This window comes from Cyanistes caeruleus, chromosome 15, assembly GCF_971803275.1.
Source record: "Cyanistes caeruleus chromosome 15, bCyaCae1.hap1.1, whole genome shotgun sequence".
NCBI classification, from domain to species: Eukaryota; Metazoa; Chordata; class Aves; order Passeriformes; family Paridae; genus Cyanistes; species Cyanistes caeruleus.
Genome location: NC_141715.1, coordinates 9203875 through 9275643, shown reverse-complemented (window position 1 = coordinate 9275643; position 71769 = coordinate 9203875). Strand labels below are relative to the sequence as shown.

At 42.0% G+C, this 71769-nt stretch overlaps 1 protein-coding gene and 1 long non-coding RNA gene across 5 annotated transcripts; both read right to left on the bottom strand.

Annotated features, from left to right (window-relative positions):
- Positions 1 to 31260: 31260 nt before the first annotated feature.
- Positions 31261 to 37030, bottom strand: LOC147650363 (uncharacterized). The gene is made up of 3 exons (XR_015276600.1): positions 36906 to 37030; positions 31943 to 32084; positions 31261 to 31548 (listed from the first exon to the last, which is right to left on the bottom strand). It is a non-coding gene; the product is annotated as an uncharacterized LOC147650363 (long non-coding RNA).
- Positions 37031 to 41657: 4627 nt separating this feature from the next.
- LOC111935412 (uncharacterized) lies at positions 41658 to 62911 on the bottom strand. 4 transcript variants are annotated; one of them, XM_086851252.1, is made up of 4 exons: positions 62401 to 62911; positions 50735 to 50792; positions 46817 to 46886; positions 41658 to 45553 (listed from the first exon to the last, which is right to left on the bottom strand). In XM_086851252.1, coding segments are annotated over exons 1-4 (372 nt in total). In that variant the 5' UTR covers positions 62644 to 62911; the 3' UTR covers positions 41658 to 45552. The 4 variants fall into 4 exon arrangements, 1 of the variants encoding a protein (XP_086707378.1); XR_015276597.1 differs by lacking the exons at positions 41658 to 45553; positions 46817 to 46886; positions 62401 to 62911 and adding exons at positions 51831 to 51876; positions 58862 to 58951 and having other exon boundaries at positions 50712 to 50792; XR_015276599.1 differs by lacking the exons at positions 41658 to 45553; positions 46817 to 46886; positions 50735 to 50792; positions 62401 to 62911 and adding exons at positions 52801 to 52873; positions 58862 to 58951.
- Positions 62912 to 71769: the final 8858 nt, after the last annotated feature.

The following is a 71769-nucleotide window of genomic DNA, read 5'->3' as shown; positions in this document are numbered from 1 at the left end:
CCTGCCCTAGAGTTTACCAAATCACATGACACTTTGGTGGTGTTCTGTGGGTTGCTCATCTAAATATTCCCTTGTTGCAACTCGTCTTGGGCGACAGATAATCTGATACAATCATAATATACTGTTAAAGCGTAAAGGCAGTCAAAATAGCATTAATCTGTATCAAGTGTGACTGGTGAGAACAGGAATGCTGCCAAGCAGTTGCCCATCGTGAGGTTAAGGAGCTCTACAGTGGCTAATCCTGTTGTCATCCAAATTAACTTTCAAATAGGGTAAAACCCCCAAGCAGTTGCATAATAAGAGGCTTAAGGTCTTGAGCTGGGGAGCAATGTGTGTATTTTGTGCATGCCTGCGTAGCAGTAGCACCTTGAATGTCATTTTGCTGCTAAGAGGATTGTTTCCCTGGGTAAACTGGGTGATGCTCTTCAGCTTGCTCCAGCCAAACCTGAGTGTGTGTGTGTGTGTGTGTGTGTGTGTGTGTGTGTGTGTGTGCTGAGAACCTACAATGACAATTAAGGATCCCAGAATCACTGGTCAGTGCTAGATACCTCAGGGAATGATCCTGGAAATACAGTGGTTAATGCTTCTCCTTCTGGGAGCTGGTGCTTCCCAAATAAAGCCTTGACAGAGGTCCACCTGCACTCAACTCCTTACAGAGCTGCCTGACAGCATTTGTCATGCTTGGCAAGATATTTCAAATATGTTTTCAAACAAAATAAACATTCAGCACATGCAATTATTCACCTGGCTCTTTTAAAACTCCAGTGGTCCTTTTCCAGCAGGAGGGATGAGCAGCTGGGTACCTCCTTGCTCAGGTATCTTACAACTGGCTGCTCATGTCCATGTGACTCTCACCCACAGTGTTGTGGTTACAGTTTTTTGGAGATATTTTTCCATAAGCACTTAATTTATGCAACCATTTAATAAATGCAAATAAAACAAGTAAAATAACACCAAGGCTCACTAAGGTGGAAGGTAATTGCCTCTACTAAACTCAGATTGTAACACAACAGTTGAAGAAGCTTGAAGCCGGGCAGATCAGTCTTATTAAATGTTTGCTGCTTGGTCTGGACTTTTTTCAAGACATAAACCAGAGAAATTTGTTTGGGTTCATCACCAAAAATTGGTATTTTTTGGGGTAAAACAGCATCAGGTTCATTAATGTGTTTTTGTGTCAGGATCTGTTAGGTTGCCACTGTCATTGGGAACCTTCTCCATGAGTTCTATGAGTGTTGTGCTTAGCCATACATGAGCAGAGCTCTTAGCTCAGTGCTTGAGTTCACAGGACACAAAGGAGAGACACTGGCATTCAAACAAATGCTGAGCATCATCATCCTCTCCTGGAGGAAAGAACGTTTTTCACAGCACCCAGGTTTCAGGTGAGATTCTGCTGTCTTTCAAAAGGATTGATGTGCAGTATTTGGCCAAATTAAGGGTACAGAACAATGTGTTGTCCTATGGTCATCTCATTTGTTCTGGTGATTCTCATTGGAGGTGGCTCCTGGTGCCATCAGGGTGTCCCCACAGGGATCCCACAGAGGGGCTGAAGGAAACCCTGAGTCCAGTCTGTGCTGGGGAAGGCAGGGAGTGATGGAGACACTGCAGCAAGGAGCCTGCTGAAAATGTTCACTCACTTTTTCCTTCTTTCTTTCTAGAAGCAGATGGGAGCGCTGAGCCCTGTGTGCTCCTGCAGTCCAGCAGCCCATCGCAGACCAGAGCCACAGCCGTGGCTCGACTGGCAGCTTTGAGGGTTTGCCAGCCATTTAAAACGTTTGCCAATATTTAAAGCATGCATTATTGTGGTTTAAACTTGGGAAGGATTTTTAAGGAAATCTTCAGCTGAGGATAAATGCCAAGAAAAGCAGCCTACAGCTGGCCACTCACATGTTTCTGCAGTTGCTCTTGCGTGGCTGTTTGCTTTGCAGCTTCATGGTGCACATCCCAGGTGTGGGACCTGGGGGGCACCTTCATGACATGCAGCAATTTTGAGGACTTTGCTCCTCCCTTAGCTGGACAGGGCCATGTTTCTGCTGCTATGATCAATTTTAAATGTCAGAAATGGTAATGTTTCACTGATAACCCCATGGGTCCAGCTCTTCTGTCCCCTCTTCTGGCTGCTGAGCATGTGAGGTCCCTGGCTGGAGCACCGGGGAGCTGTGGTGTGACCACAGCCAGGAGAATGAGCTGGAGCAGCTCAGCTCCAGTGCATGTCCTTGGCTGCTTTTGTCCCCTGTGCCATGAGAAGTGGCTCTTGGTAGGGGGTGGAGGAGGGACAGTGACTGAAAAGCACTTCTCACTTCCCTTGGGTCTCCCATTCCTCGAGTCTCTGCTGCAAGGCAAAGGATTGTGGATGTCAACACCAAATAGTTCAGGGCCTCTTGAAGTCAACTTTAGAAATTTGACTCTCTTGGTTGGATTGATCTGTACCTAACTCAAAATATTCTTATTTTTTTCCCCACCAGTTGGGTCATTCAATAACTTCTCATGCAGATATTCTGGTATCTTAGAATATAACTAGTCCCACACTTCTGTCTTTCCACATCTTCAAAGTCTTTTATGACCATTTTAGCAGAGTTTGTGGGAACTCAGCATTTGTGAGACCTCTTTGTCTGTGTCACTTGGGCTGACTTGGACCTCAGGTTTAATATCTGCAAAATGAATGAGAAATGGGTTGGTTGGTGGGAGGGCTGATGGTTTCACACCATGAGGGCTGGCAAGGTTGAATATTGGGGGAAGAAAGATAAAACCAAACCCAACCGGCAAAGAACCAACAGATAAACAAAGGAGATAAATCTTCTCAATTTCCTGGGAAGGTTTTTGTTTCCAAGAGACTCCCAATTTAAAGCTGCTGTAGGTTTTCTTTAGAGGTCTGGTTGTTCAATTCCCAGCTCTGCTACTGCAGGTTCTTGCAGCCTTGGTCAAGACATTTATTATTCTTAAAGTAATAGCTGTAGAACATAGAAATATGAGGGGTTTTTTTTGCTAAATATGCTAAGATTTACATATCTAGTAAGTGTGGAAATTTTTTCTTTTTCAGTTTGTGCAATGAGTATTTCAGGAAAAAGGGATCCTCGAGCAGCAGCACTATATGAGATCCCTCATTTACTGCAGTTCTGAAGGTTTGGGACACTTCACTTCCATTTGTGTCAATCTTTAAATTTGCAAATGGGAGCAAGTCCTGACTGCTCTGAAGATTCTCCCCTTGCTGTGGTGAATCACCAAGGAGGGCTTTGCTGCCCCTTTAGGAATGTGATGTGGACTAAGTCCCTGGGCTTGGGAAGGGGAGCTCTGCACATCCAGAGCCTATGGTCATTTCGTGATAAAGTGATAATGCTAATAATCCCCAGGTCCTTTTTTTTGCCTTTGAACTGAACACTTTGCCTGTCTCAGCTGTGGCTGCCTTTTTGAACTGTCAGTTTGGGAGGATTAGGTGCGTGCTTAGGCTGGGTGAACTCATGAATGAAAATATTTTCCTTGGCAGTTTTTAAAATGCTTTCCCCCCTTTAAAAGCTGAACCCTTTGGCAACAATCTGCTTTTTGCCCAGATTACCACTGTCATTTTGGGAGGTCTTTTCCCGCAGAACAAACAATGGAATTTTAATAACACAGTGAAATAGATTCAGGACTGCCTTATTTATATTTTCTTTATTTATGCTTGAATACTTCGTATGCAGCTCCAGCAAAGACAAATTTAAACTTTGTATTACTTCAAAATGATGAATTAAGCTCTGGGAGATTTACTTCCCCAGAAAAGGATATTTTGATTTGCTGCTTTGAAATTGTCTCGTAAAACCAATAAATATCACAGAGATTGAAAATAAAAAAAATCCCTCAGTAAAAATTGCAGATGCAAAGTAGAGCAGACACAGAGCTGCTTTTTCTGCAGGGTCTGCCTTGTGCCTGCACCACAGCTCCCTGCTTTAGTTGAAGCTTGACTCAAATGCAACAATCACCATTGCAATGAAGCTGAGTTAATTTTGGGTGTGTATTTTGTGTGAAGCCCTGCACTGAAGGGCTCAAGCCAACACCATCTTTGTCTGCCTGAGCAAACTGGTACTGGTTAAGCTCCCAATGCCATAGGCTGAAGGACTGTACTTGCAGAGCATCCTTCAGAATTATCTAACTTGGTCTACAGGCAAAGAAATCACACATTTGACATGCAAAGTGAATTTGGCATCATCTGAAGTGAAAGATAAAATAGTACCTGCTAAGGCTATGAGCTGAGTAACTAATACCAAACTGAAATAAAGTAGAATGTGCCTCACACAAACTCTTAGAAACTCTGACAGGTTTGAAAATCACCATTTTCTGACTGGGATTGCATCGATTGCAGTGGTAAATATTATTCTACATTATGAATAATCCCTTAAAGTTGCTATATTTTGTGCTTTCTCCTCAAGATAACTCTGTTATTTTATTTTCCCTGCACATCTTCATTCTGGTATACCATCCTTCTGACTTCCCAAGCCTGAGCAAGGAGATGAGGAAAGAAAATATTCCCACACAACAAATCTGTTCCAGGCCTTTCAGTGTCAAATAGCTCCGTATCAGATAAGCCATTGATACTCTGCTGTATACAATTAAGAGAGATGACACATGGTAGAGATGGAATTGAGCCAATGCTTTCAGTCTGGGATCGTGAGAGACAGAAGGATACTGGAAGGAAGGGCTGTGCCTGGGAGCTGTGGAAAAAGAGAAGGAATTAAGATATTTTCAGTGATGTATTGGGTATTATTTATGCCTTATTGTTCTGTTTTTAGCTCTGCTGATTCTATCCTGCTTCACTGAAATCACTTAGGTAATTTTAGTGCATACAAAACACACACACACAGTTCATTGCTGCAGCCTGGCAGGAACCTGAAAAAGCCAGAGAGCAGAGCTGGAGCAGCGCAGGTCACTGAGGCTCCCTTTGCTGAACACAACTGGGATTTTTCAACTCAGACCGTGTCAGCACATGGTGGCAAGCTGGAGTGGTGTGGATTTGAGATGTGAGACCTGCTGTTTGCTTCCCTGTGCTGGTCAAAGGACTTCTAGGAAGCCCCATTAGTGCTCCTCCAGTCCCACATGTACTTGGCTGACAATTTCAGGAGGAAACATCAGCTAAACCCCGTGAGAATTTCATTTGGCTGCTGCCAGAGCAACAGCAAAGGGGTTCAGCCATCTCACAGAGATACTTTAATTTCAGAGCTACTGTAAAACAGCTTCTGCCAAGGATATTGCAGCTGTTTTTCCATTTCCCTCTTCTTGTAAAATCAAGGGTGAAGAAGCTGCAGGAACATGGTTTGCATCCAGGAATGTGATAAAGATGCAAAGAAAAGCAATGATTCACAGGGGAATGAACCTCTTTGGCCACTTTGCTGTAGCTCTGCGTGCCTGGATCAAAGCTGCTGCTGCATCTGCATTGCATGGTTGTAGAAGATGCTCTTCCCATGGATCTAGGGGAGGTGGTTATTGCTTATCAGAGACAGTCTGTTAAAGCAGAGCAGCAGTTTGTAGCTAAGGAAAAATGCTGCTGGTCATTGGGGAATTTTGGTCAATATTTGACCACCTTCTTCAGGAGAAGGAACTTGTCTTTACAACTTGGAGCCCAGAGCAGTAGGAGCTGGTGGTGGAGGTTGCAGGAAGGAGAAGAGCTTCTCTGCTGTCCTGAGAGGCTGCTCCATTTCTGTCTTTACATCAAACAGCAGTTTGGGGCAGAGTGTGGAGGCAGCACTCTGCTCTCAGCTTTGGGAAAAGAGAAGAAGGCATCTGAAAGGTGTGGGAAGAGTCAGCTCTGCTGTTCTCATAGATTCATGCATTGCTCTTTCTCTGCAGCCAATGGGAAGAAGTATAATTGGCAAAGAATGCACTAAACAAATGCTGCAATTAGGGTGGTGAGTGGCTACAAAAGGAAAACATGCAAGAAACCAGAAACTGGAATCTTTGGACATCAAACTCCAAAACTTCATGGCATAGCTGGGCATGAAGGGCATGGCATAGCTGGCCAGCTGTCTGTTTCCAAACCAGCCAAGGTGTTTGACCTCCTCCTGGAGCAGTGGCAACCACAGCTTGTGTTCTGCTGTGCCATGGGGCTCTCAGGGATGGGCCAGACAATGGCATGGGGCAGTACAGAGAGCTCCAACTTCAGTGGCCAAATGCTGGTGTTGAGCACTTTAGGCTCTTCCAGACAAAGGTGGTGACCATCTGCAGCAGCACTGGGAAGGCTGGTGAAAGGCTTGGGATGGGGATGGGCACAGGATCTGAGAGCAACAGAGAGAAACAGGGATGTGCAGAGACAAGTGCACATCTGAACTCAGCTGCCCCCAATCTAACCAGAAAAGCCAGACAAACAAGCCTGCAAAAGTATCCCATGTCTTAAACTCTGCCAAAGATGTTCTTACCATTGTCGTGACCCACTTTTATTTAGGCTGATCTTTCAGTGTGCACTAATGCATTTAAAACAAGAACAAATGATATTTTAAAAGGATTCTGTACCAGCAGAGCATCCAAGAACCAAGTCAGAACTTGTGTTCACTGGTGTTCATGCTGGAACACAGAAACAGATAGAAAGGGTAGAGAATCCTGCCATACCTGCTCATATTAATTTCCTATATTGTCACATTTAGTAAAAAAAAAACAAAGGGAAAATGCACAAGGCATTGAGTAAAGTGCCTGAATAATAAGCTGTAAAGTCCTGAGCTAGAAGAACAGCACAGAAACAAAGAGTTTAGAAGTTCCACTGCTGTTGTAGGTGCTGGGGCTCTAAACCCTAAATCAAGTTACCCCATTGGAGTTCCCATGAGAGTCAATGATTCTGCATCTGAAGGTAGAGTTAATCAAGTGCCTGATGGCTGCAGATCTCTTGGTTTCAATGGAGCAGTAAATGGAAGCCTGCCTATCATTTATTTCATGGAGAAGTTGAATATTTCTTGCCTAAATAATAAATGTCCAAAATGACAGTTTGGTAAAATCGACATGCCTCCATGCTAACAAGGCAGAGGAGTTGGCACAACTAAACTCCCCTCTTGGCTACCTGCCATGTGTTTCCATCACCAAAATCAGCTGCAGAACTGAGGACTGGCTAGGAAAAGGAGTGGAAACAAGGCTGGAGGTGTAGGCAGGGCTCAGCTGGCACATCTGTGATTCACCTTATCTATGGTTATACCCAAAATAGCTGGGCAACTTCAAGGGAAGCTGAGAACACCTAAATAAAACAGAAGGTGAAGTTTTGAGTTTATTTAACCATCCATCTTTTAATGTTGTCAGACGGTCCAGCAATTTTAATTAGCCAAAACAATAGCTTTAATTTGGGTAATGGTTTTAATTTTTGATTTCTGGTCAGTGAGGTCAATGAAAACACTTTATTTTTTAGCTAATACAAAATGTGAACTTGGTGCTTTGTTTTCCTTACAGTGTGCTGTACCTACCTTCCATGGATTCTCAGAAATCAGAGTTTAATCAATACTAAATCATCCTCACAGTTTAAGTATTTGCTTATGTGCTTTGAATTGTTGCTTGCATCAAGAACAGCAGTGATGCCCCTAATCTGCTTTCACTGGGCTCCCCCAGACTCTAATTATGTCATTTTGAGAAGGACATTTCCTGGCAGCAGTTCCTCAATTCAGTGCAGCAGCCACTCTTGGAACACGGTCAGAACAAGGCTGTAATAGATAGCACATGTGCATGATGGCTGCAGAGACAATTGACCTTCGCTCGGGAGCGAGCACCAGGCTGCTTTGTTTAGTATTTCCAAATGGTGGTACCATACAACCAGCAGAAGTAACAATGCATGCCAGGTGCCACTATTTACCTGTCTAGTGTTATGCTCAGGTGTATTGTTACCTTATGTCAGAAGCTATGACCAGCTCCAGCAAAGAAATGCTCTGTGGCTATCCAAAAATGCTGGATATGGGATCCCCCAAGTGCATGAACTTGTGCAGCAGCAAATAGTTTCTTTGGAGGTCTGAGTTTAACAATGAACTGTGGGTATTCCTGCTATTAATATAATTAATATGCTCAAATACATTGACTTTCTGTGCCTCACCTTGATTCTTGTGGAGTTGGAGCAAAGGATAAGGGTTTTGGCTTACACAAGAGCTTGGGACTACGCAGTGTGGAAGGTACACATTTGCACTGGACAAATAGATCAATTTTGGATATGCTTGCTTTAGTTAACTTAATTCTCAAGAAAGTTGTTCCTTGCCTGGAAAATTTGACTTATGAGGACTAAAACCATGGCCACCCATGTAGAGGGTGGGAATAAAATCATTGCTAACCTGAGTCCACTCTATGTATCACCCATCAATTTACTGACTGAGTGGCATTGCAGTGCTGTGCAGAGTCCAAGAGACCATTTTATATGGTTAATTTTTAATACATCTTTTTTCTTTTTTTTCCCTCCACATTTATCTGCAATTTTTCTGATATATTTGTGCAACAGAATCCTTCTACTGGAAAATGTGGAGCTCAAAAGTGCCATAACAGAACAAAATACACACCAAATGTTAAGCTTATTCCTCCTCATTTCTGCAGTTCACCTGAAAAGCTATAATCTATTAAAAAAACTCTGTAATTTTTCAGTCACAATAAATAATGTTAATGGAGACTTTCATGCCTGCCTACAGAGTACAAACACTGAACATCTTTTCAAGACAGAAGGCTTCCAGGTGCTGCCACAGTCAGTATTTCAAAAAGTGCAAGGTCAAGCAGTTTCCTGTACTGACAATGCCTACAGTGCCATCAGTTCCTAAAATTCAGGTATTTCTTATATTTGTCTCTGTATTAGGTCTTTTTTTATGACTACAGGTTTCATGATAAAAAAACCTGATCAGAATTACAGGTGATGGATGGTTCCAGTCTAGTCCTTCCTGCAGCTGCAGCTATGGCAGTGCTGGCTGTTTTGGCTAAGGGAAGATGACATAAAACTTCCTGACAATCAAGACGCCTGTGAGCAGATAAACCTGGGAAAAAAGAAGAAAAAAAAATGTAGGGGAAAAAAAAAAAGGCAGACAAATAATGATAATATAAAAATAAAGGATAATTTTTGGAGATGTGTCATCCCTTTGACCTTTGTTTGTCTTTGATGCATCAAACGTGGCCACAAATTTTTGATAAAATTGTGTGAGGCCATAGCCTCCATCAACAGCTTCCCCAGAGTCCATGCCAAGGTGTTCCTACTCTTCCTGTTATTGTTTATCAAATAAATAACCTCGTTAGTAAGGGCTGTAAAACACTTATAAAGTGCTTCTAATAAGCAAAACATCAGTGGAAAAGATTTACATTAAATGTAACAGGGACGATGAGAACTAAGTTGACATTGTTTGTGCACTGACAAAAAAATTCTCATCTGTTTTACATTCACATATGGAACATATTCCCAGGGGAGAGCAAACGACATATTTTTAGGACACTATTTCATCTTAGGAAATCAATGAACAGGCTATTAAAACTCCATTTTTTCCATGAATGATAAGTGTAATTACATCTCTCTTTGCAATAAAACCTTGTGCTTATTAAATGTAAATATTTAACAATGATTAAAATACATTTGAAGGAAATTTTATAGCTTTATTTTATATGTTCCCATCTGGGTTGCCTTTCCTAAACCGCTATACATTTTGGAGAGTTAATAAGTTATTATTTTGAGAAGGACTAACACTCTGTGTGTCCCCTGCTTCAATTTGAATTTCATACACTTTCAGAATTTATTGAAGTCTGGTGAATTTGAGATTCAGTCAATGCACTATTGTATTTGCAGAACTGCATTGAGGAGAAAAGTGGCTTCATGAGTTAGGAAATGCCACGCTGGCACGTCTTTTGTGCACCCAATTTTGATGGCCAACTAAAGTTTCCTGACTCCACTGCTGCAGCTCTCATTTGTTTCCAAAGGAAGCGAGTTGGTTCCTGAAATGAGTTTCTTTAGTTTTATGTATGACCTTTCTGAGGCAGTTTTAAAAGCAAGCATTAATAAACAGCCCAATCTTATAAATTGCAGGTCTGGATAAGGAGCATTGCGGGTGCAAGTTGCTGACCCTGGGCACAATTAAGGGCTGTGCAGGCAGGACTGACCCTTCACAGAACAACCTGATAGGATTACTCCAGAAAGGAATTCATGGGTAACTAAGGGTTTGTCAGATCCAAAAATTAAACCCTGTCTGTAACCAAAATCTCCCCTCTGGAAGGTCCTTTAGAATGCCCAGGGAAGTGCTGCTACAGATTTTAAGAGAGTTTAAATCAGTTTTCTATAAAATGCTGCAGCTGATTTAAAAATTGCATTGCAGGGATATAATCTATTACGCTGCTATGGAACAGCTTAAATACTTCCAGAAAGGACACCACTGCCTGTTAAATTTTTATAAGTTCTTGATATAATTTGTGCTCAGGTGTGCTGATTTTGCCTCTATTTGCTTTTAAAAAGTTGCACTCCCCAGCCATCCCTAATTCCCTGTTAGTGTTGCTTTTTGAAAGAAAATGGTGCAGAGTTCGGTTTCATACCCAAGGTAATTCCAAAAGGCTAAAGGTAATTTTTAATTTGATTAATATTTTCAGTCATACAAGCAATATCACCAAAATCAGCTTCTTACTTGAGAGAGTGCTATCAGGATCAGACCACTGAGAGCTCATTAAGGCTCCTGATACTGCAAAGAGTCAGGATCTCAAACCACTGCAGAGTTTCTGGGACTCACCAGGTGCCCCTTATGGTAAAAACCAGGCTGAAAAATCCACTACGGCTATAATTAAAAAAAAATAAAAAATAAACAGAGAGAAAAATTCAGTATTTTTGACCAACACGTTAAAAAAATAAATAATTGCTTGAAATTTCTCATTTAAGTGCAAAACAGCTTTTGAAAAATCTGGCCAGGATGCACACTTAAAGCATCTTTAGGTTTTATGCCGTCCTCCTTTCAGACTGTTAAACAGCCTCAGCAATTCTGTGATGCTGGGATAGACAAAGACTCAATGTGTGTGTGTGGCTTTTCAAACAGTTTTCTCCGAGGAGGAAAATTTCTCTTTAAATAAATCTCCCTCCTCTCTTGAAACTTGTACTTAAAGAAACCCCAAACCCAAGGAAGCAGCTATTTATTTCTGAAAGAACACACAGGACATCATTGTACAACAGTATAAGTTACACCTGACGAAAAGAAAATTAATTTAAAGCAGTGATTTTCCACAGGATAAACCTTTGGGAAATAAAGATTTCTCTTAGAGAAAAATAAATAGTAGTAAAACAAAAGGGCTTGGGAGTGTAGACATCTTTAATTGCTTGTTTAATTAAACCTCTCAACTAAATATTAATTTATGATTTTTAAATTATTTTTTTGTGAAAAAAAAACTGGTTACAGTTAGAAAGTATGTTTGTTGGGTTTAATTACAGATCTGTATTTTCCTACAGAGCCAACAGCACCTCTTGCATACAGTAACAACAGAATATCACAGGTAACCTTTCCCAGGGACATCTGTAGTCTGTAATGCAAGACAAATATTTGTGTATTTTTGGCTGGTGTTGTTGTCATTGAAGTCAATGGGACACAAACTTCAACGGGAGCAAGACCAAGCCCTTGCTGATATAAATGTGATGGAATAATTCAAAGCTATCAGTTTTCCAGCATTTCTGAGCTATTTTACACCATAATTAAACATAATGCACAGTGTGTATATATATATATGTGTGTGTATGTAAATGTGTGCACATGAGCTTTAACTTAACACTTGCTAAATATATCACAAATGATCTCATGTACTTGTGGAAAATTCTGTGTGCTCTGATAATCAGCCCTATCTCTGTATTTTACCTCCACAGGTAATTTCATTGAAGTAATCGTGTCTGCTTTTCAGGGGGAGTTAAAATAATATACCATTATTTTGATCCTGGGCACATGGTTTTATTATTTGCAGTCTCCATCCTTTTTAACTGCTCAACACACACACTTAAAATGCAACATCAACTAACAAATCTACTTTCCCTTTATTTATTTATTTAGTAAAAGAAAGTTTTGTTTTATATTTTTTGATTCGTTATTCCTCTCTGCTCTCTTATAAAGCAGACTCCTGGAGGTATTTTAACTTATAAGTACAAAATAAAAACGTGCATATATTCTGCATGAGTATATTGAATATAAAAGAACATGAGGCTGTTTTCACAAGGATTAAGAAAGGGAAATCATTGCCTTGACTTCTGTCCCTTGTTCCCACAAATTCTTGCATTGAGAATTTCAATACTGTGTTTTGAATTTAACCTTTATGCTTCGCTCTGACTGAAACTGCTTTCATCTGTTTAGTGACAAAAAATTTAATCTCATCCTGCCAGCGTTACCACGTACTTTCAGTGTGGCTGGGAATTGCACTTTCTTTAATTCTTTAGTGGCAGCTTTAGCACCGAATATTACAGAGGACAGCAACTGCCCATAGGAGAAAAGAACTCGATCTGAGCCATCTAAAATTATACCTAGTTTTTCCTGAATGCTGCATTTTCTGGATGTTAAGTAAACACAGAGCTGATCCAAAGCACATCACTGGAACAGTTGTGTGCTGTTTTGATGTGCACCTGAATGTGCAGCTGGGGAGAAGCACACCATGTTTCAAGGTATAAGGGCTGAAACTCTTCCTCCAGATTTTCTTATTTCATCCCCCCCAGGTAAGGGTAAGTGTGTCTGATTTAGGTGAAAAATTTGCTGAAGATAAAGCTAACCTGTATTCTCTGTGCTGCTTTCTGTGTAGGGGTCAAATTTGTGATTGTGAATACAAGATTCAGAGCAGAATTAGCATTTTGTCGAATAAATCACTTGTAACCAAAACACTCCCATGTCCACTCTTTTTGTGGTGGGTGACAGCAAAGGTGAGGACACTAAAGCAGATTTATCAACAAATGAAGAAATTCCACAGAGCTATTAACCTCCTCCTTCTAATGAATTATTTCATCACTTCACTGTCTGTTTCTCTTTGCATTTCTCAGCGACAGAGTGGTTTAATCCACACTTTCCTTGATTTTCCATGTTCCTGCAGTGTCTTTTTATAAATCAGTTCCCTCTGCAGAAACCACAGCCTACAATATCTTCGGCAAGACCTGGGGAAGGAATCTAGCTCGGGCTGTGATCCCTGGGTCTGTAATGTCAGTCCATACCCCTTTTTGCTGAGGTTTTTTAGCCTCCCACTCAGCAGCTGCCAGTGTGGTGCAGCACTTCGGGGAATGAAACAGGGGAATGCAGTGAGCACTGACATACTGAGTTGAGTCTCTTGACTCAAATGGTTATTTAAAAAGCAGGGAATGCCTTTAAATGCATGGAAATTTCTCACTTCTTGATGGAAAACATTAAAAACCAATGCTTTAATCTTGCTGTATAGCCCCAAGTTCAGGGCTTAAAGCTGAAAGCTTGCATTTCTAGCTCCTGCTCTTTTTGCAGAGATTCCTGACAGGACACAATATAGCTCACAGCGGTATTAATCCCCTCTAGAGCCGCTCTAATAGTGACACCTCCTCGCACCACCCAGGCTCGGTGGGCTCAAGGCTTGGGGCAGGCAGAGATAAGGCAGTCCTTGCTCTTCAGAGCAAGCAGAGCCCCTAATTGCTCACATTTATTGCCATTAGGAAATTTGGGAGAGGGCCTAGCCCAGATCTTTTCTCTGTTTCACTGCACAACCAGGCCACCGATTTCAGCGGCAGCAGGATCAGCCCTGAGTTTTGCTGTCAAATCCAAAGGAGCTCCACGCCTGGGAAGGGAGATTCAGGAATCCAGATTTATAGTGCTGCAATTAACTGCAAAATTTGGCCCTAAAAATCCCACTGATGTAAACAGCAGGGCTGCAGGTCAGCACCGAGAACACAGCCTGGGATTAACGGCAGCTCACTACTGGAGCAATTATCTCCTGGCAAAGCCAAAAATCTCCCTTGTTCAGCAACTGTGGGGCTCTTGGTATTCTCCCTTACACCTGTAAAATGCCAGGTAAGGCCACCAAAACAGAGGACTTATTTTTCTAGAGTTTCACTGAGAGATCAACTATGTGAGCAACGTGTTGTTAGTATTATTTGTAAAATAAATCTTAGCAGCCTCTGAAGAGGAGCCACAGAGTGGAGGGGCTGGACCGGATGTTTGTCAAGAGAGTTAACAAGCCTGGCAATAAAACCCTGGGTAATGATGGCTCTGAAGAGTTACATTTGCTTTGGAATTTACTTTTATAAAAGCATGAAATTTTATGTAGGAGAAAGATCTATAACCACCTAAATAAAAGTAAGGGGGTTTAGCACTCAGAGGATGATGGACTCGATTCTGTACTTATATTTTATAAGGGGTGTAGGATCAGAATTCAGTAAGACAATGGCAGTTCTTTCTGAAGCTTTGTCTTTGGTAAGCATTAAACATGATTTTCTCAAATTAATTTGTTATATTACCTTTCCGGGTTTTTTTTTATTCCAGTCTTATTTTGCAGGACTTATTTTTAGCATTTACTGTTGGAAAATCAAGCTGGTTTGGTTTCTTTGTGCAAATACAATTTCAGAAATTTTCTTTGCCTTTCCCCCCTCAGTGTTTGCATCTAATTCCGTGGCAGTGTCAGTCAGTAAGGGGACTGAGTACAGCATGAGATAAGTTTACAAATTAGCTTGTTGTAAACTTGAATGGTTTTGTGGAGTTTACTCAACTTTATAACAAACATCCAGCTTACCCCTCAGACTCTGCACAGGGAAAAGAGGCATTTCTTCAAATACATCTCCCCTGTTCTCACTCTGCTTTGTGCCATAGTTTAAGAAGAACTCTGATTTTACCACTGTATCCAGGCACAACTCCTCTTAGCAGAGATACAGGATTTACCCGAGTAAACCCGGAAATATTCAGGATAACATGCTTTTTTTAATTTTTTTTTTTTCCAGATCCATAACGAAAAGTGCAGTTAATAATGCAAGGTAAACCTCCAAATTAAATTAGGGCAAGATTCGGAGGGAATAGGGGAATTCCTGATCTCCTCAGGCAAAGCCCGGCTTTCCTGAAAATTCCACTTAAAGGAACTAACGGGATCAATGTTAATTTTTGGAAATTCTCCCTCTCCCTGGTCCCTGCTCCGGTGGAGGAGCCGCACCTTCCCCGCCGGCTGCCGCTCCATCCCGGCCGCTCTGCCGCCTGCCGGCCGCGGACCTGCAGGCTTGGGGCTGCTCTTCCACCCAGGCAGCCTCGAAAAACCCCTTCTAAAATGATTTTCTTCTTTCTCTGTGTTTTTGGGGTTTTTTTCTTGTTTCTTTTTTGTCCTCCCCATGTTTTTTTTCCCCAATTGTCGGAAGTCGATGGGATGCTTCCTGCTAGCCCGTCCTTCCTTGTGAAGGAGGAACTGCACACATGCCTCCCGTGCTATTTAAATCAACAGAGAATATACCAGCACGTTTATGTCAAACATACCATTGCAATATTCTTGTTACTATAGGAGCAAAATACATGTAAATATTTAGGTGGATTCATTCCAAGTGGAAGGGGCAGCTCTGGAAACACAGGGTGCCTTGAGCCGGGACATGCTTTAGCACACATAGAAGCCCTGGGTAGGTGAGCTTCCCCCCAGATTTCACACAATCCATGCAAATGCCAAGCTCTGCAGTGCTCAGTGCACACCGAAGTGGCGGTGGGACTGAAGTCTGTCTGCTTAGGGGAATAATCCCACCAAAGCCCTGTAATAAATGTTTCCAAGATCAGCCTGGAATTATTTGGGAGAAAGTTTCCCTGGTTTCTTTTGTTTCTTTTCAGTCTCCAAATGACAGATGACATGTAAAAGTCAGTCCCTAAAAGTCCCATGCATTACAGACAGACAACAGCCATAAAATTTTCCTTTCCCTATAGAGCTTTGCTTTTTCTGCAAGGCCTGATTTTGTGTTTATGATGGTTGGGGAGAAGTTGTAGGAAGGCTGAAGGAGTCTTTCTTTTTGCATGTTATTGTGCAAAAACCCTAGGTTTTGGAATTGCAGCTTGGCTGATAAACTGTTATAAGATAGAAAAGGACAATTTAAGTCAGGAAAACCACAAGACAAAAATCCTAAATCTGTATCAGTTATAAAAAACCCCTAGATTTATGAAAGAGGGCTGGATTTGTCTCCCAATTCCAATGGATATCAACATTAGAAAGTACTCTAGGTGGTATCAAACATAACTTAAATATATTTTTCTTCCCTGTCTTTATTTTTAAATGGAAGATAAATTGGTTTCAGTAATTTAGAGTGCAGGGTTTCTGGTCTGATATGAGTGTGGCCAGTTGTCTCTGTGCTGTAGTTTACTCATTGTTCTGGAGAAAAGTAACAAATATTGGCTACCCACCAATAATTGTTTGAGAAAGCTAGATATGTTCTGCAGATTTTGGCTATGCTGTTAGTCCTTTTATAAGCAAAATGGGTTGTTTTTCAAACACTGCACTCATCTGAACCAAGCCTACAGAGGGTATTTGTACTAATCCAGGAAATTCTGCCCTCCACGACATCTGCACAAAGGCCACAGCCAAGTTTGCAGCCAGACAGTGCGAATTTTCCCACTTTGGAATTGTGTAGGCCAGGGAAGGTTTGGTCAGTGGAGGTATACACCAGTGTGAGTTGAGATCCTGATGTTCCCCCGTGCTGAATTTTCCCATTAGGGAACAGAAAGGAAACCCTATAAACCCTCCAGCGGCACATACCATCTCTGAGCCCTCAGCTCCAAAACCCTCTGCAAATCCCTCCAGCCTTCCTGACTGAGTCATGCCATGCACTTTCCCACCTATGGTCCCCCCTTGTTCATGGGAAGGGGATTCCCACATGGGATGAGTGTCCTCCGGCACCCACAGCAATCATTGCCACCGTGGCTGATGCACTGGCACGACCCAAAACTGCCCAGAGCCAGCTTCAGAGAGAAGCCCAACAATGGTGCACTGTATTTAACACCGTGTGCTGTGGGAAATGGAGAGAAGACAAACGGACTTTATTTTACAACATAAAGAATGTTACACCCTTTGGTAATACGTAACTAATAACTTAAACCCACTAAAAACTGTGATCTCTACCACTCACAAATGGAGCCAAAGCTGTAAAAATTCATGAAGGAATCAGTAGCAGGCTGGCTGGGGTTACAAAATCTACAAAAACTGCTAGAAGTCACAGTTTTCTCCATGAAAGGCATGGCCATAACAAATATCCCACACAGCTCGCTTTCTAATCCATTCCCAGGAAGCTGCATTGTGTGAGGCTGAGCGGATCTTAACATCCAGCAAGGCCAGAGGCAGCAAGGGGCAGAGAGGAGGGTGTCGGGACCACATGGATGTGTGGTCCCACTGGGTGTGGGCTGCCAGGGCAGGAGGGAACCCCAAAGTGCCCCCAACACTCTAGACCTGGGTTTGCCCCACACTGGGTGTCACAGGGCTCATAGTTGACTGATCACACTGGGAAACAAAAGCTGTACCTGGAAGAAAAGAGCTCCTTTTCATTTCCGTTCCCCATGTCAGGCAAAAATTAATGACTAAATGCACCTTTCTCTGATGTTGTCCATCATGCAAATACTGGTGGGCAGGAGTCAATATGAACTTTAAACACACCTGACACAGGTGGCTCTTGCCTTTCAATGTTAAATGGCCACTGGCCAACAATTCATGGTGCAGCATAAAGGAATCCTTGTGGCAAGCAGCTTTCCCTCTGTATATATTTGTTATTCCAGAATGAAGTTATTCATCAGGGTTGAGATGAAACTGCCCAGGTGAACAGCTTTCTGAAACCTTGTGCTCCTGCAGGAGTGAGACCAAAATCAAATGCATGATGAATGTGGTGTGTGAGCCTGAATATCTGGGAGAAAGCACAGGAATTTGAGAAAGTGGAGTGCAGGATGCAGCTGGCAGAAGATGTCCAAGTGTCCAAGACTCTGCTGCTCCAGCATCCTTGTTGTTATGTCTCTCCTGGGCACTGGTCATGCCGAATCATTGCACAGGGGATTTTTACACAGCCAGTGGATCTTTCCCTTGTCCTCTGGGTCACATCCTTCTGCCAACAGACCAACAGTGACACAGCAAGGATGGAAAAAACCATCAGTGAATGGTATGATGTTTTCTCATTTTAGCAGTCAGCCTGTGGATTTTTCTGAGAACGGTGATGTGAAATAAAACTCAGGCTGCTCTCAGAAGTGTTCAGTGGCACTGCTCTTTTCCTACAAAGCATTTGCAGTGTATATCCAGGAAAACAGACATAACCCCACATCAGTTGTACTTCATCATTCTGCAATTTCAGTGCAAGCCCGTGCATAAATTCTTTTGTCTTCTGGATGAAGCATATCCTATTCTAATATCATTTAATCAAAATAAAAAATAGATTGTACTGTATCCAAAAAAGATACACAGACTAAATATTTTGGTGTGTAGTCACCAAAATAACTGTAAAGAGGATTTTGTAAGCAGTTTGGGAAGTTTTCTTTTGGCTTATGCATACAGAAATCTTTCCGTACTATCAGAGTTGGGATTAATTTATCACCAAGCCCAGGAACTGTTCCCAATTGGAATTAGCCACACTAATGTCTGGAGCTGACAAGCACAGCTGCAGCAAGCTAGCTCATGTTTATTATTGTAGTTTTTCTTGTCTTTTAACAGTTTGTACACTAATGGAAGAGCAGGAGCTGAAACTGCTCATCTCTGCTCTACTATTGCAATGACAGCAAAGACAGTAAAGCACCTTAAGGGCTGGTTTTAAGCTCCTGATGGGATCAGTAGTAGGCACAGAAAATAACTGCATGCTCTTAAGTATTTTCTGACTGTTTTTTTAGCAAACCTCTGAAAGTTTAGTACAGAAGATTGCATTTAATCTCATCTTTCTGTGTTTCTTGATTCCTGTTTTAAAGACTGTTCTGGAAAACAGTGCTCTGTAGCAAAGGATGGGTGACAAGTCTTTGCTGAAGAGGCAACGCAATAAAAAGAAAGAGGAACAAGAAAAAAATGAATTGGGCTGCTATACATAGGTTTCAAATGTGGTGATAGCAGAAACAGAGTATCAAACAAGGCAGCTGGCAGAAATGGGATATTTTGGTACCAAACATTTTCTTTTCCTTGATGCTCATGCAGGATACAAATCATTCTGCCTCTGAAAAGAAAATGTACTGACAGCATGAAAATTGAATCTATTCAATAAGAAATTCTTATTGATCAAACTGACAGGTTATCAACTGGTATGTATTAAAATTTCCATGTAATGTGCATGGTATAATCTAGAGCTCAGGGATTATTCTGGGGCTTTACCATGGCTGTGGGCAGGTCTCTGCATTGGGAGTGTGGCCACATAAATTCTTTAGGGCTTTTCTGTGGTTTTGGGCCTGTGGCCCTATTTTTTAATCCCATGGAAGCATAGGAGGAGGGCAAGAAAGCAGGTCTGACATCTGTCTCACCTGCCATGGGAGCTGGGTGAGAGCCAGGAGAGGCATCTGGCCTGGGATGTGGAAGCAATTCCAGGTCTTGTATTGTAGTCATCATAATAGGACAGCAAAGTATTTCTATCCCCAGGTTCATTTTGAGCATCATGAGTACACTAATTCAGCTGGAATATGTCCAGATTATCTGTTCATTTATACAAGAAAACAGCCAGAGGCAGAGTAGCTGAGGAACAGGCAGTGCTGGTGACTGCCAGATGTCACAGATCTTGTGAGATCCTCACTTGGCTGAGAGCCCTGTCCTTCCTGGTGAAGCAGGCGCCTCTGCCATTCACAGCTGCAGGACCTGCCTGCTCCCCACTCTCCCTCATGGCCCTGTCCTCTGCAGGTTTTGGGGAGCAGAAGTGGTGGGGAGGGCTGGAGAAGAAAAAGGGAATGAGTTGAAGAAGGACAGAAGAGGGGGGTGAGTAATGGGGACTTCTGGTACTTGCATGCTGTAGATGTTCATTGTGACCCCAGAGGTATTTATCCTCTTTTTCCTGTCTGGGCTTCGGATGGAGAAAGGACCTGTTCTGGCAGTCTGGCTTTGAATTGCTGCTGCTCCCCCAGGTGGGAAAAGCCAGAATTAACTCAGGAGCGGCAGGGAGAGGTAAGGAAGGCACTTGCCCAGCAGCCAAGAGGCAAGAAAACACTTCACCGTCAGGTCCTTCTGAAAAATCCATCACAGAGGCTGTGAATGTGTGTGTGTGTGTGTGTGTGTGTGCGTGTGTGTGTGTGTGTGTGTGTGAATGTGTCAGTGTGTCTCTGTGTGTCAGTGTGTGTGTGTGTGTCTGTGTGTGTGTCTGTGTGTGTGTGTCAATGTGTCAGTGAGTCTCTGTGTGTCTGTGTGTGTCTGTGTCTGTGTGTGTGTGTCAGTGTGTCAGTGTGTCAGTGTGTCAGTGTGTGTGTGTGTGTGTGTGTGTGTGTGTGTGTGTGTGAGTGTGTCAGTGTGTCTGTGTCAGTGTGTCTCTGTGTGTCAGTGTGTCTGTGTGTGTGTGTGTGTGTGTGTGTGTGTGTGAGTGTGTCAGTGTGTGTGTGTGTGTGTGTGTGTGTGTGTGTGTGTGTGTGTCAGTGTGTCTCTGTGTGTGTAAGCTGCTGATGGAGACGATGCTGCATTTGCTCACCATTTTCCACCATGTATAGCTGTATGGTCCCTTGTATGCCCTAGGTTACCATTCCCGGGATTTAGGATACTCCAGGATTTAGGATATTGTTCATGATCTTATGGAGCCCTTCACCTGCAGGTCAGCATCATTCATCTCAGCAAAGCTTGAAGGTTGTTTTTTCGTATTTACAGTGGCAGAAGAAGGAATGGGGGAACGTGTTGGTTCAGACATGTAACCCACTGGGGGGAGAGCAGGTTTTACAATTTCAGTTGATGTTTTTGCAGGGAAGCTGTGAGGGAAGACATGAAGTACTCTGGCTGAGCAAGGAGAAGGAAAATGACTAAATGAGACTGCTCATTAGAGACACTAGGAAGGGAATGAATTGCCTTTTCAGTTTTGCACGTTTTCTATCACTATTGCATCTCTGACAGGCCACACGGGTGTATCAGTATGTTCACATGGACACAGGCACACATGTTCCAGTCCTGGGTGACTGCAGGATTCAGCAGCTGCTCTGTGCTCAGACAGGTTATCTTGGTTTAGGGTAGATTTGGGAGAAAACTTCTGAATGAGGTTATTTTAGAAAGTAAATTCATTGATAGTAAATATTAAACAATAAAACTTTTTGCTGTTTGAAGAGATGGCAAATCCAGAAAATTCCTTTTCATGGGGTGTAGCTCGGCCTGCTCAGTCTCTTATCAGAGCCTCCTGCTCTGGAAAGTGCCGAGGCCCAGGCCCCGGTGGGCCACAGGGGTGAGCTCCTGGGGTCTGTCTGGGGTTTCACTCCAGAGCAGGTTTGAACAGATCCAAAGAAAAAGAAAAACCAGTCTGGGGGACTTCTGTGCCTCAGCTCACTAAAATCTGACTGCAAGCACAGGAGAGCTGTGTCCCGCTGTCTGTCCGTGCTGCGGACAGCACAGGCCGGAGCAGCCTGCGGGGCTGTGAGCGCCGCTCCTGAGCACAAACTGCGGCTTCTTCTGTCCCCCCTTCGCTCTAGAACCAGTCTGAAAGGTGCAGAACTGATATGTCACACAAACAGAACACACAGCTGGGGATACAAGCACCATAAAGTCACCCCAGGACATAGGTGAATGTGCTGTGTCCATGGGGCCCTGGGCTCTGCTGCTTTGGCTTCTCTTGCTTGTCAGTGCCAAAAGCAAAGATCAAGCAGAAGAGCAAATGAGCTGTGGGGTTTGGGATCCTGCACTCCTGACAACAAGCATCCCTAAGCCTTGGAGTGGACTTGAGCAGCATCCCCTGTGTTTTACTGGTAGCAAGGGAACACCTTGGGCTGCCTTTTCCTCTGTCTGTGGAGGGGCAGCTGTTGGGATGGCATCCTGTGCTGAGACAGGAGCTGGCTTATGTGGGGCATGGGGACTTCAGTGCCTATGTGTTACACCCCTTGGGAGATGATATCATGCCAAGCAAATATTAGAGCAAAGCCCTGCTGCTATTTTGCTGCACAGACTGCGTAGGAAGGGTCTGTCCCTTCCCTTTGCTTCCACTGCTGTGCTGCTTTCCTGGAGCTGTTTTCATTTTATCTATATACCAAGTCTAAGGCTTCAAGGATTTTTCTGCACTGACCTTTAAATCCCTTCACTGGTCAATAAGATGCATCACCATTCAGTATAATATCCTTCTGTCTGGTTTGCTGGCCCCAGACTTATTATTTTATGTTTCTGTACATTAAACTGCATTTTCCATTCACTGGCTGTGGCAACCGGTGGATTGAAATCCCTTGTTCCTCGTTATTTGTTCCCTCTCCAATTTGGTTCCCTCCACAAACTTTGATAGTTCTGGAGGCATTTTCATTCAAGTCATTTGCAGGTATTATAAATGAGGGAAGTCCCTTGGTGTTCTCATTTGTTGAGCCTTTACAATACAGGATTACCTTTTCAAAGGAGGATGCAGAGGTTTAGCAGCAGGACTAGTGGATATTAATAGATACCTCTTGCTACAGATCCTCTGAAAGACACTGCTGCTGTCACTGAGGCTTTCTTACCTTTGCAGAGATGAAGGCTGCAAGTCAGGCTTTGCTAAAATTACTCTGGAGTGTAAGGTCTGTGAAAAATGGAGAAAGGAAAAGGGAAAGGGAGTGAAGCATCAGGAACAGCAGCTGAACAGGGAGTGGAAGTTATTGTGGGAAAAAAGGAATCTGATACCTGAAGTATTGCTCTGAGAAGCAAAGTGAACTTCACTGTGGCCAAAAAAGGAAGCATTTTCCCTCTATTGATGAGTTTATGTGACCCTGGTATGTACATCCCCCTTGCTTTTAGCTCCACTGGTCTCTAGCCTGTGGTCTCTCAGCAGGTATTTTCTCATGCTGCATTTGAAAAAAACAAATAAGGAATCATAAACCCCAAAGCTGCAAAACCCAGCTGGAGCTCTGAGCCCGGTGTCCTGACCCCAGCCCGGTGCTACCAGGGAGCCAGCACAGCTCAGCCTGCCAGCCTGGCCACCAGCCTACAGTGACAGCACAAACCAGCTAGAAACCCTGATTCCTTGTGGATATTTACAGCTACCTCCAAACCACAGAAGGAAACACAAATGTCTCTCCATCAGCTGTGCAGGTTTTATTAAGTATGTGTTTTGGTTTGAAGCCAAAGTGCACTCGGCTGTTTTATCAGTGTTTATTCCTGTCTTTCACAGCCTTTATCAGTTATCCCCATCAGACCTGTGAGCACTTCGAAAGCTGAGTCACACAAATAAGGCTTTTATCTGCAGTCAAATCTATAATCAGGCAACCAAACCCCCTCACCTTTCTTCTATTTAGAGTCCCAACTCAGACTCTTACAGAAAAAGGGACTTAGCAAAGGAATTTCAGTAATTATCCTCTCCCCTCCATCCCCCAGATGTTGATGCCTGATACAGGTACCTGTGGGTACTTGAAAAGAGCGCTCAGAGGTGCTGTCTCTTTAATGGAAGATTTTAGGAAAGTGAACTTTAACTTTTAAACTTCCCCATGAAAAACATCCATGTTAAGTTGGATACCATTTGCCTCAGGATGATCTCAGCTCTTAAAATATGATGGTTTTAGTCGGATTAAGAGCCTATATTGTTGCTGAAGAGAAAGAAGGGTGCCTCTTTAATTGCAGCCCAAATCTACCTAACAATTGCCACATGTTGAGCAAGATTTAAGAGTTATTAAATATGAAAGCCACTATTGCTCCTCCACTATGAGCAGCCTTTGTTTTTTAAACCTGGAAAGCACTAAGTAAAAGGGGGAGGAAAATGTAAAAAACAAACCAAAAAAAAACCGTGCTGAAAACCTGAAACCTGAAGGAGTATGTTTGCTTTTTGTGGAGGTTGGTGATAGTGCAATGCATTTGTCTCTGCTGCAGCAGTTCCTGCATTGAGTGAAACAAACTGCTAATGGGTCTGGTGATCGTATTGTTAGATAAACTCAGCACAACTTCCCAATAGCCATTGTTTTGTTGCCATCTGTTATTGGAGATTATTTACAAGCAATGGGTTGATAACTTGATCAGAGCTGTGCTAAGCAAAGTCTGCTTTGACTCTGGTGTTGGGTGTAGCAGTTGGGGCTGGTGATCTGCTGTGATCTGCTGTGATTGTCCCAGCTCCAGGCAGAAGGGCTCTTGTGCAGCTCTGCAGCCTCACAGGCCAACAGAGACACCCAAGACCCCCCTCCATGAAACTTTCCTTAAACCTCTCCTGCTCTTTGGACTCTCAGTGGAAAGAGTATCCTGGAGAAGGAAGTTATTGTTGCAGATGTTTGGCTTTCCTTTGTAACTGGGCAGCTGAGCAGGTCTGAGACACCTGATGCCCAGCACTGTGCTGGCTGCCATCTGCTCTGTGGAGGAAGCTGAGGACTGTCTGAACCCACTTATCCTCAGGACCAAGAGTCCCTGATGCCCTGGAGCCTGGCAGCAGCCAGGAACAAAGAACAAATGGTGCTCCTTGTCACACTCACTCTGTTCCCTGTGTGTCCTGGCTGCACTTTTGTCTCCCCCAGGCAAACCTTCTGGCTGGCTCAGCAGCAAAGACCTGGCAGGCAGGTTAGGTTAGCGCACTGTTGATGTCTTTGGGCAATTTGGCTTTCCAAAGCTGAGCCCAGCCCTACATGTTGGAACCAAGCACAGGGTAGGCAGAAGCCAGCAGGGAGGGCAGACCCTGTACCCCTTCAGCTGCTGGAAAGGAGCTCTAAGAGGCAGGATGCTCAGGTTCCTCACTGTGCCCAAGAGCTTCTGCAGGAATGTGTCTGTTTTAGGGAGCTCTCTACTCACTTTGCATCTGTCTGTGCTGCAAGTTCCTCTTTGCTGTTTAGGACACTGGTCCTCAGGATAGCTGGGATGGCAGAGCCCTGACACTAGTCTGGAAGGATCATCAAAGTGGAACACTCTTCTTCCTCAGTTGTGAGCAGAACAGCCCAGGTCCTTCAATCGACTTTTACCCATTGCTCAACAAGGTGAATTTTCCGCTGAATCTCCCTTAATCTTTTTTTTTTTCCTGTTAAGTGTAAACCCCCCAACATGGGACAGATGCTGGGCTGTGGTGCCTCTCTGAGAATAACCTGCATTACTTGAGCTATCCAATTCAGTCCAAAGCAACAATCCAGCATGTCTACTCAGCTAACTGAGACCACAGGATACTGCTGTGTTGGAGGATGGAACAGCCCTAAAACAGGTCAAAGCAATAAAGGGGTGTTTTTACAAATCATCTGTTATAACTTGCAGAAGGTTAATGTTGGGTCAGAAGGAGAGTTACAGCTACTGTCTCTTAAAAAAAGAGCAAAAATAAAAACCTAAACCATGATTTTCAGAGGTCAGTGATTAAATTTCTCCTTGGATGTTAGCCCTCTACTCCCTCTCCACTGTGCTTGATAGTATTTCAGAGAGATCTTCAGCTCCCAGCAGCAGGATTTTGTAGTTATGGTAATACAGCTTTCATACAATCCATTGTTCATTTTTCTCCATTTAGCAGTCCTGGCAGCTGAGTAGGATGGTAGAGTTTATGGCAGGGACCACTGCATATCTTTGCAGTCTGGCAGGAGAACTCTGCTAAGTCTCTCAGGTTACAGAGAAAGCAATTTTCATTTTCCCTCCTGCTCAGTAAAGTAAACCTCAGCTCCTAATTTTCAACCAAGGAATCACAAGGGTTGGATTTTTTGTGTCTGTTCTCAGACACACCCCTATAGATCTGGACATGTTTATAGAGCTGGGAGCCCAGTTCCCTCTTTGGCAAGGTGGGAAGAAGGGGAAAGCAGCTGCCTATATACCATATTTTTAAGCTCCCTTTTCTACAGGGCTCACAGAAGTCATTTGTTCCTCCTAAGCACCTTGGACTGGCTTGGCACTGTCCCTGCGATACCTGCTGGGAAACACTCCTGCAGTGCATTATCCAGCCTGCTTCCTAACTGTCCTTGAAAACCTTTTCCACAGCCTAAAATCCCCCCAACAAATTACAATTTGTGCTGACAAGGAAACAATACACCCCTCCACCCTCTAAGTGGAGGGTTGTTTAGATGACACTGTAGTATGACACATTGTGTGTGTGACATTGTAGTCAAGATCCCAGGTTTTGCCTTTGTCCATTCTGCTGTGTGTCCTTGGATTGTATTTTGCCATACATGAGCATGGTGTTCTTGAAATTTCTTTGACCAACAGGACCAACTTTCAGAACAAAGCCAAGTCTTTGTTCCTTTTCCATCCCCATGGTAGAGCTAGAAAGCTGGGAAAGACGCTTTGGGACTAATCGTCACCGGAAAGGGAATAATCGAGGCGTTCTGGGAATTAACCAAAGCTTTCTTGAACTTTCACTCTTTGGCTCCACCCATCTCCCCAACAATAAAACAGATCTTTAATTTTTGTGCTAACAATTGAATTGACATGAAATTGGCATTGTTTCCTCTTCTTTCTCTTCTTCTTCATTTTGTTTTTTAACTTTTAAACTTTCCTTTATTATAAAATTCCAACTTCCAACTGACCCTTGAATAATTGGTTTTGTTGCAAGGGCTATTTGAGGTCTAAATGAGCCCAATGACATCTGTTTAATTTTAGATGCTTGGAAAATATTCTAAAATTAATGAAATCCAAATGTACAACAAACTAATAGAACAATTTTATTTATTAAAAAGATGGTTAAAAATAATTCTAAACATTTCAAGAAAACAAAAGAGGTGAATGGGATTTGTCATTGTTTAAATTGTACTTATTATATTACATTTCACTGAAATGCCCTCTTGACCTTCCACAGTTTGCTCGATTTCCTCATCAGTCTCCTTCCAGCTAATTTGCTTTGACATAAACAAAAAGAAAAGGACTCAAGAATCAAATGCAGTCATCCACTATTTGGGGTCTCAGTGCTGATTATAGCCAGATACAAATAAGAATGGATGGAACTTGCTAAAAGCAAGACCATGTTATTAATTCTTCATGAATATTTGGATGGTCATGGGAAATGTATGAAGCGACACAAATCTCAAATGTGTCACAAAATGCAGCTTGAGTGCTCATTCCTTTCCAAGATGTAGTTTGAAATGTCATTGAAATGTGTGATTTGCAGTTTTCCTCTTTTAGCAGGTTTTAGTTCTCCTCTTTGGGCTGCAGAAACGTTAGGTGGATTAAGTGAGCAATCTCAAATCACAGGTGAGGAAAGGTGATTTATCCTTTTCATGCACTTGATTTGCTACATGTACTCTTTTGAGAGGAATGCTTAGTCAGAGGAATTACACAGACATCACAGATCACAGGAGATAATTTCTGCAAATGTTTTAATATCCTTAATGGAGCTGGTGCCAGGATTCTGTTTAACTATCATCTCTTGTGTGGTGTAAAGCTCTCCAAAACAAATACAAATTACAGTTTGTGGGAATATGTATTCACACATATAATACATGTATTTTTGTAGGAAATATAATGGGGTTTTACAGTACTTTTTGTGCACCATGGTATTGTGAAGTATGTGACAAGTAGCAAATTGGGCAGCTGGAGTGACTGCAGGTAAGCATGACATTGTCAATGATACAGGTGATAATTCCCACACATCTCCACCTTTAAAAAGGAAATAAAACTCAACACTGTGGGGAGAGTCCCCCTCAGCCTTACAGCACATCTCAGGAATATTTAAAATAGACTGTTTAGGAAAGGCTTTTCTACATAGAAACAGAATGTACCCAGGGTAGAGTGTGTGTTTCTGTTTAATTTACAACCTCACCAGAAATGACAGTGAGCATGACCCAGGTGTGGCACTTGGGAATACAGTGCTGAGTATCTGAATGCAGAGAATTTTTAAAGTTGTTTTCTCTTTCTGGGACACCAAGTGGACTCCTAGGTCACTTCTGAAGCTGTATATCAAGTCTCCTTTTGGCATACAGAAGTCTGAAAAGCTAAAACTAGGGTCAGGATTCTGGAAACCTCTTAAAAATCATGGGGCACAGAAAGGCTTGGAGAGGAGATCAGTCTAGGTAGCTACTTTTATTTCCACACAGTTTTTTTTTATAAGCAAAGAAAACCAGAATTATTAATAAATCTGAAGTGCCATTTGTGCTGATAACAGACCTTGCATGAAGGTAATTTAGTCCATGCATAGATCTTGCTGTTCTCCTGGTCTGAGGATTAGATTTATATTCTTCCTGTTTAGAAGAAGCCAATGAAGAATCAATATTTTACATATCTTCTGACATATCTCAGATATATGGTATCTGAGATAGATATTTCTCATAATATGATATCTCAGTTATCATATTTGAGGTCATTCATTTTGGAGGGCTTTTTCTGGTTGGTCTTTACAGTATCTTTTTGCACTGACTTCTCTTGACTCCTTTGCCAGTCAAAAGCATTAATGTGAAATGTCTGCTTTTGACTCTGGCAATTCACCACTGTTGTTGAAGGCCAGGTTCCTTTGAGGTAAAGGTTACCCTCAGATGGCACCTAGTTCCTGTCACTTGAAAGGCAAAAGCAGTCTAACCTGTTTCCAATTCTCTCAATTCTGTTGTCATTTAGTTTGGTACTTTCTCAAACAGCTGTGGATGTTTGAAAAGAAGACCCCATCTTGCATAGAAACTGCTGGCAATTTTTCATGAAATTCCAAGATTTCTGAAGGGTTGAGCAGAACCCACTCTCGTGCCTGTGAAATCTCTCAAGTTCTTGAGAATCACTGATTTACTGCTAACAGAAAATTAGGCTAAAGCTGACAAATACATAAAAGATTGGTGGAATCAGAGCAATCAGCATCATTCTGGAAGCTGGATGTATTTGCTATACTTATATCTGATAAGAATGGAAAACTCTTTAAGTGCAGTTTATTGGACATTTCTCTGTAGTACAGGTGCTGAGTTCCAGATAACTCTGTTATGAGGCTCAGTGCTTAACCTTATCATTCAGTCATTTTTAGCTCAGTTGACAGAAGGATCACTGGTGTAGCTGTAATTGGAGTTTACAATGTTTGCAAGTATTAGGTGCCTTGTAGCTTAATGCCATAACTATAGGGACAATAAATTACATGGTCATTAGAGGGCTTTAGCTATTCATATAGTATTAGGCATAAGAAGGACAATACATTTCTCTAATAACACATAAAATGCATATTCCAATTAAAACCATAATAGGATAGACTTGGCATTACATTACAGCCTTTCACAAATTTCACTGCTTAGAAATTATTACCGTTAAAATCATGGTTTCAAAGACTTGCACAGAGGGATAATAAATTCTCCCAAGCAGGTTTAGAGGGAAGCATTGAGCCTTCATGGAGAAAGACTGTGCCTTAAAGCTGGGAAAATTCAGCCACAGAGGAAAGGTTTGAGGGGTTGGATTTCTTGCTTTCCTTTTTGTTCTCCACCGTTGGCTGGCTCCCCAAACTAAGTGTGGATTAATTAAAAGCAATTGAGCAAACAAAAAGTAGTCAGAAATAATATTTAGAGGCTTTTATCTTCCTCTAGAAGGAGTTCTGCCCCTGCATGTTACTGTGTGTTTTGCTGTATTTTTGGGAGACTTATTTGAAGGGATGTTGAAACCATCCCATTTTTAAATCCCAATCTGTTTTCTGTCCTTGATATCTGTAGATTTTCTTTTACCAAAAGGCAGCTCAAATGAGGGTAGTGAGAGAATGACTTTGTCTAAAGAACAGTTTAATGCAATTCTCCAGTGTTCAATACAGTTCTGAGCACTCTTTTCCCTCACCTCTTATGTTCCCAAGGACAGCACACAACTGCTCTGTGTGTGCATTCAGACATCAGAGCTTGGTACATTCATTATCCCCAGCGTATGTTTCATTTATGTTTGAAAGTGTTGAGTCCTATGAAACTCAAGCCTCTGTCACTGCAAAGAAACACGTATGGGCTTATATGACCTTCCAGAGAAGGCTGCTGGTCAGAATGGACCCCCTTTCTTTATCTGGGATTAGGCCTCCTTGTTTGTTCACCAGTCACTTCATCCTTGTAAAGCTGTGAATGTTGCTGGGCTGTTTGGAAGACAAACTGAACTGTGCTTCCTTGGTCAGCTCTTCACCCCTCTCTCCCTGCCCATCCTGCAATAACATCCTTAAGTCTCAGTCATTAAAATGGTTATAAATGGGCCTTGGGAGATTATGGGTTTGCATCACAGTTACACAAAGATTATTTGAAGTGTAGTTAACATGGACTAGGACTTATCTCCCAAAGCTGTTTCACAACAAGCAGAACTACTAAAGACCTCATTCCAGATTGTTAGGAGATTAGAAAGGAAAGTCAAATGGGTCCATAGTGGGGGAAATTAAACACTTTTTAGAAAACAAGGATTTTTCTCAAAACAGATGCAAGAATGGTTGAGAGATAAACTATTTTTCCTCAGGAATCTTCAGCACCAGACAGAAAACAAGAACAAAAGAGCAAAGCTGAAGCTACTTCTAAGATGAAGAGTATTAGACACTGTATTGGATTGGCAAATGCTCCTGTCCCTAGAGTTGTAGCAAATGACAAATCTAGATGATGAAAAGGACAAAGTTGTGGCAGCAAGAGAGTCCCTCTGCAGTTCCTTTCCTAGTGCCACAGTATTCCCATCATATTTCTCCAGGATGAGTTCTGTTTCTCAAAATAAACCGTTTGGTGGGTTTTTTGCACCTTTCCTCCAATCACAATCTCCTGTGGGAACCTCCTACAGTAAAAGCACCCCTGGGATTCCACCTCAGTGTCTGGTTTGTTTAGCCTGCACCATGCAGCTCCTGCTCGTAAGATCTTGTGTAAAAGGAGGAAGAGGGATTTGCTCTCTCTTAATCCCTGAGCTCAAGGGATTCATACCCCAGCAGTGCTGGCTTTGAGGACCAGCTTGCTGAGGTATCTCCTTCATTTGAGAGTGAAGACACGTGGGGCAACTGTGCCTCAAACCTTGGCAACCACCAGCCTGAGCTGTAAAAAAAATCCTGCTTGCATTGATGAGGAGTTGGATCACAGAATCACAGAATCCCCTGAACTGGGAGGGACCCACGTGGATTATTGAGTCCAACTCCTCGTCCCGTACAGGACAACCTCCAGAATCCCACCACACGTCTTAAAATTGTCATCCAAATACTCCTTGAGCTCTGGCAGGTGTGGGGCTGTGGCCACTGCCATAAGGAGTCTGTTCAGTGCCCAGTCACCCTCTGGGGGAAGAATCCAATCTAAACCTCTCCTGATACCACTTCATGAACAATGTAGGCTGGATAAGAGCCATCAGTTGTGAGTTACTTCCCTCTGACATACCTCCACAACTGACCCCACCTTGTACTTTGTGAGTTGAAGTACAATCTGCCTTCTCTTCTATCCAAACTTTTCTGGTATATAACAAAAATAAACAAAGAATAGTCTCCAGTGCATAGGCCAAAGATCTTATATTTGCTGTAGGAAACATACACAAGCATCTTCCAATGGAGACAGTATGATGTCTTCTTGCATGTCCAGACATTTTTCATTCTGTCATAACAGTGTAGTCTCTCCACTCTTCTTCATAAGCCCTTCATCCCTCTTTGCTAATGGTTTACAATATAGAACAATTTATCTGTATATATTGATGTAAATCATGTCACCTTCTCTGTGAATTATATAAAATAATTCATACTGAAGAACTCATGGAAAGGTTTGTAAGGCTGCAATTCATCTTCTCTTTTCCATTACCCTGGGCAAGAAGAAAAGCCAGATACAAATTTGGCTCTTTACTTCAGAAAGGAAAAAATGTAGTTATTTAATACCTGAAATTAGTAGTTTCTCTATGTCCATAAATTGGACTGTACAACTCTGAGGAAGGGGTGTTAGTCCAAACTCCCTCCACTGGCATCAGTGGAACTATGGACAGCAGACAGCATAATTCATATTGAATACCCAGCTTGTCAATAATACTAAAATAATTACAGATAAACACAGATGCTTTCCAATTTTTTGACTTGTTACCTCCTAAATGTGCATATCAAGTCTAATCTATCAGTGCCTGTACACTTGAAAATCACTATTGCATGGTTTGATAGGAACTGCCCCTTGTCCCATCTATCTCTGGGGTGTAGAAGCTGTATTACCTTGGGAGTGGGGAGTCCTGCCCTACATCCACTCTCTGCTCACTGGATGCACAGGCGTTGGTTTGGTACCATGGATTGGCAACCACTTCACTCAAGTGGTCACCATGGCTATAACCAGGAATGACCCTGCAGATTCTCCAGGCTGGGGAAAAAGAATTTCGAAATTTTTACATTCCTGCAGTTATTTGGAAAGCTTCCACACTCCTTTTAAAGAGTCATATTTTACTCAACTTGTATTTTCCCATCTCAAGGTTGCCAACAATAGCCCACAGGGTGGTTGATTTGCACGTAACATCTGATATTGAAATACAGGCACCTAAACAAGGATTGGGGATTAAAATTTGGTCCAATTTAAGTATATGAAATAAAACCTTCATACATTTTTTTTCTCAATCTCACCTCCAAAAGTGAGAGTCACATATCCATTTAGGGGGCCACATCTGAGAAACTGCCACTATAACATATACAAGCTTATTAAGTATGCAATTATGGTCACCTAATTGTGGTATTGCACACAGGGGCAATTGCTTGGATTTCCTGTGGGGAAAAATGAGAATGAGTTTGCAGTGGAACAGGAGAACATTCAAATGGTATGCAGCTGTACTTGTATACACAAAATGCATGGAAAATACTTGATGTGGGGCATCTGTGTTAAACCAGGAAAGGAGAGCCCCAGAAACTCAGGTATTAAGAGTTAACATTATAATAGCATGACTTTTGAAATCCCTCCTTGTACTGTCACTTTAAATGTTTTATTGATTAAGGCCTAGATTACTTAACCTAAAGCCCTATATTTACATTTAGCCAAGGTAAGTTATGAGTCACAAGTAATCCTTTTGATCCAGAGGTTGCCATGGGTCACCAGAGAAATGAGTTGAGTTATAATATCCTAGCAAACTAGCTGTGTGTACGGAAGAATAAATTAAATAAACTCTCCTTCAGAAGGTCTCAGTGATTCCATACTCTGTTTCTGTTTAACCAGAAAATGTTGTGTTTGTTTTCTCTTCTCCCCCAGTCTAAAGCCGAAATACATTTGTGACGACAGATGCAAATACAGTCGCTGCTATTTGTAGCCAGTTGAATTGTCTTTCCACCAAAGGTGTCAGCACTTCAGTCCCAAACTTTCAGCTGAGAACTGCTCTTTAAAAACACACGTGAATAAATTTGACTCAGGTGACTTGTCTGTGCTGAACTGCACGTTGAAGTGGCATTACCCACTTTGCATCTGTTTACTACTGGGTCTTCTGTTTGCTACTACAGCCAAACTAAGCTGAACCTCATAATCATCAGTACTTGCAAAAGATGCAAAATACAAGTATGGGTCCAAGTATTGCCCTCTGTGTGCAACCCAATTCTAGCCACAATGCAGTAAGTTATTTCAGTTCTCAGGCAGGCCAAGCCTGCAGACCCTAATGAGAATAGGAAATATTTTTGTTCTTGCTTTTTATAGTTTTGGACCATGTTTAACAAGGTGGTGAGTACTCGAGTCCTTCAGGCCTGGCTTTGCATCAGAATCTGCTTCACAGGCACCGCTGCCTGGGAGCCTCGGTGCGGGTGCTGCGTGAGGTGACGGAACAGCCACCTCTGTGCACACAGCTGGACCCTGCACAAACAGTGTCTGGGGACTCAGAGCTCTGCATACTCTGGGGGAGGACACAGAGTTACTCTGGAACCTGCAGAAGCTGTGCCTGCAAATTCTCTCTCTGGACACACAGGAAATTTTGCCTATCACTGGCCTGCTGACAGACCTTGAGCTTTAGAGCAGACATAGCCCAAGTCATAGATCTGAATTCACTTTGAACTGAAATTGGTATCATAAAGTAGCAGAGCCTTTTGCTTTGTTTGCTTTCTTTGGTGTGGTTTATTTTTAAAATGTATGCATATTTCCAAGAAGCATCTTGAAAATTTATTTTTATCATGGAAATGTAATGTTTCTTGGCTTTTTGTGAGTCTGTTGGTGTACACTTATGTCCTAGATCAAGTTAGTATCAGCAGTTGCATACCAAAAGCATATAGAGATTGGAATAGATGTGGCTTCCCATCCCAAGCAGGTAGACCTTGCCCATATGAAGCTGGATGACCAGAGGCTCATGGGAGTGTCCACTGACTTTTTCTGACATAAACCTACCAAGGTTTACTGGGCTTGATCAAAATATGAGATACCTCATAGTCATCACAAAACATATGATGAGTCCCAGATGTTCAACACTCATGGATTACTAAAGAAAGCAAATAAAGGGAACAACTTTTAAGGACTTAAACAAAAAATGTCTGGTCCGTTTTAGGTTCCTAACTTGCCAAGTGGGTCAGTGTCTGCTCATAGCCAAAGAAGTGTGGCAGCCCTGGGGCTCTAAAATCATTGCATTAAAACTCTCCATGAGCTGGGACTATAGATCCCATGGAAATGTGGCAGCTGGCTGTGGATTACTTCAGCCTCTGAGTCTTTTAACAAATGCTCCAACTTTATAGTGGAAAAAACAGATTAATGAAAGAATCTTCATCCCATTAACTAGGGGAGACTGGGAAGAGTGATAGTTTCAGGGCTTTGAAGTACATAATTGTCAAAACTCCCATTTTTTATTAAGTTGCTCCTCCATCCACACCAATATGTGGTTGTGTAATTAACTGGGCTTAGTTGTACTTAATCTATAAGCATAACTCAGAAAAAGACTTGACCTCAAGATATTTCCTATATTTTTTTAACAAGTGGCCTGTGTTTGAAACAAGAGGATAATAAACAAAGGAGTACTTTACTACCCTTGTTCAGCAAATGGTTCCATATTGATAGACCAGTACTGAGCAATAGAGGATCCATTTACTTCTTTGCATATACCATCAGCATTTTCTTGTTCATTCACAGGAATTTAGATATTTATGTTAACCAAAAGCAGAATTAGTCTGCAAATGATCTTTTTTTCTCCGTGTTTGATGCTCAGTTATTAATCTTCAACTCATAAAACCTTCTGCTTACCTACTTCAGTGATGACTCCATCCCAAAGCTGAATTCCTGTATTGCAATGTTCAGTTTTACAGGTTAATAGTTTGTCATTTGCTTGAACACACAGGAACTCATTGGCAATTTATCATTCTGCCTTAGTTCCTTTTGTTGAATAGGCAGGTCCTGGTAAAGCTGACCTTTGCACGGGTTTAATGTTTCCCCTTCACACCTTCAAGGCTAAGGAGTTTGACTGACATCAATAATTAATTTTTGAACAAATACAGCACACCTTTTCCTATGGTTCCCCTCCAAGGTATGAGTCTTTGTGCGTTGCAAAGGCATATCATGAACAGGGGAGTCCAAAGGACACCGGTGTGGATCAAAGTCTAAGATTCACCCCGTCTCAGTGCAGTTATTAGTGCTGTGTCTCACCTCTGCTGTGCTGCCATGTCCTTCTGGGTGCCACAGACCAGACAAAAATAGTAGGTGTGCACACTGCAAAGCTCAGTGCATTCAGGGCAGGCTGGACCAGCTGCACTGAACAACTCAAATATCTGCTTTGGGCATGTTAATAACCACAACAGTTCATTTTAGGAGCAGGTTCACTTCATTCAACTTTGTATGTCAGAGGAATTCAAAAGGAAAAAGATCCTCTGCCCAAGCAGAAAGTTCCCAGGGACAAAAGAGGTGATAATATGGAAAAAACATAGCAGTATCTTGTCCCTTCCTTTGATATTCTGGCCTGAATGGGAGGTCTTGGTTTGCAGGGACGTGCGAGGACTGGAACATTGCAGCTGGTCATCTCCCTTCTTCATTTCCAGGTGATGTAGGTGAGATGTAAGCCAGCCAAATGAAAAAGAAACTGTCCTCTTTTGCAGTCTGATGAGAGCTAAACACTCCCATAAGGTGATGGAGAAAAGGGGAGAAGATTCATTAGAACAGAATATTTTCTTCTCCTGTTGTAGCTGACCATTGCTCATCTCTGATTTCTTGATATGAATTGGTCACCAGTATTGGCAAAAAAACTTAACAGGCAGAAAAGGTTACTGTGAGAGTAAATTATATAAACTTGGAAAAACATTTTCTAAGTCTGCCTTGCCAGCTTGCTGTGTACATCAGCATGTGCTGGCAACTAAGAAAAACAGCAGTTAAGGAGCAATAAGTCATTAATGTGCACAGGTAATCTGTTTCATATTTTGCTTACTGGGTATCTCTTATTAAAATTTCTGTTCTTTTCAAGGACACTAATACTAAACAGACAGGATACTCTAAGCCATTACTATTTTTATCATCCCTCTATCTCTTTAAATTTAGCATCTTTGAAATACCTGATGTAAGATTTGGGTAAAAACTATCTCAATGCCTTCAGCTTTCAGAGTCCCGAATCCTAAGCCATGCTAGCCATGATTCGACCTTGCAAGAGCCTGATCTGAGGAGGAGGGAGGAATCTGGACAACAGGTGCTCTGTCAGAATCCCTCGCCTTTGAGGGCAGCATAACTTACAGTGCAATTTGTATTGCAACATAAATCAGGGCTGCCTCAAGCTTCACGTAATTCCTCTGGTGCAGAGTCTGCAGTTCATGTGATACGGTGGGGGCTGAGGGCTGGTGGTGCAACAGATGTTGGTGAAGAAATGAGGTGACAAGTGACATGGCCTCCATGGCACCAGCCTCCAAAGAGAAGGGACAGACAAAGGCAGCTTTCTGAGCTTTCTGAGGCAGCTCCTCAACAGCAGATAGGTTGTTGAGATTTGGGAAAGGTATTTGACTTACAGAGGAAGGTACAGAGATGTTTTGGAACAGCCTATTCAGACTTCTGCCTGCATCTTGAGAAAATGGTAAAAATCTGAATCAAAATTGAGGAATTTTGAGGAATGAGTGAGGTCTGTCCTTCTGTGTGCAAAGTGGAGAATTTGCTTTGCCTTTGAACATATGGCAATGTGGCCTTTCTGTCACATATAGAAAGGGAACACTGGTGTGTTTAGATTTGCAGGAGTATTTCCAAATATGCAGCATGTAAGCTTACAGGTTCTTCTGGGAGATGCTCAGTGAATCCTCTTGCAGGTGGCTACTTATTTCAGTCTCCACAGGCAGGAAGCAAGGGAAGATTTGTAGGTGGAGAAAGTCTGGGTTAAAAGTCTCTGAGAGGAACTACAGCAGGTCTGGTGAGGAGATCTGTGCATTATGTTGTTATGAGATTCCATGTACATAAATCTGGATTGTAGCAGAGGGATCCATATGACCGGGCAATGTCTGTGGCTGCTTAGCTGTGGTAGAGAGACATCTGCTTCTAAAAACTGCTTTATATTTCCCTCTTGTCAATGAATCTGTGTGAGTTTTTTAGATGTTCAGCTCCTGAGGAATTCCCATCACCTTCATTCCAAGGATGAACTGGAGCAGGTTCTCCCCATATGTCTAACACTGCAGGGCCCAGGTCTTGTTGCTCAGTGAAGCTAGCATGAAGCCAGACAACACTGGCCACTTATAGTGCTCCAGATCCCAGTGTAAGAAATTGAAGTATCTCCATTCTCTTGAGTATGACAATACAGCTGTGCCACAAGCCCATGCAGATAAAGGGGCAGAAAATCCCCCTGAATCTTTCTGTCATGGTGTTTTGACCTCATTCTAGGGTAACTCTTGTACATGCTGTAATGTCCAGACACCAAAAGAGCAGCAAAGATTGATATTTCATGGCCGTTGTAGGACAAACTCAAACATATGGACACAGGATGGAGGTGGGACATGATTCTCATCTACTCATACTCTTAAGTAATGTACTTGTCACAAAATTCTGAAAAAATGGAAGTCACCTGGCAGTAGAACAGATGTCACTGTTCTTCATCCAAACCCCACTACTAATCCTCTTTTTTTAATGTGTTTGAGCAGACTGTAACAAAAAAAAAAAGGAGGGAGAAGGAAGTCCAGGGGAATCGTAGATCTTTACTGCACATACCACAAAGAGGCAGCACAGTGGAAAGCATTGCTGAGCTTTGAGGAGCTGGCAGGCTTGAAAGTTTGTAGTCAGGGTTGCAGGCAGCTTCCCCTTTTACTAGAACTTGGAAAATTCATTAGGCCTGGAAATTGCCAGATCTGCTCCAAAGGGAAGAGAGAAGGGTCATGTAAAGTTTGGAGAAAATTCAAACCACTTTTTTTCTTTTGTATTTTTATTTTGCAGATTGTGAGAAATTGACATGAGCTTCCAATTGTAAAATTTTGTCAAACATTTATATTGGGTGGGGTGGATCCAGCCAGGAGATACAGTGATGAAGTGTTGGGCCTGGGCAGTTTCCACTGGCAGAGATCTTCTGGAACCCAGGCTGGATTTTAAAGCTCCCAGCAGGAGCAAAGCTGGCCACCGGTGCTCATTCTGTTCTGCTGCTGCATCGGCACTAATCCATCCAGTTATTTATAGTTGACTTATATTCAAAAGTTGGTTATGATTGTGCACCAGAAAGATGCAGGAGGAAACCTGGAGGATGCCTAAGGCAGAGGGCTGTGCAGAATGTGTATCCAAAGGGTGAGGGCAGGGGTAAGAGCACAGAACAGGTTGATAATGAGTTCTGAAAGCCGGGATTTGTTGGCCGCTGATTAACGAAATGGAAAACCGAGGTAGAGTGCAATTAGGAGGATTACTGTGAGCTCATAACTCCTCCCCAGCTCCTAAGAGAGTAGTTTGTTTAACTGACCTTTTGTTGGGCTGGGCTGGAAAGATATAAATTAGCTTAATGCATGAATATTTTCATTTAATAAAATTGCCACCAAATTTGTTTGGAGTTGCCAGGCTTCTTCGGAGAAAAAGAAAGAGATCTATTGTGTTTTACAAAAACAATGACATTTTACCCTCTGTATTTACTGTTCCAATACAAAACCTGCAGTAGGCCAAGGTCCCTATCACAGCAGCTCTCTCACCCTGCATTCCACATGCCCTTAAAAACACCCAAATCCACTCAGAAAAGCACTTGACTTATCCACCAGTCAGGGCTTCACCTTCCCTGCAGTAAAACTTCCCCAAAGTCTTACTGACAGATAAATCCTCTTACCCTGAAGAAATTGAAAATAGAAGAATAGGAAACCATTCAAAGATGTGATGTGAAACCCAGGAGCTGCTGGAGCCACATTTTGGGCCATCCCCCAGAGCCCTGGGAGCAGACAGGTAGGGCAGCACTGCTTGGTGCCCAGCAGCTGTTGAAGCCTGGACATGTTTTCCTTATGCCTGCTGCTTCCAAGCTGACCATTATATGAGGGCAGGGCCTGGCCAAAACCACTGAAAGCTCAACATCATCTCATAAATGTTCATTTGGGAACTCCAGTGGCATCCCCTGTGCAATGCTGCCTGGATGAAGCATGCCGAGCTGTCCTCTCCAGCAATGGCAGGGGGAGGGTCAAGTGAAAGCAGCACCAAGGCTGGGGGACGTGGGGCAGTGTGAAGCAACCACTCCTCTCTCTTTGCCTCAGCTTCTTTGAGCCAAGGCATGTGCAGAGGTTTTGGGGCAGGCACTGTCCAGAAATTAGCCCATCACTTTTTAGATATGCCCATTTTAAACATTTTGTGGTGCTCCAGAGACACAGGTGCTGGTACAGGCAGGTGTGTCCATCATGCCACAGTGCATTTCAAAGAGTCTGAGATAGGCAGCACAACCTGAGGAGAAAGTACAAAAAACAAGGGGGGCATTCTATACCCAAACAGGAAAGGGGAATCCTGGGCCAATCATAGAATGGTTTGGTTGGAAGGGACACTAAAAATCTTCCTCTTATAGCCCCCAGCCTTGGGCAGGGACACTTTCCACTAGACCAGTGGCTCCAAGCCCCATTGTCCTGACAGGAATGAGGTATCCCCATCTTCTCTGGGCAGCCTGTGAAAGGGCCTCACCACCTTCACAGGGAAGAATTTCTTCCTAAAAGCCAATCTAAGGCAGTTCTCTGTCAGTTTGAGCCCATTCCCCCTTTGGGTGGCTGACAGGGCTGTGGTGCTCTCTATGGAGGACAGATTCAGACACAGGCACTGAGATGGGTGTCAGCTGTCTCAGGGGCACAGGAGAAATGTGGAGAATGGGAATCATTGAAAAGTCACTAAAATATCCTCTTTCCTTTGAAAACCTCCCCATGTGGTTTGCCTGAGTACCAAGCAACTTAATTGCTGGATGCATTTAAGTAATATTAAACTCTGCTTTTTTTTCCCATGTTCAAAGGAAAAGAGCCTGTATCGGTGCGATTCATTTTTTAAAGCCTTTTAAAAGTTCTCTTTGGCAACACCTCTTTGAAGTCTAATCCAATCTGCAATATATGTCTTCCAAGTTAATCCCAATTTTTGCAGGAGAATCAGTAATGTTACATAAAAACCTTCCAAAGAACAACAGGAGTGCAAAGCACATAATAGTGAAATTTCCTGATAAGGGGGACAATTCTGCTATTTACAACAGCATAAACCCCCAGTTACTTTAGCAGTGTGTTGAATATGCAGGACTAGCCCCCCTGGAAACCAATTTACTTCTCAGTTTTGCAGGGTTTATTCTGTATTTGCCACTCAAAGTGAGATTTAGGTTTAAAATGTTAGTTTTTTAAAAAGCAGCAGTTTTATTTTAGAAGCTTCCAGGAACTGGTTCTGGTTCGTGTTCCTTGCAGAGCTTTATAGCTTTCTCAGTATCTCTAGACCCTTCATATGCACTTTCTAAGTAGCCTCCCTCCCAATCTGTGCTGTATTATGTGTGATTCCTGAAGAGTGAAGTTAGGGACTCCTTCTGATACAAAAGGAAGCACTGGTTAAAAGAAAAAGACTCAAAAGACCCTTAAATTGGAAGGAATATGCATAAGTGGAAATTAAAGTTTGGGTTACCCTACCAATCCTTAAATATCACAAATAAAAATCTCTTTAGGGTTGGCAGACAAAATCCTCTGTCTTCAAGTCAAAGAAGGAAAAATCAAACCTGGAAATAAGAGGTGAACTTTTAAACACTGTGTAATCTATTAATAAAACAGTTTCCCAAGGGACATGACAGAGTCTCATCACTTGAACTCTGTCCTATTGTCCATCAGGGTTTTCATCACAAGACCCTTTTCTCCAGCTAACCCTCCAAAACTCCAGTTCTCTGTCCCACAGGGTTAAACCTCAGCACCTTCCTCATCTCCTGAGCTCCAGTCATCCTAACATGATGACTAACATAATTATACACCACAGAAATGGTTTTTCTAAGCCTGTGTTGGTTTTGACATTGAGTGTTTCTACAAGGGCTTTTGTGCCCCGAAGCTTCTCCACTGTTTTCCAACAGTATTTGGTCTAATGAATAAGCAACTCTTCTCACAGACTCTGCCCCTCCAAATCTTTTATTTGGAAAAATCCATAAAGGGGCTCTGTCACGTGCTGCAGACTCTGGTGAAGGAACAGTTGACTTGAGCAAGAGAAGGGAAGCCCCTGTTTTTTGTGTCATCTCCAGGACAGGCAAACAGGCAAATCTTCTCCCTGTGTCAGGACTCACCTCCAGACTGAGCAGGGAAAGGCTTTATGTCAGGGTTCGCCCCAACCACCCCCATGCATTGAACTATGTTCCTACTTCTTTGTCATCAGAAAAACTCCTGGGCAAAAGCAGTGTCTGGTTTGAGCTGTTTTGGGGTTGGTTGTTGCCCTTTATGTTTCTAGATGGTGGATGCAGGGTTATGTTACGCTCCTGAGCAGATTTTCTGGGCCACAACTGCTTTCCAGGACTTTCATTAGTGGCACAGGTGTTCTGCATTATAACTCATTTTTCACTCCTAGGGCTGTAAGGGGATAGGGCAGTCCTACTTATTATTGTCTTTTTTTTTTTTTTTTTTTTTTTTTTTTTTTTTTTTTTTTGAAATGATCTGCATTGGTGTTTGCAGTTTGCTGATGGCTCATTTGTACCGTGAATGGTTTGTACTGTGAACGGTATTGATATGTCTGGTAATGTGAGCCAGCAGATTTACTGCACAATTGGCAACATTAGAGAACCCTGAGACACCAGCCAAAACCCAGGATAGATTAGGTAGATTGCTATTGCAGATACAATATACATCTACAGTGTCCTTCTCGGGGCTCTTTTGGATGCTGCTAAATGTGTTTGGCTATGGAACATAAATCTTTTTCCATCTGCATTTATTTACCTTGCAGAGTCTACATAATGTTGATGTGTCATCTGTGCATGCACATGTGCCCATGTGTTCCTATATATGAGTTAAAAGACATGTATATTATGTATCTACCACATATTTTTCAGCTCAAGGACCTCTCACATGTCATTCCATCTGTTCCCTTTTACTGATGGAAAAGACGTGTTTAGTGATAAGTTATTTTCCCCTTATTCTCTTTCCTGAAGGTGTGCTGTTGGTCTCCAGAAGAAAACATAACAAAAACGTTTACACAACAGTAAACACAAAAGTAGCATAGACTTTGTAAATATAAAATAGTGATGTGTGGAGCTGATAAAAGCTTAGGCAAGATTATTCTGCAAAAAAGTGTGATGAAAGCAGAAGTTTCATTAAGAGCAATTTGTTGGCAGGAACTAATATATAAAATTTGCACTTTTCAGGAGATATATTTCAGTACCCAGGTTTTCCTTTTTCCAGTGAAAAGATGAAGTTTTTAGCAGAAGAAAAGCACTGTCCATGAATTTCTTCTAGTTGGAATAACAATTTCCACAGAAAAAAAGCATAGCTTTTATGTTATTTTTTTTTAATGAGGTCTAGCTGTGTGGTTTTCTGGCCTCAGAAAGAAATTTCAGAACTGGCTTAAACAAGTATCTGTCTAGATGAGCAAAGCTAAGTTACATTTATGTCATATGTTAAATACTCATGTCCAAAGTTTTTGCCTTGTAGCCTGTATGACTTCATATTTTTTCACCAGCACAATCTGACCCCTTTGTCAGACTGACAAACAGCTCATCACATCATGCTGCCATCTTCAGAGGGGGCTGATCCCTTTTTCTGGTCAAAAAGCTGCTCATCTCACTTGAGATAAGCAGAAGACTTATAACTGTTATGGAAGCACTAAATTTGTGCAGCCACAGTGGGGAAGGACACAGCCCCAGTCCAAAGGTTGCACAGTAGCATGGCACAATTATTATATATGATTTTAGCTGAGAAAACTCATATTTGCACTCTGGAAGTGACTTCACCGAGTTCATACCTCAAGGTGGCTCATGCAAACCCAGCAGTTGTTGGGTTTTTTGGGCAGCCAGGGGCTGTTACGGATCTAAAGAGACTAAATTCATGTAAGATGGACAAATTGAAGTTAAAAAAAAAAGGATTAAATTGTCCACATTCCCTGTAAATACAGTAGTAGTAAATATCTGTGCCATAGTCACTTCCTCCTCTAAGCTTTACATCCCATGGAAGTTTTCCCAAAATCAAAACACCTATGGTTATAGGTTTCTTTTTTCCTGGCTGAAGAAGACCTGGACTTGAGCAAAAAGCAGTGGAAGAATTTCGACAAAAGTAATTCTGAGTTATATTTCCAAGAAAACAGGCCCTGAATAAAAGGGAAAACAACTTATTCTTCTAATTTTAAACTGAAAACTGAGATTCTAATTCACATTGCTATGTCTCCTATGCCTAGGAAAAAAGATAGAAAGGCCAGTGGTTTTGCAGACGTACAAAATTCACCCCAAGCTGTTCTGAAAATAAACAGCATCAAAACTAGATAGTTTTGCTGAAATAAAACCTTGCAGTAATAAAACAAATGACTAACACTTTCTATTGGTCTGCATAACATAGAACACAAAACATACATGTAAGCAAGTCAAGATGGATGAGTCATCTTGACTTAATAAAATGTACAAATACTTGCTAAATGTTTGAGAAGTCACATGCCAGGAGCCTTCATCACTTGTTTTGTTAGACTCCTGCTTTGCCAAGTCAAAACAGTCAGAAATCATAAAAAATAATCCACACAATCTGTCTGAAAACACGTTTTTTTTGCGTTATTTTTCTTGCTTTACTGCAACGAGTCCCTCATTCTGCCATCAAAATTTTGCAATAGAGAGCATGACTTCCTCTTCATAAGGTAAGCAAATGTTTTGCATTTATCAAGTTCCCAGAGTCTAAATGGAGAGAGAGTCAGCAGACCTCACATGTTTATGTTTCTTTACTGGAAATGAGCCATGGGAAGTTGCAGTTAAAAGGCTGCTGTGTCTTGGGGTTCAAGGGACACAATAGGCTTCAATGACTATAACATTGCTGAACATCTGAAGCTCTGTTTGCCTTAAATATGAATTATAAGTGCTCAGAACCTCTGTAAACAGGGCTGGAAAACAGAAAACTACATTTATTAATGAAACCCACTGCTGGTTCAGATTGGTTCACAATCTTGTCTTCCTATTAAAAAAATAATAATTGCCCTCACCTCTGCACCACCAATCTAAACCACATCCAACCTAGATGTTCAACATCTGTGTTTCTCTGGACACATTTTCCATCTTCTCTTGGAAATTTTGCCTGAGTTCAACTTGGTGATTCTTTCGTTTTTAAAAAAAATTTAGGAGGGGATATCCAGATGTTTAATAATCCATCTGGGTTATTGTGCCAGTTAGGCTGCTGACCACCCTGAAGCTTCAGCTCTGTCCATTGTCTGTGAGTAGATCAAAGCAATCCCAAATGTGCTTTGGGGATGGTCTGACCTTCAGCTCAGGAGCAGCAGACACAGCCTGCACCAGTGGTAAACATGATGTGTTCGGGACATGGTGGGCTTACTGTGCCAATGCATGCACACGAGGATTGAGGCTTCCCAATGTCAGGCACGATAAACAGGCCAGAAAGTGAAAACCTCCACTGGTTTCTGGAAAGAAATATTGCAAGGTAACCCAGAAGTGCATGGGAAGTCCACACAGGTGACAAGAAAAGCTTGTCACTTCAAACAAAAGTAGGGGATACAGCTGGACAGGTGGAAGAACAGTGTGCCAGTTTCCCTCCAAGTTACCTGTGCAGGTTGAAACTGCTACTCACTAAGCAGAAATGTAATAATCAAGAGTGAAACTGGCTGCTCTTCCCTTCCAACTGTGCTCCATAAACCAGAGCTCAGGTGTGGCCCTTTGGCAGCAGAGATAAATAAGTGATTGAATGTTAGTGGAACAAAACAAGCATTGGAAAGGGCTAAACATTATACACTGAGTTGCTGGGGTATTAAATTAGCTTAATTGGCCATAGATGGATAAAATTTCTCTCATTACCTACCCCTTGTGTTTCAATTGCCATCAAAGGGCTTAGCACAGCTTTAGGTCTCTGCTGTGCACATGTTCAGTGCCTGGGAGGAGTTGGTGCTCTGCTGAGCCAGAGCTCTGCAGTTATAAACAGGAAGAAATATAATTTGGCTTTTAATGTGAAATTTGTGTCCCACAGCCTTCTTCCCATCAGAATTCATCATTTGTCTCTGACACAGGGGAGGAAGCACAGCATTACTGGGAAAAGGAGAGAAGTTGCTCCTTTTTGGAGATGGCCTCTCTCCAGCTTTGCTCTAGCTCAGCCTTTGTGTCCTGGCACAGCAGGATACTGAGCTCCAGTTGTAAGTACAGAAGTCAAATTTTCAACTGACTGATCAGCTTTCCCACAAATGTACCCAGCAGTAACCTATGAATCACCTTTAACCCCAGAGACTGTAGTTTGCCCCATATGGCACTCCTTTCTTCACTATCATCTGCAAGTGAAGGTGGCACACACTCCATAGACAACCTTGAGCAAAACAAAAATTGATAAACCTAAATGACTTTGGAGAAGCTTGTCTGAGCAGTATACAGGGCAGTTCTGGGGCCCTGGTGAGAAATAATACAGCCAAACACTCATTCACAGAGGGAAAATGATTTTTCCCACTCTATCTACTTATTGCTGGAGCCTTGCTCAACACCTTCTGTTCTTTGCTTTGGGTCCTAAAAGAGGTCACTAATTGTGAATTCAGATAGATTCCCCATATCCTGCTCTTCATGGTGCAAGCAAAGGCAAAATGCTCTAAGTTAAGCAACCTGTAACTGTAAGAAAATGCATTGACCAAGTGGCATTTTTTTCAAGGTTAGATGAATAGGTGACATTTTCCTGTGGGGCCATAGGGTCACCAAGACTGTTCTGATCTGCTCTGTCTCTTTGAAGGCTGCTTTTAAACACATTTTTTTAAGCAGTCAATGACTGTGATAAACAGAGTCCTTCATTATTTACATTTTGGTGTGTATTAGGCTCAGAAGGAAGAACTATATATTTGTGGGCTTTTTTAATTTTTCCAGTCAAAGTAAGAGTAGTAGGGATTCAAAGAGGACAGCCCTTTCCAGATAGTTTTTGTCCATTGCTAGTCCTTGGATCTTGAACCTTTCAGCACATGTGGAGTCTTTAGTGCACAAATCAGATTTTTATTGAGGGTCTACTGCCTGCCTTCCTTGAGGGAGATGGACAATGAGACAGAGGTCTCTGGTAGACACACCTATACAGAAAAACAAATTATATTGGGGGAAATTGTGTGTGGTATATCTGGTTAATGCACTGTTTTTAATTTAATTTTTGGTGAAATAATGCACACTGTAGTAGGTGTTAAAAATCACTGCTGCCTTAACCTGTGTTTGGTTCTTTAGTGAATTTCCTTTTTTCCTGAACTCACTGCTGGTATCATCCCAAATCCTTGCCTCAGGCCCTTTAAAAATCTGTGTTCCTGTATCAGTGGCTAGATGTTGTATTGTCTCTTTTTAGTTGTAAAATTTTACAGGTGGGAATCCAAAAGAATTGGAAACCTGATAGCTGAGCACTATTGCCTCTGCCAGTAGAAGTGGTGCTTTAGAAAATTCTGTGTATGAAATGAAAACAACACAAAGCTCTTTTACAACCTATTGACATTAGTGATGTTTAATTTTAATTAACACTGATCTTGTGGAGGATGGTAAAGGAGTATCATTAAAACATCACTGTACTGGTAATCTGTGGTGGCAACACTGGTTAACTTTTCAAAAAGCTTACTACTTGTTCTTGTTCTTGTTCTTGTTCTTCTTCTTCTTCTTCTTCTTCTCAGTGTATATTCCTAAAACACCTAGAAGATGGCCAGATTTCATGAATTGTACAAAAACTTCACATAAGAATGGACAGGGATTTTATCAATAAGCACAGAACAAAAGGATAAATTTTGTAGAAGATCTAGCAGCCACCTGGGATCAGCTGGAACGTGCACAGGGCACTTTTGGACCAGAAGGACATGCTGCTGCATTGTCTCTGTCTTCAGGAGAATTTGTATCTCCCAAGAATATGGTGCTACTTGTGTGAAGAAGGGAAAAACTGCAATGTTTTGGGCTCTTGGAAAAAAAAGAAAATATGTTCTTATATCAGTCCCTGTTTTTCAAGTTAGAGACACCAATTCTACAAACCCTTTCAGTTATTTTTAAAAACCTTGTGGAGAATATGCTGACTGTTATTAAGCTGTTTGTCTGTTGCAAGGGAAGATTGGGAAGGGTTTAATCTTCACTCAGGGAAGGACATTGTCTTTACTCATAAAACCTTTCCTTTGAACACTCAGGGGTTCCTAACTTGGGCCTGGGTTTCACCCCACTCCTGCCCTATTAAACCCCGAGATAGCTTTTGCCTGGGGACTTTCCCATACATCATCCAGTCAGGAGAGCCGTGGCTGCTCCCCTCCTCTTCCTCCAGCTCTGTCACTGTGAATTCCCTCGTGGGCTGAAGTGTGGTTCACAAGCTCCAGGGATCCCCTGGGATCCAAGTGGGCTGGTTCCTTCCTGGATGGCCCTTTTCCTCCAGATCCTCCCTACAGCTTCAGCCCTGCTGCTGCTGCCCAGCCTCGCCCTTCGGAGCTGAGGCTGAGGCTCAGAGACCACCTGGGGCTTTCTCTTCCCACTGCAGGATGGAAAGACAATACAGGCTCACATGTGGTATGGTGTAAAAACAGACACATCTCCTGGGAATTCCTGCCGGGAAGTTTTCAGGAATATGAAAAAGCTAAAGAATATAACCCCACAGCAAAACAAGCTCTACACAGCGATTTATAAACTGATTTTGGAATTCTTTTGTATTTGTTGGCTATTTTCAAGGAAATCACTCAATAATATATCTTTATGATAATAACTTCACTCTATTATGTTTTTAACTACTGATATTCAGCGGCCAAAACATGGAGGGTAAGATTTATACAATTAGTTATTTATTAGTGCTGAAATTTAATGAATAAGACTCTCTTTCCATTACTGGAATACTTAAATGGAATGACATTTTTCCTTTTTGATAGTATCTGCCTTGGTGTCTCCTTCACTTTATAAACAGGGACACATCAAAGATTTTACATTACAGTAAAAAACTCTGAAATATAATTCAGTGCTCCTATATGGCTGTTTTCCTAGGATTTTCAGAATATGGAACTTATTTTCGTTTCTGAGAATCTTAAAGGTCTTAGCACCCTTTCCTTTTTAGTAATCTTCTTTGTGTTTGCTGTGCACTATGGTTCTCCTAATAAAAGAAAATATTCAGACTCCCATTTTACAAGCTTTTAAAAGAACACCAGACTCCAGTGACTTGGTAAACCTCCTTTTTTTTTTTTTTTACCCAAAGCTTAAAAAAAAAAGAGTAGATAACTTGGGAATGTGTGGCATTCTTATTTGCCTCAAAAGCCTTTGATTTGACAGTATTTGCAACCGCATTTTGTATGCAGTGCTTCAAGACAAGCAGTAACTGGGTCTGCTTATCTGGGGCTCTTGCAGCTCCTTGGTGGGAATGACTCTTTACACAAAATCCAAGCAAAATGTACCTTTGTTCCTATTCCTTAATTGCATGCAGAAAGCTAAGGAATTCTAGTAGTTTTTTATGTAAATGTGGGGGAACTTGTATATTTTTAATTCAATTTAAATATCTTTATTTTGTGTCTTTGTGAGCAAGATCTTTCATTGAGCCTGAAGGGGGAATGTCACAGTAACAATATCATTCATAGTATCAGGGTTTCCGGTTTTTCTTCAAATTAATTTAAATCTATTCCACTTAGAGCTTTGCAAGTCTTTAAAATGACCCCAGAGAATTCTGAATCAGGTCCTAAAATGCTTCAAATTAACTGAAAATTCAATATCAAGAAAAAAGAGACACCACAGGCTAGCCAAAAAGTCTAGAAAATCTAGTGAATACGTGACTTTTAAAGTACATTTTCCATTTTCAAAAATCTGTTTAAGTACTTTCTAAATCTTCTCCATTATTTTGTCCCTTGAGTTATTTCTACAAATAAAAACAAGTAATTTCAAAACATGGGACTGGCTGATTATTTTCACAGAGTGATTTCCTCTAGACCTACATTTCTTAAGTCAGTAAAAAATGAAAAGACTGACATTAGCTGATTATATTTATATTATTTATTCTGCATGTAGAAACAGCCTACGACCAAACAAGGTTAATTTTTATAGCAAAAAATGGGAAGGGTTTTTGAGCTAAGAAAATGTGTTTTCTCTGCATCAGCATAAATAACAGACAGAGAAACAGCTGAAATATCAGTGGTGGATCATAAGTCCCTTCTCATGTTAGTCTGTGCAGCTGAACTGCATGATAGCAGCTTTTTAGGCTGTAGGTTTTTATTGAAATGCCTATTGAGTAAAACATAATTCATGCTGCTGCTCGCCCTTAATACAGGAAATAATATACCCATTTAACTTAATCACAATTTATATTACATGTGCATATTTCTAAACAAGTGCTGTAGATGGAGAGTTTGGTAGCAATAATATTTATGAATTACACTTTTAGTTAGCAAAGGAAAATGTGTGACCTCTTACATTTTGTTTGACATTTGAATTTGGTATCCCGTATATGTGACACGGGTGATGGATGCTTATTAACACAGCGTATAAACAGGAAATGCTTCTAAGCTGACCATTTATTAGTGCAGTATGTGTTCAATCTGAAATTGGAATTTTAGCTGCAGTATTCTTCTCTGATGACTGCAGAGCTAAAATAAAGGTGGGTTTCTTTTTTATTTTGTTTTGGATTTTTTTCCTCTTTTGTTTTCCTGCACAGATTGGACAGATTTAACAGTATAAATTTTGTATCCAAATCAATCTTCCCTATGCAACTTAAGTGTATGAACACAAGGACTTTTTTTTGAAGTGTAAAAACCAGAGTCATAGGAAATGTATCAAGTGAAAGGATTTTGTAGGATTCATAGTGTATTTTCCTGGGTAAATAAATAAATGTGTGCACCCACATTCCTCTGTGTCCTGATGTATGCACTGAGCCATTTCCCCCTTTACTTCATTACTGCAGAGAGGCAAGGAAGCACCATTCCTTCCCCAGGAGTCTGACAGCTGATCCACTTTGGATCTGTCCTCCAGGACTGGAGACATCATAATTTTTCACTCACACTTAATTGCTCTTTCTAAAGAACCCACCCTTAAATTCCTGACAAATATCTGAAAAGCTTTGTCAGTGAAAGTTTCAGCACTTCATCTTATAAAAGCAGAAGTAAAACTCCACATATTCAGAAGGTTTCTTGCAGCAGAGAACAAGGATATAGTTTTTTCCTAAAAAGAAGCCAGTCCTCTCCACTTTTCCTGATGATTTACTGGAGGAAATATATAGAATAATACAGAGACACTGTTTCCCTCTCTGTATCCCATTTAAAGTAAGCCCTCAGGAGAGGGAACATATATCTAGTTTTCCTAAGCACAGCCTAATATTGCAAAGCACTTGGATAAAATTTATTTGTTTAACAAAAGAGCAATGACGACATGGTAAAGTGACTCAAAGGGAAGATTTTATTTTAAATATCTCTGTCCAAAGTGTTCTCCTGTATTGTACAGTGCAGGTCAGGGAAATTATTGCCTATGTAAAAAATCAGTAAAGAACTTAAAGCTAGCCATTAAAAGTAGCATCTGAAGCGTTACTGCTAACATTAAATACCTTCACTGAATCCACAGCTTTCCACAGCGCAGGACCCAATCACAGGAAGGCTAGCAACCTGGAAATTGAAACGGGCAGATCTTTAATCTAACATTCTGCTTTTCAGTGGAAAAAAGTAACGTCTTTATAGATGAGAGTCAAAGGTTAAATTTAGTTTGTATCAAATTACAAAAATATGCTTTTGGTGAGGTTAGATTCTCATGCTCAGAGCAATTCAAACTGTAATGAAAGCAAACATTGAAAGAGATAATCCCATTAAAGATGAACTATTCACTTTAACCTCAAATATTTGGTAACTAAAATAAAACCATCCTAGTAGGAGGATGAAGTTCAGCTCTTAAGGGAAACTGGAACTCAATATTATACCTCAGACTGCACAAGAAAAAAAAACAAAACAGCTCTCCTGTTTCTAAAATAAAATGTTATTTGGGGGGAACAAATTAATTCATGTTCTTCTCTTGAGGTCTACACAAAACAGTGGTGACCTTTCTGGCAGTGTGTGCTTGTACACTTCAGGGTAAACCATGCTTCTCTGCAAACAGCAGCTTGTGCAGACCCAGGAGCCCCACGCTGTGCTGCCGACAGTGGGGAGTGAGGAGCAGGGGATGGATGCTGCTCTGGGAAGCGGCTCAGAGTCACGGCAGGCATCCCACTGCACCTCTCTGTGCCTGCTCCTCCCAACACCACCGGCATTGGGATGTCCTCCTCTCATGGCAGTCCCCTCAGCCGTGCAGCTGGTTTCTGACAGGGAATTAATTCTGATAAAAACCTCGAGTTTCAGCTGAGAATAAAATCTGAACAACCCTGATTGCAGCCTCCCCAGTCTGTCCCCTGAGCCACTCCAGCCTGGCACAAGGAGGGAACACAGTGGGACCCCTAACCTGGGGCTTGGCCTGGGTACTCAGTGTGGTTTGGAGGTCCTGGTAGTTTCAGATTATTCACTTCTTGGAACAAAAAGGGGAGCAAGAAATATTTGCAAAGCCCCATTGCTAAAGAACTGAGCTCTTTAATATAATGTGACAAAGCTTTTGACTTTCAAGAAATACCAAAAAACATCTTTAATCCCTGAACTTCTGATACCCCATTGAAAACTCACCCATAAAAGCAGCCACAGCCAGAGTCTTTCTTCATTCCCCAGAGACCTGGATGATGATTTAAAGAATTTGGGAAGAGTCTTATATTCTTTCCTTTTACAACTTAAAATAGACTGAAAATATTTTTTTTGAAAGGTTAAGAAAAAATATCATAGACTGATATTTCTTTTTTATGCCAAGTTTCAGCCTGGAGAAAATTTTATGGCTGAGTTCTAATCCACTGCAACCCCTGGTTTATAACAGAAATGCTGACACAATGATAACTGCAGCGTTACAATGCTGCTGCTATGATATTTATTGCTCCCTAGTGCCAGCTGGGGTTAATCCTTATTAAATGCATTCATTTTCTGGCCTGGTGGAGAACAGATCTCTTAGTGAGCAGGCAGAGTTTGGGTCCCTGGTAGTGTTAATGGAAGATATCACAGAAGACACAGTAAGTGAGGAGTCTTTAAGGGGGCTACTGAAGGTGTTTTTGGGGATTAAGTGGCCTTCTCCGGGGGCTTGAGCTCAAATCCAGAGTGTCTGTGCTGAGAAGTGTCTTTGCAGCAATGGAACTGCACATGCTGAGAGCTTTGTTCTTTTTAGAATCAAGGAAGGGTATGAGAGAAAATGTGACATAGTCATGTATCTGCACAGTCAGCAGTGGAACAGATCCCACTGATTAAGAATTATCAATCTCCCAGGTGATAGCCCAGGTGGGATATCCAGGTGTGAACCCAAATATCCCAAATCCTTTGCTACTGAACTGTCCAGTTTAATGGTATTGGAAGAAAGGAGGAATGACAAGATGCCTGTTCAATACACACCAACTTATTCCTTCAATACTATCTGAAAGAGTGGAAACCACAGCTTCATTTTATTCACAAGTTTTTCACGTCCCACTGATGACTTAAGTTTTAGTTTCGTATTTTCCAGATTCTGCGCCGCGTTAGTGTATAACTCTGAACTTCATATAAAGTGTTAGCAAGTTCTCTTCACAGTTGAGTCAGACAAAGCAATCCTTTTCCAGCCCCAGAGCCAAAGACACCATTGCAGCTTCAGGCCCCTAAAGTATAAACAACAGCAAATTGAGGAGAGCAATCTGGGACAATGGGTCTTCATAACCTGAAACTGTAATTGGACAATTACCTCAATATATAAATGGATTAAAACTTATAAAAATGAGAGAATGTGTGACCTGTTGTCCATCCTTTGTGTAGCCTCAGCTGGGCTCTTGTACTGCTGGGGTGTATTCTTTCAAGGCCCTTTAATAAATATCTCCTTTATTCCTTTAACATTGCCTAGCCTCTGCCCTAGGTAGCCTCCCAAGGCATCACTACCCTCACACACATTTATATTTTAGCAACATAAACCTGAAAATCTCACAAAAATTTCTCCATAAAGCTGTGTGGGACTCTGGGTAAATTTTTCCCACACCAACATGGTGTTTGCTGTATTTATATGGCAAACTGGAGAAACATGAAGGAAAGTTGCAGGTTCATTTTGGAAAAGAGTAGGTACAGTGATCATTTTTTCATTTTGCTCTTGCTCTGGGTTCTGCAGAATGATCCTCAGCTCACCTGCCAAGCTCTCAGCCTGCAGACCTAAACCAAAGGGGGCTGCTTGCTATGAAAAAAATCTCAGGACTGAAGGAGTGAGCATGTGTGCAAAGTTCACCACGAGTTCAGTGAATGATCATATTTTCCCCACAATAATAAATACTTCTATAATTTATAAATGCCTCAGAAGGCTGAGATATGTGGGGGATGCAGAATCAAAGTGGCTTGACAGGAGAGAGACAAAGGAATGAGACAGAGAGTGAACTGACTACTAAAATTCCTCATCTCTGATTTGTTCCTTTTAGGACTTGTCCCCAGAGAAAAGGCTGCACTTTCTAGAGAAGCTTAAAAAATCAAAAGAAATCCTCTGGGCTTGTGAACAGCCAAGAAGAATTTTAAAAACCTTCAATTTGAACACAGAGCCAAAGAGAAGTACTCAAGATTTTCTGCTCTCTATTTGATAGTCATTTTTTAAAATATGAGCAATGAGATGGGGAGGAAAGTCAGGCTTTTCATAAAAAGATTAAAATCAGAGATATGTTTTCTTCATTTCAAGGCAATGTTCTGCCTTGTTACATGCAAGCTTTCTAGTAAAAGAGAACTAAAGTCATTTTCATCAAAACTACTTAAAAGAAAAACAAGGAATGTTCAAGAGAACAGAAACCCATGTTTTAAGTATTAGGAAAAACATGAATGTTTTTATTAAAAAGCCATTTTGAAAGAAATGGGGCTAATTCACTTTCCCTTGATATTCAGAGAAGCTGGAAATCTAAATAAAAATAGCTTTATTTTTGTTTAAAATTTCCACAGGGCAAAATGCAGTGTCATGACCTTGTCTAACAGATGGAAATAGAAAAATGTTCATGTAAAGAAAACAGCCACAGGAACATTCAGAAAGGTGCCTTTAGGAGGCAAAAAAATATTCATTTTCATTTGCCCTCTGTAAGGTACAAAGGCTTTGTATAGAACCATGGACTCCAGGGCAGCAGGACAGACCAAGCACAGGGCTGCAAGTTCTGAGTGCCCACAAAGCCTGGGAATTTTTAATGGGAGCTGGGAGGGGTGAGTGCATGGCAGAGCTGGTTAGAATCAGTGGCATGGAGCTGTGGAAGGACAGGCAGGGCCAGCCAGACATTGCTGCTTCACCCCAGGGCTGTCCAGTGCCCCAGCCAAAGGAAAAAAGGATGTGGGGAAAGATGGGCACTATGCACTTGACAAAACTGCTGGCACAGAGAAATTATTAACAGGAGAAAAAGACAATACTAAATCAAATTGAAACATTTGCAAGGATGACAGAAGTTTCTTGATGAGCTCCAAGATCATCAAGTCCAACCTTTCATGGCCTTCTCTGCAGAATGGAGAGGGAAATTCAGAGGTTCCTTGCTTGTAAGGCTACTTAGCCTCCTTGGCCACTGATTTTTTCTCTGCCATCATTTTGAAGAAGAATTGAGCTCTACAGCTGGAAGAAATGTTTTCTCACCTGTTAGCCATTTGATACAGAGAGATTCTCACAGAAATCAAACACAGCCTCTTATCAACTGCTCCACCAGCACAGACTGGTCCAACACAGCTTTGTACATCTTTGAAGTTCTCAGCTTAAGTGAGCCAGGTCGTTTTATAAGGTTGCATGTGAAATTGTCAGAGGAATGAAACCATTTGCAGATGGGGGAGTGATCAACATGGTACAATATCTCACTTGTGTTTGCCCCCATTTCCTTGGGAAGAAAATAAAAGGAAAACGGAGAAAGGGGGAAAAAAAAGTAAAAGCAGTGGAAGAACAGAGAAACTCCAACAAACAAAATTCTTTTGACAAATCAGTGTTGAAGGAGTTAGTGAGATTTCTGGCAAAACCACCAGGACTCTGAAGACAAGCTGACTGCTGCAATATTTATTACTTTGCTTTCATGAAACCTCTGACATCAAGGACTTCCATAGTGACTGATTTTTGTCAGAATAATGCTGCAGGAACTGGAAGTGACAGATGATTTTCTTGGACACGAAGCCCGTGCGTAATGGCATGAGAAAGAGGACATAAAAAAGTCTGCCCTGAAGCAGCTTAATGTGGCCCTGGAGAGCAGAGCTGTTATCACAGCTTACTGATGCAGTCACAGCAAGAGGGGCTTTACAAAGAAATGGATACTGAAGTCAGCATGGGAAAGATTTCCTGAGTTGTGCTCCCTTACGACAGCCTTGTGGAGGCTGGGGCTGGCAGGAGGAAATGAAGTAGAGGGACGTACCTCCAGGAAAGAAATAGAAACTGGCTTTATTGTGTCACATCCCTCCCTTGCACTGCAGAACCAGAAGATCACATGCAGCAACAATAAATGTACTGAGTTTGACGTGTGTTGCTGGGGCTGTGGCTGGGTTCCAGACAAGCCATGGTACCAGAAGCTTGTGTGCGGATAGCTTTTCAAATGTAATTAATACAGAGCATCTAGGGTTATGGGAATATAGAAAAGTTGGGGAATATTTTAACATGTAATCAAATAGTTGTGGAGGATATTTTTGAAGGAAACTAGTGATTAAAATATTAACCTCCCTTGCCCCAAATACATAAGTCACTGAAATTGCTCCAAGTCCCGTCCAACCTGGCCTTGAACATTTCCAGGGATGGGGCATCCACAGCTTCCCTGGGAAACCTGTGCCACTGTTTCACCACCTCACAGGGAAGGATATCTTCCTAATATCTAATCTAACCTGCCCTCTGTCAGTTTAACGCCATTCCCCACTGTCCATTAGGGGAGACATCTGTCCTGATTTTCTTTCCATCAGAAGGTTCCAGCTGAAAATCAGAGATGGAATCCCAGTGCCCTGCAACAGAATTTCTATTTTTAAACCTAAAGGCAAGTGTGGCAGCAAGATAACATAATCTTCTCTGGGTATCTCAGTACATTTTCTGTGCTGTACAAGCACATCTTTCTGCTTTGATTGGACCTTTTGGTAGCATAATCATGCTTGCTTTCAGTAGAAATGCTGTGAGGCATATAGTTGCTGTTTATACATTTTGATGCAAAAAGACAAAACCTTTTCAGACCCCAAACTATATCTTTATTAAAATAAGATTTTGCTTAGACTTGCCTAAATATTGGTTGTACCTTTGGAAGTGGGGTTTATCTAAGTCATAAATCTGCCTGAATAAAAATCAGAGCTAAATGCTTTATATTTACTTATATTGCAAGTGTAGAAGATTACCTTCCTGAATGATAAATACAACTCTGTCACAATCAGGTAATGCATCACCCTGGAATGTGCTGCAACTCCTTTTGTCTTTTTGGTTACATAGAAAAGCAAAAATAAGGAACAACTACTGAAACATCCATATGTGTGAGACCATTAGTGGGAATTTATAATTCATACAATCTCATGGAATGTGACAGGATTTCCAAGTACTGAACTGGCAGACACTTAGAGATGCTGTAAATTAACCCACACATGAACCTGCCGACTCTGTCCTTTTTCTTCGTTGCCTCATTTCAGCTGAATTGACAAGACAGGATTTCTCCCTGGATCCTGGAACGTTACATACACCTGTCAAGCAGAAGCTTCAAGTCAGCCCTGGGGAGCATCTTTAAAAGACAGTCCTGCAATACCAATGAATTCTCCATCCACTGGCAGTCTGGTTTTTTTTAATAAGACCATCGATTTAAGAACACACTGACCAAACCACTGCCATTTTCAAGCACATGCCCAGGGCAAAGAATGATATACCTGGGGCTGGACCTGCACCTCCTCTTGCACACCCACAAATGAGGATAGCTCTCAGCAGCAGTCAAAGGGCAGTGCCTTGTGTCAGAAGGGAGGGCAAGGAGAAGGTTGTCCAGAGAAGCTGTGGATGCCTCACCGCTGGAAGGGTTCAAGGCGAGGTTGGATGTGGCTTGGAGCAAGCTGGGATAGTGGAAGGTGTCCTTACCCATGGGAGGGGGCTGGGATGAGATGAGCATTAAGGTCTCTTCCTGCACAAACCATCCTATGACTCGTGATAAGGTCCCCTGGCCAGGCAGTGGCTGCTGTGTTTGCGAGGGTACGAGGCTGAGCAGGATGCAGAGAGGGACGCTTCTGCAGGAAGTCTGGCTTTCAGTGAAATACAGCTCCAACCAAGATCTGAGTTACTCTCCTGAGTGTTGCTGATTTCTCCTAGCCAACATTACAGTATCCTGGCCCCAGTGCTTGGCTGCTTGGCACACAGAGTGCTGCTTCCCGCTGCTGCCATGAACAGCCTGCAGGTTGTTGTGAGCAACTGCTCCCCTGACTTCTTTCTCCCAAAGATTCATGCTAGAAGCTTGAGTGCTCAGCTGGGTCCAGGGGACATCCTCTCCACTCCCTCAGAGTTGGGGAGTCACTGGTCTGTACATGTGCCTCTCTAAATCCTGGCTGCCTGTGCAGGAATGTGGATACCAGCTCGGCCCTGGGCTCATGAAGCAGATGAAGTGCTGTCGTGCATTTCAGAAAGAGCGTCTTAACACCAGCAGGACTTTGCTGGCTGCTTTTATGCAAAACCTCCTGTTTGCTTTGTGAAAGATGGGAGGATTCAGCTGAGTTTAAACTGGGCTAAAATATGTCACTGACTTTTTTCTTTTTTATTGTATTTTTTCAGTGTATGCTGGCTCCTAAATTTATGAACTATTTTTAAAGGACTCCTTATATAAGCATATTTAGATGGTTTAAATTTGTTCTTAATAAGTGGAAAGATTTACTAAAACAGGCCTGATGTGATGACTTGGGAGGGATTATTCACCACTGATGCCAATATATTCCAGACAGCCTGAAGAATTAAGCACTCTGGGTGTCGAAAGCAATCTGAATATCACCTAAAACTTGTACTAATGGAGCTCTGGTCTGCAAGGGGCAAGAGTGTCAGGAATCCAGTGCAAACCAAGGGACTGCAAGGAGGGCAAAGGCAGGTAAGAACAAACTTTGCATTTTTATGGGAACTTTTCAAATAATGATGTAGCCAAACTCTGCAAAGAAATCGGTCTGATAAAGATGTGAGGCAAAGCACAGCTCTCATAAATGATGGGCTACAACTGGATTCCTACCAAGTGCTGCTGTCACTCACTAAGCAAATTTATGGTATTTTATTCTAAAGTACATTGGATTCCAGGGTTAGGAATTTTCCTCTGACCCTCTTATCCTGCTTGTGGTTTCATTTTTCTTTAAGGAAACAGATTTAACCATTTATAAACAGAATTTACTAACAGTTTTTCATTATGATCTCTCAGATGGGAAGGGAGTCCCAATGAACTGCAGACACTTGCACAGTTCATGCAGGTAGCACTGGCATAAGTCAAAGCTGGGTCCTGGCAGGATGGCATTCTCTGTGAAGAATGCTTTCCAGGGAGATAATTCAGGCATTGATGTGTCGAGAAATAACCAGAAGGAATGACAGGAATTATTCCCATCCTATTATTCCCCCGGATGAAGTATGGCCAAATATGAGTAGGATTTTTTTTTTGTAAAACAGGTTCAACTCAATTTGATATGCTTTTTATTTTTACCTGCTTGGGAAAGTCTAAGTGTCCTGCAGAAGACAGAGGTGTCAAATTATACCAGCTCCTGTCTCTGATCAATTTTCCTGAGTGTTTTCCCAGATAATGTTCTCCTGACAGCTATAGAGCAGCATGAAGGTTATAGTTCAGTAGTCCCAGCTTTCCTCCTCATGGCCACCTGTTATAATGTAATATAGATTGTTAAATACCTATTTAAAGGTGAGCTTGGAATAAGGTTTTTTCTGTAACAGCTACAAGGATGTTATATTTTTGTTAATGGAGAGAGAAAAGGCTAATTTTTAAACCCAGTGTGGATACTAATTTATTTCATTTATGCTGTTTCTTGTTACCCTCTTTGGTCAAGTACAATTTCCATTCCAGACCATGCATGACCCTCACTGTCATAATGACCCAAATCACACTGACCATTCAGTTCATCTGTTTTGTGCTAAAGTCATTACCAAAAATTGCTGAAATTTCACTGGCTGTGGAAATGTGCAAATGAAAAGGTGTGTGGGTTCACTTCCTTTTACCACAGTCACCTGCACATTTTATTAACAAGCAAGAGAAAGCCAACACTTCAGAAGATATTGCAACTGCAGAAACCAGACTTGGAGGATGACTGAAATATTTGTTTCCTGCTAAATGAGTGTGTCATAACAGGGGGCAGAAATGTGAGGAGGAGCTTTACTGGGAGTCCTGACCAAGGTCATCCAGCTGACTGCACCATGAACAACCTGCGGACAAGTCTGGGTCTCAAAAACATCCAAAAGTGCTGCTAGAGGCATTGCTTCTTTTTATTTTTTAACGTCAGAAATCAGCAAGTCAGCAATGTGCCAGGCTGAGGTCCAGGTCTTCCTGGGATCTGTGCAAGGGTGTTTCTAAAAAGACTGTAGAAAGTTCCATTTGGCATATTCTACTGTATGACATAACTAGTGATCAAAGCACAGATTCCAAGTCTTGCTTAACATCTTTCCTTCCACAGCTATAAAAACTGAGAACAGCATGAGGTGCTAGAGGCCTTACCCCAGGAAAGAAGTTCTGTACACCAGAAACATGAATTTATTTTTTTGAATTTTTTTTTTAATTTTATTTTTTGGTAGTTTTTGCTAATGTGTTTGTGAGGAGTGATTCAAAGATGTCTTGACTACACTGAGTAAGAGGTGACTTCAAGACAAACACTGACATAATTTTATTTCTATTTTTATCTATCAAATAGTCACCTTTGAAACCAAGGCCTGGAAAGTCTTGGCTATGGAAATGGCATCAATTCCAAGTCTGGAATCTCACTTTTGCTACACAAACAGTTCCCCCTGCTCAAAATCAGAGGCTTGCTTGGGCTTCCCTACAGCAAAACACCAGCCAGGAAAGCTGAGATACAGATGTCCATTGGACTACACACAATCATTTTTAAAACCATACAGCATGCAGGAATGTCAAGATCCTGATTACAGTCTGGAGGACAGGTACAGCTGAGGTAATTTTATGCTGAGCCCCCATTACCTGTGTTCCCATTGGCAAAGCAGCCTCATGGTGCATGGTGGGATACAGGCTGCCAGGGATGGGATTTTTGTGTTTTAGTGTCTCCCTCTTTGGGAACTAAAGGCTTCAGTGGTACCTGGGTCTGGTCGTAATTCTTGGATCTTCCTCTCTCCTTCTCTTGTGAGCATTAAAAACATTTATCACCTTTATTTACCAGCTAAATTACTTTATTTTACATTATTTCTTCATACAAAATTATTCAGTCAGAAGGTCTGATTCACATTTGTCCGCTACGCAGAGCATCTCAGAAGGGAAGTAAATTGTAGTGCTATTGTCAAGTCCCTGGTGATAAGAGACAGTCCAATCTTCCCTCTGCCCCAGCCCTTAGGTATTCCTGTAACCCCTAAATTGAAGGAAAATGAATTGGCTAGATCCATATGAAGCAATTCTGGCAGGGAAAACCACACTCAGCTGAAAGATATGTTTTAGCCTTTTGGATATAATTTCAACTTTCAAGATAACTGTTCCTTTGAGGAGCTCTAACTATAAATCCCAAAGTGCCTGCAAGGAGTTGGGTAGGAGTCAAAAATGCTGAATCAGGAGAAAATAATTGTTTTCAAATGGTGACAAACCTGCAAGGTCGGCAGAGAGCAGAGGGGCTGTACTGGTGGATGGAGATAGCCCTGTAACTCAGGGCTGTGAGTTCTGTACACTAAACAGAGCCTAACATCTCCATGGGGTGTTTGACTGCTGCAAACACAGAAGGGAACTGGTCTGCACTGCTCTAACTCACACAGCAGAAATTATATTGAAAGAGAATCTAAAGACGTGGGGTATAGACATGGTGTGCAGTGCTAAAACTTTGGCTCGTTCTGGTTTTATTTCCCTGAGGTGAAGAAATGACAGATTTTGTATTTTTTAAATTATTGCAATGCAAATAATTTGACAGCTTGATCTGGAGGTTTTTGTGTCATGAAATGTTGTTTGAAATTGTGCAAGGCAATACAATAATTATACAATCAAGCATGTCTAAGGATGAAGGATAATTTGTGTAGAGGCTGGGAATTTGCCACTGGTGTGGGTCCAGATTCCTTCATGCCTTGGACAGATTCCTACACAGAGTGGGAGGGGTACTCAGGCTTCAGGAATAGCACTACTTTGAAACTGCAGTTGCAAGTCATAAGGAATCAGCTTGAGGGAGCCTGGTGATTACTTTCTAAGGATATCTACACACAAGAAAATGTGCCTGGGAGTATAAATCAGCATAGCTCTGCTGGCTGCAGCATAGCTGCATCCATCTCCTCCAGCTGAGGATCTGGACAAAAGTATTCTGGCAACACAGAGGACTGAAAACTACCAGAACACCTTTAAACCTCATGTGCCAGCACGCAAGAGAGGCATTCAGCTGTGTGGAGTGGACTTCTTTCATCTGGGGCAGTTAAAGCAGAAAAGTGAACTTTAGATTCTCACAATTTTACTGCATCTGTTAAAGCAGTATTGGCTTTCAGCAATGAAATGAGTATTCAGGCCAAGCGTCTCTGCAGAATTTCGGGCACTCCATGAACAGATAAAATTTCAATTGCAGAAACAAGAGAAAGTACCAGACATAAATGCACCAGATATTACATTTAAGGAAAGACAGTGAAGGGGCAGGTTATACCGTGGGAATAGGCAGCAGCTGGTGGCTGACTCTGGAGTTATGACTATGTTATCAATGAGGCCACAAAAAATTAAGAAAATTAGTAAGTAAGGGCAGCCTGCCCGTAGGAAATCCAGGAGGGCTGGTGTGCAGCAGAGAGCAGCTCTGACCTGGGCCTGGGCTCCAGGCTGGGTCCCTGGTTCCCCACAGACAGAGCTGGCAGCAGCCTGGCTCACTCTCTGGTGGCCCCTCGGGCCAGGAAGAGGAGGTCCATTGGCAGCCCAGCGAGGGGCCAGAGCCAGCTCCCCCTGCCAGAGCTCAGGCTGCTGCACAGGCGCTGAGGGAAGGGCAGCAGCAAGGCCCCTGGAGCAGCACCGGGCCTTGCCAGGAGACAGCCGAGAGCCGGGAAGGGCCAGGAGCCACTCACCTGTCCGAGCGTCCGAGTGTCCCAAGGCAGGAGCAGGGCAGAGCTGGGCACCGGCCTGGCTGTGGCACTGGCACTGTCCCACCTGGCCAGAGCTCCTTCAGCCTCAGTGTGGAGAGGTCCTGGGGTCACCTGTGCTCCAGAGGCTCCTGTGTCTTCAACAGGCTGCAGCTCTGCTTCCCCCACGCTCAGGGCTCGCTGCACGTGTCTTTTCCCACTGCTGCTCTGGACAGGCCTCCTGCTCATCCTTTCAGGTCACTCAAAGGGCCTCAGTCCCTCCTCTAGCATCCCAAAACACTGTGCTGGGAAGGTCAGCGCTGGCAAGGGTGACAGGCAGAACTGGAGTAACCACTGCACCCTTGTGCTTACAGCCACTGAAAGTACCTTCTGTCTAGGTGAGAACCTCTCTCAGTGATTATCTGGCTTTTCTGATCTTCATCAGCTGGAGAGCTGCATCTTTGGGATTATCCTCTCAGCATCTTTGCCTACCCCTTAATGTCCCAGGCTTTGGCCTGTTAGTTCACTTATAGCTTGTCTCAATTCCAATCTCATCCTCCTGCAAGGGTAACTTGCAAATAAAGCAAAGTGGGAGTTGCCATGTTAATGTGCTTTCCTTGAGCCCTCGGGGAAAGGTCCTGAACATGATTTCTTCCGCTTGGATAGAAAGAGGAATTTCTGTTAGAGCCTCCATGAAATTACAGTCTTCTTTTTTTATGAAATGTAAACCAAAGTAAATATTACCTTAGAGTCTCCTATTCGTGTTGCAATAAAATGAGACACTTCCTTGGAAATAAGTTTTAAGACACGAGTCTTGTAATGTTGGGATTTATTGGAGTGGAGTTCACAGCTGACCTGAGGTCTGGAGGGTTTGGAAGCAATAGTCTGTGTGAACTTCCCCTTCTCCAGCACATGAGGTGCAAAACTTGCCAGTTATTCATAGACTTCTCCACCCTTCGTAAGCTCGTGTGCTCATATATCTCTCATGGTACATAAAGAATGACATATTGCAGTGAATCTGCTAAGAATAGCTTGTAAAATACATCATTATATGAATCAGCCTCATTAGAAGTCTCCTTCTCTCATGATTTAAACCAGACACAGTACTCACAGGAATGGAAACCATTTTTTTTTCTCTCCTGCTGGCATGCTGTGCTCAACCAAATGTTGAAACAGAAGAAAATAATTCTCTGAACTCAAGGCCAGAAGTAGAAAGTAAGTACTGCATTACCCTGATGCCTCTCTGGCATAATTAAGGTCTTGGGTGTTTCCCTGGATATATGACTTTCCAGCTTCATTAATAAAATATCATGTTGCTCTTCTGAGCAGCACATAGCTGCATTCCTCACATTCTCCCAATCCCCCTGACTCAGGACCCTGTAACACCTCACTTTCAGCATCCTCAGCCATTCCAGGCCTTTCTCCTCCAGCTGCTGCTGTTTATGAAGGGGATTATACAACATGGTGCCTGTGATAGCAGGAGACAAGGCTGGACGACCCAGGAGGCCTCTCTCAGCCCTTTTTTCTGCAAGGACTGGTGCACCAGATGCCACGGCTGTGTGACTCAGATCTCATTCAAATTGCTTGTCTGCTGCTGCAACCACTTGCCAGTTAACTTAGCAAAGGCAGTGTTTGACTCAGACAAGGCAGATGCAATCCCAGGGACACCCCAGGGAAGGCTGCAGCTCTGGGCTAGTGGCTATGTCATGCAGGACTCATGGAAACAAAGGAATGGCTCTGTGCTCCAAGGCAATGAAACAAAGTCTTTCACTCCCATTTGCAGAGCTCACTGACAAACTGCAGGTATACCAACTTTTTATTGTTTCTCTTTTGTCACTTCAGGATTAGAGAATGTTGTATTTCTTGCTGTTATTTCTTTTAAACCAGGCCAACACATGCCCTCCTCAGTATACCACCTTATAAACCTCTGGCTGCACTCTTCTGAATCACACTGATTTTTTAATTAACTTTTGTAAGATCAATTACTCAGCTGCCCTTGGTTGCTCTGGCCTCCTATTGTTTCCAACCATATAACCCAGGTTCTCCCTCCCTGGTTAGCTCTGCATTGTGATCTTGTCACCACAGAGCCTTGTTGGCTGAACACCACCATGTGTCTGTCTTCCACCCAAGATTTTGGGCCAAGGACATCCCCAGGAGGCTTGTCACAATCAAGACACCATGACTTTGCAGGCAAGCTGTATTTATCTTGAGCTTACTTGTCTGTTAGACTCTGCTTTGACTTTTGCAGAAGTAGGTCAGAAACGCAGTCTGGATGAGCATTACTTGCAGAGGTGATGAGCAGCTTCCACTCAGGCCATGGAGGCTCCACAGAAAGCACCACTGCCTATTCCAACAGGCTTCAAACATTGTCCTTCTATCCTGCAGTGTTCTCAGGCCGCTCTGGAACCTGCAGTGCCTTTGTTTGCTGCCAGTGCAGTCACTTCAGTGCATCTGGGAGCATCTGCAGGATGGATTTCAGTGCCACATTTACTTGGAGGCAATGGGCCTGCTGGGATGGCCACAAGCTGCACTAAATAACCCGTGGAGAGACACAGGATGGGAGTCCTGCCCTAGAGAAGGAAGGTTCTTAGATTCCCCTGTGCTCTAGACATGTTATTTTTTTGTCAGTAGGAAATACACATCCCTGATTTTCCTTCTGCCAGAGTTTGGATGTTCTAGCAGGTGATCAGTAGATGGTGCCCAGGGTTCAGCATGGTCCAAAGGTGAAGCAGTGTTTGCAAATAGCTGTGTACTTGCACCTCCCTTGGTGATGTTTCAGGGCATGAAATAAGCACATATTCTCTTTATTTCTAGACTTGGTCATCATTATCCACACATTTGCCTACTTGTCCTGATTTGAAGGAATTCTTTTTAATAGTAATTTACATCGCTTTCATATCACTGCTGCTTTTGCCATGACAGAAATGGGTTTACTTTTGTCTCTCTCTCACTTTGCTCATCAATAACCATTTTACAAGCCCTGCTGTGATTTAGCTGTGATTTTTATCTTAGCACTGTGCATCCTTTGCAATACAAGCCTTGTCTGCTGCCCCTTGGATTTGAAAGTGAGGATCTGCTTCCCAAAGCTGGGATTTCACAGCTGTGGTCTGACTCTTTCCTATCAGCACATACAAAAGCAGTGAGCACACAGCAAGAGCTCAATACCCACTTCAAACTTCAGCCTTTTCAGCTGGAACAACTGTTGAGGTTTGAAGTTGTTTTGTTAACTTCTTTGGCTAATTGATAACATCTGCACCTCACCACTCTTCCTTGCCTCTCAAGCTGCTTTTAAATAGATGGACAGATAACACTGTGGCAGATCTCAGGTTCTGTATTAGTGATCTATTGTTACACTTTTGGAAAACTCTGTGAGAACTCTGGGGCATCTTCGAATAAAACCTCCTTTATAAAAGGCTCCTTTCATACAGTCTCAAAAACAAGCCCAGAGACACTAATAAACCCTCATGCTATCAATTTGGCATTTCTCTTGTGATCAGATAAAAGAACTTATGATTTCACACCTTTTTCCCCCCTCTCTTTTTCCCCACCATGTTTTCTAAAGGTGGATATGTACACGTGGGCTTTAACATATTGGAATTAGCATTTATTTCTCATTAGTTTTCATTTTCTTTGTATTACAATAGATGAGTCAGGAACTGGTATATGTGATATTTTAGTAAATCAAATCCTTGTACTCAGGATCACTCTTGAAGTCTGGTAATGCACAGTGACACCATATAGGTCCCAAGGAGAAATTATTGTTGTAATGGAAATATCATATATCTCATATCCCAGGTCTGATATATCAACTCAGCAATAAAAAGAAACAGGATATTTGCAACTATATTTAAAACAGGGATTTTGCTGTTACTATGAGAACATGGATTACTAAGAAATTTTGGTGAGAAAACTCCTTAATGATTTCATCAATGTGTAACCCCATGAGATTTCAGTTCTCTCACTGCTGTTGAAATAGCTATTAATGCAGTGAAAATCAAAAATAAATGAGCGTGGTTCATTGGTATCTGCATGTATATCCCTGAATTAGGTCTCAGTGCAGATCAGATTGTCCCTTCTCTCATGTTGCAGGATTCCCAGGATGGGGTTTGGGTTATGCCTAGAGACACATGTGCCCTGTGGCTTCTCCCCACCTTGACACCTTTCCATTTTGGCTGGGGAGAGGTTCCCTCCTCCACCTCCCTGCTGGGGGATCCCTGTTGGGATGGTTGGTGGTGCTGCTAAGCTGGGTCTGGAGATGTCTGTGATATGCAGGGAGCTGACGTAAGCTGTGACTTGAAGGGTTGATGTTGCTTCAGCCAGCCAGAAGAGCCTCGTGAATTTCCTTGTAAAAAGAATTTCTTAGGATTCAGAGAGACTTGTGTTACATAAGACTTTGAAAGCAACATTTGACACAGGATAGGGCTATCCCCTTTATGAAGTTCCCAATAGAACCAGCACGTTGCCATGAGCACTGTTATTATTGCAATTCTTTTATTTTGTGTTCTTTCAGCACCACCAGCATCTACAAAAAAGATAAAATCCCACATACAGATCTCATAACTTCAACTAATGTAAGCTCAACACATTTGGTCTTAATCTGAATGCCTGGACTGGGATGAGTTCTGTAGGGCTGCAATAAAATAAATATTTTCCTGCACTGAGAACACCTCAGGGAAAGGTTCAATGTCAGGTCAGCAAAGGGAGCTCTTTAACCATATTTTGCTAGACATGGACCATATCCTCCTCTAAGAAACTGTCAGAGCTCCATAGTGGCTGGTGGTTAGGAAGTGATTGAAAATATTCACCTCTTGCTCATTTTAAATGTTGGATTTGGTTGGAATTTGACCAAAGCTGGGCAGCGGGTACAGCCCCAGCTTGCAGCAACAAGAATGTTTCCAGCAGAAAAACAAAAATTATTAGTGAGTGAAGGACTTTTGGTTGGAATTCCCTTTCCTTCCCTGCCCTGCTCAAATTGGATTACTTGCAGGAACAAAGGGAACAAGCAGCCCTGCTGCAGCAGACCAGTCCCAGGTGAGTAAGGCTGAGCTACTTAACAATTGGCAGTATAGGGAGAGCTCCTTTAATTGTTTTATTAAGCAAACCTGACCCCCTGTTCTGCCATTTTAATGCAGGAACCAAGAGAAATGTGATCCACAGATGCATTATAAAAAGGGAAGGCAGAGGTACTGGGGAAGGAAGTTTGCCTTTTTGCTGCAGTGAGACAGTGCCTGAATATTTTGTGACATTGCACATCTGGTGCAGAACTAACCTGAACATCAAAAGAATTTGTTAAGGTTGGTAGCTTTCTATTCCTTTGCAGACATGTTGTTTATTGGTATACCACAGATGAGAAAAAAACCCCACCTTGCTGCCAGGTCATTCAAAACCTATTCCTAAGAGATTGTGCCTCACTAAAATTCCTGGTGTCAATACTGCTGCCTTTCTACACTACTGCTGTACAGCTGTGTACTGCTGCAAACTCAAGATAGTTCCCTTTCAATTTCCTGGGAACTGACTATGAACCGTGGAAATAAAATGTGGTTCTTTAGGTGGGGATTCCTTAGGTTAAACTGATTTACTGAGCAACTTTCCTAAAGGTTGATACTTTTCTAGTTTGAGAAGTAACTAATTTTCAACTTAAGCATGCATTTAGTTATTGAATGTTCTCTCTTTTGTACTAGACAGGAACATTTTTCTCATATCCAGACTCATACCAGTCCATGCAAAGAACTCAAGGGTTTGAGCAAATTAAAAAAGAGGACTATGAGCAGAGCTGGAAATGAGTGCAGGAATTTTGGTTCCAGATACCTCTGGCTAATTAATTATCCATTGATGTGATTCAGTCATCAGAAAGCTCAGACATACTCACCATAAACTAACCAAGCTCAAAGCAGAAGTATGGGATGCACAGTTGCAGACCTAGGTCAGCAGGAAAGTCATAGTGGACTCATAATAGAAGTGGGTGATGTTCTACACCTGGGCTTAGATATTTTGCTACTTATGTAAATTCAGAAAATGCATTCCATGTGCTTTCTTGGAAGCACTTGGAACTCCTTGTTCAATGAAAGATGTATTTGTTGAGATACTTCAGAGGCCACTAGGAAAAGCAGGTGGTTCTCATGGTCAGACTTGGATCACAAATGAGAACTTTTCCAGTATTTTCAGCAGAGGATTTTCAAGCAAAGATTGAGTATCTATGGTTTTGTTTGCTGGCTGTCAGTGAGATGGTAATGTGTCCTGTCCTTCCAGAAGTTGGTTAAGTGAAAGTATTTCTTTATGACTGTTGCCATTTATCCTTTAGTTTTGGAGCAGCACAAATCCCTCTCCTTTCAGGGTGTGTCAGTACACTTATGGACTGTGATAAGTTGCCCAGCATTGAAGGTTTTACAACCTTATGTATATTTTTGATTTTGTTTTTGGGACACATATAGATCATGTTAAAAACCAGAAGTCCATTGTTCAATCAATCAAGTTAATCCTGGTGCTCCTTGATAACTATAGCTATCACATTTCAGAGTGATTTTATTGGATATTACTGGGATTACTTGTAGTAGCCACTCAGTCTAGACAGGGGTTTCTATTACAGAGAACACAGACAAAAGGGTAAGAAATATTAATGCCCAACATCCATTAACCATGCACAAACTGCATATCAGAGAGTGGATCCTGTTCACTTGGCTGGGGGTCTCACCCCCTTTTTTTTATCTCTCAGAAGGCCACTGGCTTCTTAATTAAAAGGAAATAGGTTGTTTTAATAAAGGAGTAAAAAAGTAAGGAGCTGCTTGAAAAATTTACTTCTTGGAGCTAATGAAAATTAGAGATCTTTCAATCAACAGTCAATACTGAAAGGCCTGAGTATTTTGTCCCAAAATCTGTCTTTGGGATGGCTTTCTCTTCCTACCTTTTTGTGAAATGGGAGCAGTCACACTGGTCTTACTTAGAAACCTGGCTCACCTACAGTCCTGTTGTGAGAAGTATGATGAATTGGACTTCCATACTCACCAGGGCTGGGTAAAATCATACTGTTTGTGGTTTCTGAAACAAAGCCTGTAGAATGACAAGCACTCTAGGAATGCTGCACCTTGAATAAATGTGATGGGGCAGTGATGCCATTCCCACCGTCCCTTGGAAGAGAACTCTGCTCAGTTAGGACTGTTGGCTGACTAAAATTAGACCTAGTTAACAAGGCACTGAGTGAGGTAATGGAGTTAAACTCTAAAGCATCTCAAAATCTCATTTTATGCTACTTCACAAGTTCATAGAATCTTAACACATGGGCAAACGTTGTATTTGCTGCCTTGACCGCTTGTGTCACAGACTGTATTTTGGATAGGACATATTTCAGATTGTTGTCAAATTGCCTATCATAACATGAGCTCCACCAGGTCTTTCAGAGAATGTTGGGAGTCAGGGGAACAGCAGAAACACTCAAACACTGCTTGCATATGGCTTGCTGTCCTGCATTCATGCACCCAAAGACCTTGATGTCCTTTTGTTTTTCACATCCTTTTGGGATCTAAAGTTAATAAGCCTGTTGTTGGGAAGGGTGTGGGATCATGTAGAAGCAGAAGAGTTTGTTGGAGGGTGGGAATGAAAAAAAAAAAAAAAATCCATAGTTATATAAGAAGCTTGAAATTATTTCAAGATTCCCTTAATTCCTGGGTCATGAGGTTGATTATGGGCTATATAGAGACATAAATCAAGATTTCCCTTCAAGACTATAGCTTGGTGTAGACTTGGAGAAAATACTCTGCATGCCAGTGCTCTCAACTCCCTTTTATATGTGACAGCTGATGTTGGTGTGTTTGAACATGCTGTGGGGCACTGGAGGCTGTGTTAGGGTTGCTCTCTCTATGCCTGTCATCCAGCTCCTGGGGCCCAGCTCTGCTCATCCCTAATCCCCCACAGCAAATTGGCCTGGGACCGGAAATCTTGTCTGCTGTTGGCAGAGCACAGCAGTGGGTTTGCTGGGTCCCAGTTGGTTTACATCCCTATTTTATAAATGGAAATGCTGCCATCATGAAGCTCCAGATTTACCCAAGTATGAATGCATAATTCTCTAGGTTATTTTAAGCAGCAGTTATGCCCTTGATAGAGTTATGGCTATTACAACAAGTTACTTGCATCAAACCTGTGGAGCTGGGCAAAGAGTTGTGTTCCCTCAAGTTTTAGGTCTAGCTATGAACACTTGTCCTCTGTTGTATGTATTTATCTTGATGCAGCAGTTATAGGTCTGCTTGCCCTGACAGATCTCCTCCCTTAAACTATCGTTTCATGGTAATAAACTATGAATTTCCAGGATATTTTTCAATGGAGTGTCAGAAAGGAGAGGGCAGCATAAATTTCTGTCCTTGCTTCCAGGAAGATAATCTTCCAAAAAAAATTATTGTTATATAACTTCAAGATCACCCTATCCAGCCATACATATAATTTGAGGCTGTTTCTAATAAGCATTGTCTCTAGCCTGTGGTTCACTCTGGTTTAAATGTTCCCAACTTTTTGGTCACTTAACAGCCTTGAACAGTATTTTTAGGAAAAGAAATGATGCTTGGCAGTGGCTAGGAATTTTGTGGCTTTCACTGCCCTTCAGAGGGTTGTGCTAATATGTGTACTTTTGAAGAAATAAAAAAAACCCACTCCCAACCTGAAAGGCTGTAACTGAAACACCATCCAAGACAACCTGCAACTTTCACTTTGATGGTGTTGCTGATGTGAGGGTTCTTCTTTTCTGAATAACTGGATTTTCTGAATATCTGTTTGCTTATTTTCCTTTCTTTTTTCTTCTGGTACTTTCCTGGGTACCACTCAGGTTCTTGCACTGAACAATCAAAGGTGCTACACCTATGTCATTAATTTTGGATCAAACATTTTTCTTGAAACTTCGTCAGAGACGTGAACATTTTGGAGTTAGACTATGAAGGAAGCAGCTGTCCATGGGAAGGGCTGGTTGGTGCTGTTTCAGCCATCTGGCTGGGAGATCCTGATTTTCTTCCTTCTAACAGGTTTTGGATGACTAATGAAGATGTAGATGTTTAAATTATAATTGGTAACATTACTCATCTCAGTGATTCTCTTGGCTATGCTCTTGCCTTAACATTAGTTTTTTAATAAACCTTGCCACTTTAAATTTCATTTTAAGCAGAAAAAAGGGTTTTAAAGTTTCAGATTTGGAAGCTTTGACAGAGCTTAATAAAAATTTGCTTGGGCAAAGTGCAGTAAACAACTGTATTGGTACTGATGTTTTCTATTTAAAAACATGTCTCTTTTGTTTGCTGCATCTTTCAGCTGCTGAGATTCTTTGTCTTGCTTCCTCTAAGTCTCTTTCTTAGCATCTCATAGGCATCAGAGAGGGGGCAAGTGCCTCCAACACTACCA

Bases quoted from the DNA above. Each gene is read 5' to 3' on its own strand.
- LOC111935412 (XM_086851252.1), bottom strand. From the start codon at position 62,643: ATGAGCAGGAGGCCTGTCCAGAGCAGCAGTGGGAAAAGACACGTGCAG. The intron at 50,793-62,400 runs GTGAGTGGCTCC...TTCAATTTCCAG, and splicing joins ACACTCGGACGCTCGGACAG to GTTGCTAGCCTTCCTGTGAT. The intron at 46,887-50,734 runs GTATTTAATGTT...GCCATCTTCTAG, and splicing joins AAGCTGTGGATTCAGTGAAG to GTGTTTTAGGAATATACACT.